Source organism: Meleagris gallopavo, chromosome 20 (genome assembly GCF_000146605.3).
Source record: "Meleagris gallopavo isolate NT-WF06-2002-E0010 breed Aviagen turkey brand Nicholas breeding stock chromosome 20, Turkey_5.1, whole genome shotgun sequence".
Lineage (NCBI taxonomy): Eukaryota > Metazoa > Chordata > Aves > Galliformes > Phasianidae > Meleagris > Meleagris gallopavo.
Window position 1 is genome coordinate 1151040 of NC_015030.2, and position 72089 is coordinate 1223128.

The 72089-nt window shown below is 45.4% G+C and overlaps 2 protein-coding genes across 4 annotated transcripts in view; one reads left to right on the plus strand and one right to left on the minus strand.

The window, feature by feature from the left end:
• DNAH9 (dynein axonemal heavy chain 9) overlaps positions 1 to 4297 on the plus strand; it is a 175424-nt gene extending 171127 nt beyond the window's left edge. For 2 of the 3 annotated variants that reach the window (XM_019621575.1, XM_019621578.1), the window contains one exon: positions 3232 to 3459. In XM_019621575.1, coding sequence (XP_019477120.1) covers positions 3232 to 3459 — 228 coding nt within the window. Of the gene's footprint in view, positions 1 to 3231 lie in introns of all 3 variants that reach the window. The other variant, XM_031556283.1, reaches the window with a different exon arrangement.
• Positions 4298 to 23966: 19669 nt separating this feature from the next.
• Positions 23967 to 50197, minus strand: SHISA6 (shisa family member 6). The gene is made up of 3 exons (XM_031556287.1): positions 50140 to 50197; positions 39066 to 39191; positions 23967 to 30182 (listed from the first exon to the last, which is right to left on the minus strand). Exons 2-3 carry the CDS (start codon positions 39178 to 39180, stop codon positions 29632 to 29634), a joined length of 666 nt encoding a protein of 221 aa, XP_031412147.1. The 5' UTR covers positions 39181 to 39191; positions 50140 to 50197; the 3' UTR covers positions 23967 to 29631.
• Between the last annotated feature and the right edge of the window lie 21892 nt (positions 50198 to 72089).

The following is a 72089-nucleotide window of genomic DNA, read 5'->3' on the forward strand; positions in this document are numbered from 1 at the left end:
GTGCGTGCCTCTGTCATACCACACTGCCTAGACCATGGGTGTCCAACCTTTGGGCTTGCCTGGGCTGCACTGAGAGAGGAGAGATTTGACCAACCTAATGGCCCTATTGTGATGGTGGTGCATCAATGGACAAAGGAAGAGACACTGATGTCATCTGTCTGGACTTCATTAAGGCCTTTGACTTGTTGTGGTACCCCAAAACATCCTTCTTCCCAAATTGGGGAGATATGGATTTGGTGGGTGCAGTGTTCAGTGGACAAAGAACTGGCTGCAGGATTGAATCCAGAGAGTGATGGTCAATGGTTCCATGTCTGGATGGAGATTGGTGACGAGTGGTGTCCCCCAGCCATCACTGCTGGGACCAATAGTCTTTCATATCTTCATCACTGACATTGACAATGGGATTGAGTGCACTCTCAGGTTGGGTGGACTTTCTAAGGCCAGCCCTACACAAAGCACCAGTTTTCAACCAGCAGAGAGGCTTTGAAGGGACATTCTCTGTGGCAAGGAACAATCACAGCATGCATTCATTTGGTGGCTGAAGAAGCTCAGCATCTTTGGGAACAGTTGCACACCACTCATTTTTTATCTGAGATGCTTCCCAGGAGCTGATATAGATGAAAGCAGCGTCAGTGTCAGCCCAGCCTTGATACAACCCAGTGCTGCAATCTCTGGCCATCACAATTGGCCTCAGCCTTCTGCAGGGGCAATGAATGCACCAAATCTTGTGCACCAGAGACTGAAATTTCTCCTGGAGGGCTGAGATAGGACATGACATGGAGCCTTTGCGTGCAGCTGTCAGTAATCCCTGAGTCTGTGTGAACTGAGAGCTGGAGCAGAATGCAGCTGGAGCTGGGGTCTGCAGTGAAAACTGTGCAAGGCAGCTGTGGAGGGGACACCTCCAAGCTGTGCCATGAACAACCAGTGCCTTATTAACAGTGTTTGGAAAAATGAGTCATTTGGCCAATGCTTTTCCCCCATTGTTAAGTATGGTTAAGTATTCTCCCTTGCACACACCATGGACATTTCTTCTCATTCCCCATCTCTACGGAAGCCACAAACCTGTCTCTGGACCACCTTGGAGTGATGTTCTGGCTACACTGCTGTCACATCTGGCAATATAAACCCTCTTCGCTGCAGACAGAGCCAACTCTGATAGGCAACCAAGCCATGCAGAAAGGTCTGGTGGCTTAAAGACCTTAAGTAAGCAGTGGTGCAGATGCACCTGTGCTAAGAACATCTCAAAGTAGAGTTGAGTGGGAAGGGATGTTGGCCCCTGGTTCACTGTGTGTGTTCTTGGGTTCATCTTGGGTTATCATCCCTGGCTTCAGAGAGCTCTTCAGTGTCCTCTGACCCTTTGCTGTGTGGCAACATATTATGTCCTGTCTTCAGATTGCCTGTGAGAAGCCAGGGCGAACAGAAGTGAGGATTTCTTTAGGATCTGAGACCCAGAGCTCCCCGAGCACAGAACAGTGGCTTTTTACTGGGTGCTCTGGCAATAGTTAGAGAAAATTGCTTTCAGAATGGAATTAATTTCTGATCATGAGAGCGATAAAAAATGCAAATGCAAATCAGCCCAGACATAATATGGTGATACCTCCAGCAGATATCAGATCTTGTTAACCTGAAATGGATAGAATATATCTTGGAAATTTGATTTGAGTTATCATCAGTGAAATAAAAGTTCTGATCAAAATCCAACCTCAGAAATGAAAGATGTAGATTTTAAGAGCACATAGTAACGCTTGATAAATAGCTCTTTCACAAGCTATCATAAGAATTATTTAATGTTTGTTCAGCATATTGGAAATTACAAAATCCTAAATCAGAGCTGGGTTTGTCACTAGCTTAGGAGAACAGATGGTTTTAGTACAGTTAAACTGAGGTGTATTGCAGGGGGAATTATTTTGCTTCCCTCATTTGCAGAACTAAGCAAACTGTTGGAGAGGTTGAATCTCACCCCACAACTCTGATCTGAGAGCATTTGAAATAACAATGATATGTGAAGCTAAGCTGCAGAGAGAGGCAGTTTTAGCACTGAGTTTTATTTTCCTTTTCTATATTTGTTTTCATTTGCTCTCTCTAGCCTCCATTAAGCAATTTTGCAGACTTTCCTGGAAGTTGACTGATGTGGAGTGCATTTTATTGCCAGAAAGAGAAACATAAGTTGCCAGAGATACCTGAGTTAGCGGAACCAGCTCATTTCATGCCCTCACAGCAAACCATCTTTCTCCTGGCTTGGGCAGCCTGCTGAGCAAGAGCATTTCTTTGGAGAGGATAATGTGGGCTTGTTTAAGATCATATTCCCTCAGGAACAGTCCATCTGAATCCCCTGTGGATGTGTGAGCACCTGCGAGAGAGGAAACGAGCCTGCGGTACCTCTGGGGCCTCATTAATCATTTCCTCTGTCCAGTGCACAATACAGAGACATCTCCCAGGTCACACTCAAAGCTTGGTGGTGCTGTGAGTCCAGACAAAGCCCTGCTCGGGTGTCTGCAGCTGGTTCAAGCACAAGCAATGCTTACAGAATCACAGAACCACAGAGTGGTTGGGTTGGAAGGGTCTTTAAAACCCATCCGATTCCAGCCCCCTGCGGTGGGCTGATTGCCCCCACCAGCTCAGGTTACCCAGGGCCCATCCATGGCCTCGGGGACCTCCAGGGCTGGGGCTCCCACAGCAGTGCCAGGGCCTTACCGCATTCTGGGTAAAGAGCTTCCTCCTCACATCCAACCTAAATCTCCCCCCTTTTAGTTTCAAACCACCATTGCTTGTGCAATCACTGTGTTCCCTGACACAGTCCCACCCCAGCTCTCCTCTGTAGCCCCTTTAGGCAGCCTCACTCCCCGTGAGATGGTTCTGGTCTGACAAACCTTGACTGAGAGCTGCACGAGAACAATAGTGCTGGATGCAGATGGGGTGTCTAGGTTGGATGCTGACATAGATAAGGACCTCACGAATTTCTGCTGAGGTGTTTGTGGGTTTGGATACCTGGGGGAGCAGGTATCATTTTGTACCAGTCCCCTTGGAATAAGCAAACTTGAGGGCAGTTTCTAATGAAACAGGGTAGGTGCTCGATCCAGGCCCTGCTTACCTCAGATAGGCTCAGCCACCCCCTAATCTCAGAGGGATCTCCATTAAGACCAGCTTGTATAACCATTACTATTGATCATGCAAATTGGGCTACAGCAAATGAAGATTTTGACAATCTAAGACCTCTTCTTTCCTTTGCAGACCGGGATAATCACAGATGCCAGGCTCAAGGAACTAACCCCGGCCATGCCTGTCATTTTCATCAAGGCCATTCCTGCTGACAAGCAGGAGATCCGCAGTATGTACCCATGTCCCGTATACAAAACACGCCAAAGAGGACCAACTTATGTATGGACTTTTAACCTTAAAACCCGAGAAAACCCATGCAAGTGGGTGCTTGCTGGTGTGGCACTGCTGCTCCAGATCTAGGCTCACCAGCAGAGAGCCTCAATTAACATCCCTAACGATGTCTTTCTCAGACAATTTTGGAAACAATGTTCTGAGCCCATTCCCCAGCTGCACCTTCCAGGGCCCTTGGCCTGCTTAGTGCCTGTATGGGAGCTGAGAGAGGGCAGTGTTTATATAGCCCAGATTCTTGACTGCTGCAAATCACTGTCCTGCAGTTCCTGCACTCAAAGATCCAAACCCACGCCCAGATTTGCTGTACTCAGAGAGTGTTAAGCTCAAAGCTGAATTCAAAGTTTATTTCTCTGTTGTGATTCAAAAGTAGTTTTAAAGTCTGTGGGCTTCTCCAGTATCCATAGGTAGTTCAGTGATGTGTGAAATTCTTTGGACTTTGTTCTTTTCTGTATGTGAACATTTCTTTGCTTTATGTATAATGCTGAACCCAGCAGGTGTGGTGGATGCGATGTTTCTTGCTAATATTCCTGTAAACTGTAACTGTTGAAAATGATATTAACATCTAATGTGATTAATGTCTTGAACAGTAGAAAAACAGCCTGGAGTTTGTTTGAAAATTCTTTGTAATGATAGAACTAATGAAAATCATTGCACCTAGTATTGCCTGGAAGCCAGCATCATGCATTTAATCACTCAAACTTCCCCTCCCAGGCTGCCAGGTTGCAGTCTTATGGTCAGACTGCAGGGGGCTGTGACCCTCCTGGCTGTGACCAGACCCATCCTCAGAGACAATGAGCTCCATGACATCTTGAGGCCCACCAGAGCTGGCCCTGAGCAGGCTCAGGTGTTGGCACCACCTGAGAGAGGGATGATCACTGATCAGCCCTGTTCCTATGTGGTGGACCTCCAGGATCCTGATTGCAGGCAGCTGGGGGGTTCATGAGGTTCATGCTGAGGAGTCCTCAGCATGGAGAGACCTGAAGGCCTCTTGAGTTGCCCGGATACTGATAGTCCATGGGGGACTTGGCCCTCCCACCTCGCCCTGCACACGTTGGCAAAGACGGGTCAGACCTGGCTCTCTTGTTTCTCATTCCCCTCTGCTGACGGTGAGGAAGGTGAGTGAGTGGTTCAGGCCTAAGTATATAGCTCCTGCACTTCTTAATGACGCAGGCTGGACTCCATCACCACATGAAGGCCCACTGAGTCACGGGAAGCAGCAGTGCTGATGTCCCCTGCTGAGCCCCACGCACTGCAGTTTGGGGAAGCATCTGTATGTGATGATTTGACGTGCTGCCAAGGAGCTGATCTGCGTGTTGGTCACCTTCAACCCCTCGCATTTGCATCTTGCCTTTCTTGAAGACCTTCCTTTGGTTACAGATGCAACCAAGGGATGGATGCACGAAGCCTGCAGCAGTTCTGAGGGCAGTGTTGAGTTTCTCACAGCCTCGTACTGAACTGATATCAAACTTATATTAGGTGAGGCTTTTAAGTGACCTCAGTTTACACCGATGGGGACATCCAGTGTCAATCCAGAGCAGTGTAGGAGTGTGAGGTCTGCAGGCTTTGCAGGGGTCCTACAGTGACTCGTGCTGAGCAACGTAGCAGATGTCTTCCTGCGGGAACACAGAGATGCAAAATCTTTCTCTTTGCAGTCCTGGAGAGCAGCGACCTTCAGGAACAAGGTAAGGAGAGGGCCTTTTCTGGCAAGAGCTGAGTTTAATTGCCAGGCAGCAAGTTGGGTTTTAGCAAAAGACATCTGTAATGCAGGGGAGAGCGCTGACTGAAGCTTCCTATTAAGAGGTACTCCTAGCCTGCGAGACAGTCAGGTCTGCAGACTGCTCCAGGTACCCAGTGTCTGGCTAGAAGAGGTCTGTTAGCTGGGGAAAGCTATGCTATTAAATTAATTCCTTCCAACTTAAGTTAAAACCTGCTGATTAGATGCATAGATAAAAACTGGTCACTTCCCCCAGCTTTGCAAGCTGAGTGCATTACATTCTCCATATACTTGACTGTGGGGGAGATTTAGTTGCATAAACATAGCACTGCTGAGTTTGTACACATACCAGCAAGAGCAGAATGTACAGTATGTGCATTGTGTGGCATTGCTGGGTTAGTCCTTTGATATTTCTTAACTGCTCCTTTCATTACAGGCTTCTCCCTATATGTGGGGTTTCCTGCCATTCTGTTGTGAACTCCTTGCTTCCTCTCTTTTAAAAAACCCTCTTCCTTTTTCCAGCATAGCAGAGCCACTGCTTGCTCTTTGCAGAGCAACAGCCTGGGCTGTTCTCTTACTGGCTGAAGAATGGGATGTTGATAACAAGATGGATCTGATTGTTTTATTATATATATCTCGCTGCATAATTCACCAGTTGGGCAGGCAGGGTAGTGGGGAGATATTTATAGATACTAGAAATGTCACCAGGGTGCTCATTCTTCATCCTTTGAAAATCATCTCAGAAAAGACTTGGCTGCAAAATGCTACAAGAGAAGAGTGAGTAATTTGGTGCTTGGGGGGGAGAAAAAAATCTGACAGACGTGAGGTTTTCCAGCAGTATCTGCCTAAAATAGGCAATTAACTACAGCTGGCCAGGCTATTCATTAGGAGTAATGCATTAGTCAAAGGTGAGCTTTTTCTATTTGTGAGCTCCCCCCACATTGAAGGACCTGTGGTTTGCAGCACACTGGAGTCTAGAGCAATAGGATTTTGATTTGCCTTGAGCATGGCTTCCTGCAGGGTTGTACCTCATTGGGAAGGTCCAGAGACAGTTTCTTTCCATACCCTAGATCTGGGGTGTGATGTGACGCTTGCGTGCACACAAACTAATGCTACACCCTGGTGGTGTAGGATTTAGCCCATTGCCATGGCTGGTGACCTCAGAGTGCAAATAGTCCCAATTCCTGTTAGATACTAAAACCCCTGTCTGATGTCAAAGCTGTTTTCATCACCTTTCAGTGTTTTGTGCTTATCCACAAGAGAACAAATGACAACAAATGGCAGTGTCCTTAGCAGTGCTGGCTGCTAAGTGTGGGCACAGATCTTCATCCTGCTGCTACTGGAGCTACTGGCCTGATGGGCCAGAGGGAAAATTAAGGCTGGTGCACATCTAGGGCTTCTCCTGGTAGAGAAATCACACTTCAGTTTTTAAAAAGGAAAAATAAGATTAAAAAATACAGTCCTTTCATTTGCACTGCCCCATATTTTGAATGTAAGGCCAGCTCCTGCCCCTTTACCCTGTCCTGGTTCAGCCAAGTCCCACATCCTGTGACACGGCAGTGGATACCCAGCGGTGCCCATGAAGCCCTCATCCCCTCTGTGCATTCCTGCAGCACATTGCAGTGCCGTGTGGGGCTGCTTTGGGCCTGGCTCTTCATCCATGGTCAATCAGTTAACTCTGGGCTGCTGACATTTTCCAAGGGAATGAAAGCAAAAGAAGGAAAATTGTGTTATTGAACACTTAATATCATCCAAAATTGAATGAGCTCTCCTGGGAAAGAGAAAAGACTTTACCATTGCCTGGGAGTGTTGTACCTGCTGCAAATTAAAATGTGCATAAGAGCATGTTTCAAAGTAAAGTCTTTGCGAATGCCTTGCAATGGTGCCTCAGATGTCGAGGTTAACCAAGTCCATTCTGCTGCAACTGTTTCTCAGAGAGCAAAGGAAAATGTGGAACAGACACAAGAAAGGAGAACTCGGCTGGTGGTCCCCAGATTGGCAAATTTATTGTTGCTATTAACAGGCACGGGCAATGCCCAGTGATGCAAATTCTGCATGTATTACTGCTCAATTATTTACAGAACAAAACCAGCTTTAACATATCACCCAGATGCGTTCATTTTATAAAGTGACATTAATACATTTAATTAGCAATGGCCTATTAGATTCATGTCCATTATTATGCATTGTTTCTTAAATGCTTGTAATTGCCCGAACAAATCTACAAATATATTTACCTTGTTAATGGCTGTGTACCTCATTTAGAAAGCTTTTAGACTGTAGAAGACATTCATGGAGTCATGAGCAGTCCTTCTAATTTGAGTACTAGTGTGCCTGTTAGTGCAGAAGGATTATTTAAGACTACAAATACATTATTAGAGGTTTTGCACTTACCTATATACAGACTTTATAAGGTTTTCTTTTAGGATACTTGTATGTGATTCATTCTGACTGGAATCAAAAGCCATATGGAGAAAGCCCACATCTGCCTTCAGTATCTTGGCCCCAAGAGTTTGGCAGGAGCTGGGAAATGGGGAACTGGGTGCTTTTGTATCTCCAGTGACTGCAACATCTCCTGTTTCTGGGAAGAACTATTTCAGGATCTGTAGTTCCACTGTGGAAAAATCTGCCTCGTAGAAATCATAATCTTTGTAGTATTGTGTAAGGTTTGATAAAGTAAAAGTAACTCCACGATGGCAGTTTGGTCCTGGCCAGCATGTATGCCCCACAGCCCTGTAAACCCTGGCCCTTAGAGTGATTCACATGGGAATCTGTCCTGAGACATTGCACTGGGCTGAAATGTGAACTTGAGCTTTGGTCTCCAAGGGGAGGAAGTGTATGTGGGGACATCTCTGTGAGAGCAGTCCAAGCAGCGGACTGTTCCCAGGAACATGCTTGAACGATGCTCCATCCCATGGAACGGCATCTGCAAAACTCTTGCTCCCATTTCTCATAAAAATTGGATTATCCAGATTTAGACTGGAAATAAATTCCAGGATCCATCTGACTCACTGTTCAGGGCTGATGAATCTGCAGGAATTTCCCTTCAGCCCAGAAACCACCTGGCCCAGAATGATGCAGGAGAGCACTGCCATGAGCCCTCGAGGTGGGACCTCCAAGAAGAAAGCTCCTTCTTGACTGCATCTGCTGCTGTGTTCACATGGGTGCAGGCCAAAGATTTCTTCAACATGGCCCTTCACACAAGCAAACTCAGACTCTTGGAGCTGATTAGGACTGCAAAGAGAACAGAAAGCCCCAGAAAGCCAGAATGGACCTTCCTTGTCCCATCAGAAGCCAAGAGATGAACATTGCGTAAAAGGGAAGGATTGGTATTGCCTTCTGCTCCGCTCAGACCTCCAGGTATGGCCTTGGGCAAAGGGCTGGGGAAGACTGGGGCATGCAGGGTCTCATGGAGCACTCTCTTTCCAGCCCAGGATATAGGTGAGAGCAATGATCCAAACCGATGAACTCACACCACCACGTGCCCTGGGCTCTGAGAGAGACAAATCCCTTATTCCTGATAATTCCACACTTATTCCTCACAATTCCTGAACTCAGTGGCCCTAAACCTGTGTGAGTTTTGCACCCACCTTTGTTGGCACCTGGAGCACACCCCCAAAATGGAACCTGTGCGGCATCCAGCTCTGCTGCTGGAGACAAAGCCGAGCCGTGTGGCATGTCATCAGCTTTGCTGAACAGAGGTTTCTGCTGCAGTCTCATGCTGGAGAGTCATCAAAACACCTGGTACGTGTGGGACTGGAGAAATGGGGAAATGATGATAAGAGATAGGCAGAGTTCAAAGCGCCTTAGCAAATTACACAATGAATGCATAATTGTTGAAGTGAAATAAGAGTTCAGTTAGCTGCTGCCTGGCAGATGAGTTGGCTGGATGTGTATGCTCTGTCTCTCACAATGGAGACAGGATAAATCTGAACAAAACAATCTTTGGAAACCCTGCCCTGGTTTCCCATCTGCCATTGCCGTGTGCTATTTGTGGAACTGGATTGTTATGACACTGCCTACACGTTGACTGTGCTGTCTATTTAATAAGCATTTCAATTAATTACTGTAATGTTATTATTGGGAAGAAGCAGGAGATAGGAGGAAAAGGATTAGATAATGAGAAATACATGGCTATTAGAGGTGTCTCACTGAACACAGCCTGGCTTACCTTGTTTCAGAAAGGAGTTTGAAACATGGTTGCAGGGCTGGGGGTGCCAGGGAAATCATCCCCTATGCCAATGGGGTCAGAGGTACTTCGGGGCAGCAGTGGCTGTGTGATGCTAGGACCAGTGCACATACCCTAAAGTAAAGACTGGAGCCACCAGCTGAGCTCTCATTAATTTTCTGCGATGCTTGGAGAGGCAGCTCTGCTTTCCTCAGCCAACTGTACAGCTCTATTACCACCTCTCTGCTGGGAAATCAGGGACAGATCACACAGAGCACATCTGCTCTCCAGCATTGCTGGTCTCTCCCTTCCCACATCAGGTCCTGAAAACAAAACAAGACAATCTTTAAGAAATGGTGTTTGGAAACAAAAGCCTACAAGCAGAAAGGCGATTGTAAAAGCTTGGTGGATGGATGGCATTTGCAACTGCAAATAAATCTGAATGCAAAACAAGTGAAAAAGTTTCTAAACCTGACTGTGGGATGTGGAAATTAGTAAGGGAAAGTGTGTAGCTAGCAAAATAACAGTCACAAATGGGATCCCTTCCCAGCAGGTCAGATCCCACATCTAGCAGAAGTGAACACTTCTAATGGAAACACAGGAAAGGCAGAAGTCAGGAAGATGAAGCCTGCAGTCCTTGGTGTCTGGACTGTGCAGACATGAGCCACCTTTGGCTCTACCCACACAACGACACTTGGGATGCTTTGCAGGCCAGATCTGGAATGCACCCTGGCCATCTCTCAAGGGAAGACCAAGTTAGACACACACCATCTCCTTCTACCTGTTCCCATTTCTCCCATCGTGTGATTTCCTTTGGAAGAAGCCTACAGGGAGCCATAATATGCGGTCACATCCCTTCTTTGGATGGATGGGAACCAAAGTCTTGTTGTTCTGATGCAATTTTGAGACTAGGAGGTGAATTCCTCCATGTTAAAACACAGATGCTAGTACTGGGCTCAACACATTCAGCTGCCCTTCCCATGGTCTTCTGTAGAGCTGAGGAAGTTGCTCACCCAGGCAATGCTCACATTTAATCTCTTCTGAAATACTGGGGAATTTTCAAGGGTCCTAAAGCATATGAATGTCATGGAAGGGCCACCCGGGGTGACCCAGCTAGATGAGGTGCTTAGAAAGAGAATATGAATGAAAGGCCATATACAGTGCATGAAATGCTGAATGAAATGCTAGCAATATAATTACTGTGAGTCATCACAGCTTTTTAGGACATAGGTCTTGTCAAACAAATAAATGATGCAATTACTGGTTGGGCTGACAAAGGTAACTGCACAAATATAATAGAGTTAGTCCACAGGAGGCATTTAATTTCATAATGCATAATATGCTAATAAAATTTCGTTCAGAAAATACAGAACAAGGGGGTGGGGATGGCTACTTGGCAGGTTTGGGAGGAAGGACTCCACGAGGAGTTGTTCTCTCAGCATGCCCTGGCAGTGGAAGGAGAGCTGATCAATGCTGGCAACACATCTAAACGGCAGGATGGGAAAAGAAGACATTTGGAGCACAGCAGTTAACTGAGAGCGTGTTTGGTTCGGACAAAAATCTCTGAGTGCTGACCCATTTATATTAAACTGTGCTTGGATAAGAGCTAAGCAATAATCCCAGGCAAAGAGATAAGGTGATCCTGTCCCTGTAGGGTTAAGAAGAGCAGAGACTGACATCTCTGTTGTGCAGTTTAACCCTAATCCTGATCCTAACCCTAACCCTAAAACTAAGTCTAAAACCAACCATCAGCCTCAGTCCTAACCCTAGCCCTAACCTTAAACATAATTCTAATCCTGAGCCTAAGCCTCAAAACTTTTTAGCTTTGATCCTAACCATAAACTTTGAGCATAACCCTAACAGTAAATAAGATTAATCCCTAACTCCTAACACCTAACCCCTAAAAGCTACCCCCAACACTATCCCTAATGCTAATCCTGATGCTAACCCTAATGGTAACCCTCAAACTATTCCTAACTCTACTAACACTATTCTGAACGTAACCGTATCCTAATGCTAAACCTAACCCCAAAGCCAACACAAACCCTATCCTAAACATTACCCTGACTGTAACTCTAAACTTAAGCCTAAGCCTAAACCTAACCCTACCCCTATCCTACTCCTACCTTTATCCCTACTCCTACCCTTACCCACCCGCCCCCTACTCCATCCCTATCCCTATCCCCATTCCCATCCCTATCCCTATCCCTATCCCTAAAACAAATCCTATCTCTAATTCTAGCCCTATCCTAACCATATCCTAACACTAAACTCCAACCACAATACAGATCATATCCTAACCTTAACAAGGATAACCTTAATCTTAACCCTTAACCCTAAACCCTTAACTCTATCTGTAATCCTATGCCTAACCCCTAAACCTAACTCCAACTCTAACCCTAAGCTCTTAAACCTAACCCCAAGAACTAAGCCCTTATCCTAACCCCTAACCCTAGTTTAATCTTAATCCTAACCCTGAGCCTAGAATAACCCTTGCAGGGCTGCTTCCAGAGATGAAACCACCATGCTCTGAACTGTGTGCATACAGAGAGTCCTCTGTCTCCTTGTGCATTAGCCTTGAGGGTAGTTGGCTTCTTGCAGATGTTTCAGCATTCTGTAGAAGTACTGGTCCTGGCTCTGCTTGGAATCATGCTGGAGCTTTTGACCTTGTGGCCAGCAGCTTGCTTTGCCTACCTGCACATCTGATCCTACCCCTCTCTTTCCACACTAGTCAGGCTCTCTTCCCTATCAGTTTGTTCTTTGGAATCATTTGGCCCCAGCTTGTTTGGTTTAGGAACATCTGGTCTGGTCATTGATAGCACCTGGTGTCAACCCAGGCTGGGCCAGTGGGACGGGAGGAGCTGGGTAAGCCACACATGTCTGAGAACAAGAGGCATCTCCACAAATTAATGAGACATTTGATTGCCAGCTGGGATATACTTGACTTCAGAGGACCTCTGCATCTGGGAGCAATGCCAGTTGGGTGAATAATAGAATAATTGGCATGGATTAGTGTAGATAAGCAAAAAAATGAAAAATAAAAAACTCTTTTAACACTGTCAGGGAATGAAAGTAGAGAAGAGCTTTGTTGGAGGCAATCTCTTCCCCTTCAGTCTCTGTGTGCACACAGTGGATTATCTGATTTAAGGTTAAATCTGTATCTAAAGAATAGGCCAGGACTGCTGTTATGTGGGAGGTATCGAGACAGCTGCCTCCCTACCCTGGTCATTACACATCACCCAACTGCACTTATTCATTCATGGGCTTACAACGAGCTGATCCTAATGTCAAGTAGCAGGAGTTTCTGCAAATAGTCTTTGCAGCCCCATCCTCACGTGTATGCTAACCCCTTCTGTCATTGTGTTCATGTATGTGATATATGTACATGAATCCTTTTTTTGATATATGATTTCATGGCAGCCATAAGGGTTGTGTTGAGAAAGCAAGATGCATCCTGTCCATCTTGAAAGAAGACAACAAGCAAATGCTCTCAGTCTTCCAGGAAGATTGTTTTGTCAGTGTAACATGGAGAACTGAAGAACCACAGAAGATTAACTCGTCTTTTAACTTTCCCTTGTGGAGACTGGACTGGAAAATGTGTGCATGTATGGATGGACCCCTGGTGGTGAGTTAACTAGAGGTGTAAGTGCAAACAGCTCTCTCTCTGCAAAGACCATTTGGGAACTGGAGATGCTTTCACAATGCCACAGAGGCTGGTTACCATAGCGGGTTGTAGCTGGGATCACTCTGGAGAGCAGTGTGATGGATGAAATCACACCAGGCTAAGTTTTTCTAAAAGTGGCAGCTTGAAAAAGCTGAGAGGTGGTTCACTAGGTCTGTACTTCATTGGTCCTCCCCAATAGATCTGCAATTTTTTCCCAGTCTGACAGCAACTGGCTTCAGCTTCCAGACATCTGTCAGACTGTTGTCTTTCCCAGTATATTGCAGAGCCTTTCAGAACTTGGTGCTTTTTCCCATTAAGTTACCTGTGTTTTGCGAGCACGTTGCCTTTCAAGTCTCTTCAATTAACTAAACAGATTAAGCTTTTAAATCCTTTGCTTCAAAGTGTCCTGTGCTGTGCTCAGCACAGTCATCCCGAGGCTAAAGTCTCTTCCCTGCCTCTGTCCCTCTCCTCTGTTCCTGCATTTAAGAACAATATCAGCTTTCTTGTTGCTGAGTCATACGGAGCTGCAGTGCTACTCTGACCCCTAAATCCAGGTCAGTGTTGGGGCTTTTGGGGTCAGTTATAGCCATGGCTGCGTCAGCTGCAAAGCCATGTCAGAACTCTCTGAAATGACACCAGGTAGCTTCACTTAATAAAAAATAAGTGAATAAATGTGTTTATATATGTATATGTATGAAATGTAGTTTGCATCTTGCCTGTGTTCATCAGCTTTAAAACCAGTGTATTTGAGTCTGATCCAGCCTGCTGTTACCCCTCTGTCTTGTGGAGCAGAGGAGCTGGCAGCTCGCCTGTAACCATGACTGAGGAGCAGCCCTTGCTGTGTCATGCAGGATGTCCAGCCCCCAATGCCCCATTCTGTGGTTCTGCCTCTGATGCCAAGTCACCCTCACCTCACAGCACACAAAAGGTCTCATCCCAACCCAAACTGGCTCGTGTGCTGCAGTGGAAGATCCTAGGAGGAAAGGATGAGAAGCAGGGTGCGTGATCCTCCCCAGGCATTTTCTTTAGCTCTATTGATCTATACATTCCTGAGCTGATTTTGCTAGAAGAGCAGAGCAGGATGTAGACTTGAAGGAGAGAAAGTGGCTTCCCCAAAGCTTTGTCCCACTTGTTCATCACCTCAGCCTGCAATACTCACAGGTGATCATAGAATCAAAGAATTACTAAGGTTGGAAAAACTTCCAACATCATTCAATCCAACTATCCACATATGACCACTATTGCCCACTAAATCATGTCCTTAAGTACTACACCTACCCTTTCCTTAACCTCTGGGGGCAGCGACTCCTCCACTTCCATCAGCAGCCTGTTCTAATGCATTAACACTCTTTCTGAGAAGAAATTCTTTGAAACATTCAGCCTGAATCTCTCCCAGCACAACTCAAGGCCATTCCTTCTTCTCCTATCACTGTTACCTTGGAACAGGGCTGACCCCCACCTCACCACAGTCTCCTGTCAGAGAGTTTGAGAGAGCCATGAGGTCTCCCCTGAGCTTCCTCTTCTCCAGACTGACCCATCCCAGTTCCCTCATCCGCTGCCCATCAGACTTGTGCTCCAGCTCCATTGCCCTTCTCTGGACATGCTCCAGGGCCTCCAAGTCTTTCTTGCAGTGAGGGGCTCAGAACTGAACACAGCACTCCAGGTGCAGCCTCACCAGTGCTGAGTACAGGGGACGATCACCTCCTGCTCTACTGGCTGCTGTATTGCTGACACAAGCCAGGATGCCATTGGGCTTCTGGACCACCTGGGCACACTGTGGGCTCCCATAGCACACTCCCTTCTGCTCTCCTGCAGACTTTGAGCACATCGAGTTGAGCATGCACTGCCTTGTTTTCCAAAACAGATCAGCAGATCTTTCAGCAGGTTCTCCTGGCAGGAAGGATCTCCCTGTGAGGATCTGTAGGCCACCATGAAGCCTCCCCTCAGCCTGCTCTGCTCTGGGCCCAACAAATCACAGAACCTCAGCCACTCCTCACACATTTTTCCTCAGACCCTTCCCCACCTTTATAGCCCACCTTTGGACAGTCTCTAGCTGTTTATGTCCTTGTATTGTGGTGCCCCAACTGTGCACAGTACTCAAGGCAAGGCTGCAGTAGCACAGGGCAGTGTGGATGTCCGTGCCTGAATCAGGAAAGATTGTGTGCTGTGGACGTATAGGGGTTTTTTGTTAATTAACAACAAACAAGATGGCTGCTGGCTCCTTAGACAATGAGAAATTGCCTCCCGCTAAATGGAAAGCCTTTGAATTCCAATGCACTAGAGCCCAGACATTGACTAATAGGCTTTCCAACAGGTGCTAATTTGAATTTACCTTCGGGAAAATACGTGATGTGGAAGGCAGATGAATCACATAATCCAACATTTGACTAAATCCATTTCTTGAGCTCTTTGATCTGTCCAATTATCTGCTACCAAGCTACCTTCGGAAAATATATTCAGAACTTAACAGGAATGGGTGAAAATCATGAACTGTCACCCTCAGTGCTCATGGTTAGGACAATAAAGAGGGCAGCAGGCCTAACGCGGCCTGACATGTCTTGGAGATGAATGATTGCCATTGCTGACCATATTCCATCAATGCCATGTCCTAACCAGCATGCTGCAGGCTGCAGCAGCCCCCAGATCTCTCTGTTCTTCAAATACTCCTGAGATTACTCACAGCTTGGGATGACTTGTTGGGAAGGCAAAAATGAGCCCTTAACTGTTGCTGGAGCCAGTGTAAAGCTGTGCCTTCTGCAGGCAGGGCCATCTCTGAGTGCACACGCTTTGCTGGAGACAAATGGCTGTAGCAATTTATTAGGGTTAGGGTTAACTTTTTGGGTAGGCTTATGGTGTTAGGATTAGGATTAGAGGTTAGAGTTAGATCAGAGGCCCTGCAGCAACAGCCATGTGTGACCAGTATGCTGCAGGGCTCCTGTCCAGCCTGTGAGCTCTCTGTCTACAGCCACATCTCCAGCACGTGTCCTCTGCCAGCAGACACCTAGTCTCCTTCCTCCATTTCAGTATGCACTGTCATGTGATTGACAGTCAAAGATCTCCTGCTGTTTCTCCTGGGTGAAAAGGTGTTCTCTGCTGCTGTGGGAGAGAAGAGAAGGTGCAGTAGAAGGATGCTCCCTAGGATGTGTTGAAACCCTGGCAGCAAAGTCATCCGAGTGCCAAGAGAATAATCCGGAGATCTCCAGGGAATTATGCTGGGTTGAGACTGACTTCCCAGCATGCAGGAGGGACAGGACTTCTACTAGCGTGTGGGGCAGCAATCAGCAAACCAGGACTCCAGCTTTGTCCAGCTCTGCCTTGCAAAGTCTGCAGCAGCAAGCTGCCCAAGGAGCAGATAGGAACTTTATTCTGCCAAGCAGCTGAATTCAGCCACATCCTGAGATATGTTGGTTCCTCTTCCCCATCCAAATCAGAGCTGTAATGTTTTCCCATCCACTCACCTGCACATAAAGGCAGCATTGAGATGGCTGTGCTTTGTGGATGGGGAAACAGCCCAGCCCAGAGAGGCAGAGCAAGCAGACATGACCTACCTGCAGTAACCTGGTTCCAGCAAATACCAGCCAGGGGAGGCTGAGCCAGTGAAGGACATTACACCAAAGTCTGAGCTGGCTGCCAGATTCCCCTGTTGGTAAAGATTTTCTGGCACGGCTGGCTAATTGTTGAATCTAGCTATCCATGTCTCCAGGCTCAGCTTCCTGAAATATGCTCCACCCATATTTCACCTCCCCATACAGTCCTGGTTTTCTCACCTGGTCCTCAGAGATTAGAATAAGAGCATCTCTTCAGATCCTACAGACAGGGGATGTTTCTGTGTAAACACAGGCACTAAGAAAGCCTGGGTAAATGCATCTATTTTTCTCACAGCAGGCAGCTCAATTTGTCTTTAATGAGCACTAGCATGCTCTCCTGCTATCAGTCATAGCAATTATTCTGGACTCACCAGTTACATACAGAAAGCTTGGATAACCAGCTAATAGCCACACAGCAAAGCACATGGTGGCAACAAATGACACTGTGCCAAGGCCCTCATGCATACAGAGAGAGGTCGGTCAATTACTTCATCTGGACACTTAGGGCAAGGCATGGGGACCCTGGTTTCCTGCTGCAGGTAGGGCACTTTGCAGCTGGCTGCCCACTTGCAATAGTGGGTCAGAACAGGCTGCTGCCATGTAGTGAAAGGGCAAGTGGGGTCCCTGCCCTGCTGGTAGCTTTGAGGTGCATTCTGCTGATGGACAGCAGGCTTTGTGGAGCTGCTGCCATCCCTTTCACGCAGAGGCATGGTTTTGTGGCAAGAGAAATCAATGGCCCTGCATGCACAGGAACAGGAGAATTTGTCCTTGTCTGTTTTGAGACTTCCTCCCTTGAGACCTTCTCCTCATCGGTGTGCTTAGCACTACATAGTAGACTTTTTGTGGATCGCCTGGATCTGCAGAGGAGTGGGAAGGGCAGACAACTCTCACAGAGCACTTGGGGCAAGAAATTTGCTGCCAATGGTCTGCTGACAACAGGAGAGCTGTGGCTGCTTTAGATCAAATGGGCAGAGCTGAGAGCAAATCTCTGGCACAGGTCTGCATTGTGTAGTCTCATGGGGCCTGTCTGTTTGAAAACACAGCAAATCCTCACTGAGCTGATGCCGAGAGGTCTCTGGGGAATTGCTAATGAACATTTTCGATCTTTCACTGGTCTCTCTGCAAGTCTTGTACGGTACCTCAATCCTCCCACAGGCACTGGGGGATTGCAGCACCATCAGCCTCCCAGGGAGTACAGGGATGAGCTGAGCAGGGGTTTGAGCCATTCAGGATATTAGAAAAATGCTTAGAAGTGAACACTGGGTTTATTTCAGAAGTGTTCCTATTCTGATCGTCAGCAGGTCTAAAGGGCAGCCTTACCAAAACCAAAATAATATTCTACTCAAAATATTTTAAAAAATGTGAATAGTATGTATGAAGCCAGCAGTGAACATGCCTTCAGCCCTGACCAAAGACACATGAGCACAACAAAACATGTTAGCACCAGCCCACCTGCTTCAGCTTGTCCTTATTAGAATATTACAGCCAAGGAGCCAAAGAATCCTAAATGAATCTTAATAATGGGCTTCAAAGGAGATGGAGAAGAGCAGCCACGTATCAAAGATGGAGGTTATAACAGGAAGGCTTCTTGCAGAAGATATCATAATTGACAGCACAGTAATTGGAACAGAGCAATGGCTTATTGATGGGATAGCTTCTGGGTAAGTGATGTGGATTTTTTGTTATAATCAGATTGTGTTTTGCAGCAGAGATAGCCCAGGTTTTAAAACTACTTCAGAGCCTTTGGGGTAGAGCTTTTTGGCTTCGTGCTCTGTGTGTGTGTCAGCACGGCAGACAGGGCAGGTGGAGATACGATGCTGGCTGCTCAGCGTTTCCTAACAAGCTCTACTCAGGGTGGCATTTTTCAGGAAAGATTCAACATCAAACTGAACAAATCCTGGACAAAGTTTGTCTGAAAGAAGTTTAAAAATGTGAACATTGAGCGTGGGAGCTAACGGGAACAGGGAAGGAGCTCTGTCCAAATGACAGCACCAGAGCCACAGAATCTCGTTCTTACTCAGAAAACACACCTCCATTCAGATGACTTTATATGCCTGCATAAAGTAAGTATGGCTTCCTGTTTCTCAGGATGCTCTAGCTGCCTCCCAGCACATGTTCCAGCCCAGCTTTGTGTGTACTGTGCGCTCTGGATGGGTAGAAACAAGCAGGGGTTTCCTATCAGTCCTGTGCCTTTATAGAACCACTGCTGAGTCTATAGAACACAGTGGGAGGAAAACTTTGCACCTGCAGCTTCTGAACTTGCTTGGCTTGCAGGGAACAGTGAGAAGCATGTTCAGACTGGGACAGGAGAGGGACTGCGAGGAGCTGGTGGGTATCTATGCTGGGAAATGACATGTGAAAGATAGAGGAGGAGTAAAAGATGAAGCTGGGATGGTATTTTACTGAGTATTTATTGAAAAGAACAAAACTAAGGTGATTCAAGATTGCATGAGATGTCCTCACACCAAATGCAAAGTCAAACTCTAAATCAATTAGTGAACACCAGCTCAGAAACAGCTGTGCAGTCTATTATATACTGTGCCCTGCACAGAACAGAACTTCTCTATAGGTAGGTGCTAAAGGGACACTGTTGCCTGCCAAGCCTCAAATTTGGAAGAAGTTTTACACAGGGAGTGGAAAGAGCTACTGGCTGATGGAGGTGTTCATGGGCAGTGTTTCTGGAGGCTGCCTGGAAGTTTGAGGTCTGTGTCTCCATGTACTGCCATGCATAAACGACAGCACTGATTTTGGGCCTCATTTTCTGAATGAGATGGCCCTCAGTTTGCAGGAACTCATAAATTCAACTAAGATTCTTCCTTTAAGACCCAAAGATGCTGTATATTTTTTGGTTCTTTATAAACTTTATAAACTGGCTCTGAAAGTGCATCAACTGAACAGTACTACTACATTTCCTGGAGTCTTTCTTTTTTCAGTGGAGGATGTGAAATGTGGGCAGTGAAGAAGGCAACAAGAAATGACATTTGCTCCACTAGAGAGTACTATTCAGGACAGCACTGAAATCAAGAGGCACAGGATCTGGGCATTAGAATCAGAAAATCACCAAGGTTGGAAAAGACCTCCAAGATCATCTACTCCAACCATCTACCCACCACCTACCACCAGTATTTCCCCCTAAACCTCAGTACAACATCTAAATGTTTCCTGAACACCTTCAGGGATGGCTACTCCACCACCTCCATGGTGGTGCCATTCCATTGCCTGACCACTCTTTTGAAGAAATTCTTCCTAATATCCAACCTGAACCTCCTGGCACAACTTAAGGTTTTTCTCTTTCATCAGTGAGGTTCTTTCCTTCTCAGACATTCTATAACTAGCAGTGGAAGTGCCACTCCAGTCAGCACACAGGTGAAGTCACTGAGAAGGGCTAGGTAACTGAAGTTCCAGTGGTTTGAAGAAAGTTTGATGGAGGAGGTGTGGCAGAAGTAGCAGAAAGATTTCCTTGATAGGAAATCCTTTGGGATCTACAGAGGGCCTGAATAAAGAATCTGCTGCCCGAAGGACTTTGCCAGAGGGAGCGTGAACAGTGCAGTTGGTGTTCACTTTTTGAATAAATCAGAATTTGATGCCTCGATCCAAAATAACCCTTGTATGAGCAGCCTCAGAAGGCAACATCTATTTTATCTTGCACTAAGAGATGAAACTTTCAGCTGTTCAGTTACTTTCAGCAGGGACAGATGAATGTTGGTCTGAAAGGACTGAGATAGCTCCTGAGCTTTCCTGCAGCCAAACAGTTTTGATCACTGCAGGCACCTCCGTCCAACATAAAACTCTACAAAATCTCTGAGCAGATCCAGCTCCAAAGGAGTTCTGAGACAGCAGTTTGGCAATAAATCCTCTGAAAGACAATGAAGTCATCACTGAGATTATTCCTATCTTGATGCAGTCTTGTGCCAAGCAAGGGGAGACACTGAGAAGGTGAGAGAAAAAGATTTCTTCCTCTCCTACAGCAAACGTGAGTATTTACTGCAGGTCTCAGGTGTGCTGCTGCTTTGGCAGATGCTGAGCTTGGTCAGCAGCCTGAAATCTAAGTTAAACTCAGAGAGCTTCCCAAAGCTTGAGGCAGAAGGGAAGAGCTGGCATTTTGACAAGGAGGGAGATGGGGAACCAGGTCGTATTCCCAGTCTGCTCCTGACTCACTGCGTGACTGGGGTGAGTCACTTCCGAAGGTCTCTCCTTCTGATGTCCTCTCTGCTCTGCAGGGAATGACAGTGCTCCTGGAGGCTCTTGCAAAGCTCCATTCATTATTAAATGCCTTTAAGTGTGCTAGTGCCTTGCAGGAAGGGCCCTGTGGAAACAGAGCCCTCCTTCATGGGCAGAAAACACATCCGTGTTTGAAGTGAGCTTTTGCTCACAGAGGAGCTCAACAAATTGTGGGTTTTGCCTATGAAAATAGCTGAGAGAAAGGTGATATTTTCTTCAAAGGATTACTGAAGCAATAAGGCTTAGCAGTAGCAACCACATTGCATTTATTACAAGAGACATCAGTGATCTAGTCTGAATGTAATACACAACTGTACCCAGTTCCCAACCGAAGAAATGGGGCTTGCTGAAGCAGACATGCTTTTCAGAAGGGAAACCACTCAGCTGTTGAAACTGTCTTTACTCCAAAGCTTCACTTTTTGTTGATAATTTATTTCAGCAACAGCACCTCTAGCTTCAGGTTTCACCAGCTGGTTCTTCTGATGCTGGATTAAAGAGCTGTTTAATACCCTTCATTTCCTCTTCCTGCAGGTGCTTGCACCTCTTAGCCCCTTGCTATGAATTAAAATGCTGAGCTTTGTAAAAACCTCACAGAAGAGCATTTCCCCTACTCAGTTGTGGGTTGGACTGCTTCTCCATCTCTGTCTACCCTACAAGTCCTGCTGCAGTTCCTGGAGGTCTGGTTTCCTTTATTGCATTATGGCATTTTTTGTTCAAAAGGACCCAGAGTACCCTTGACTCCAAACTTTCCTCTTTTGTTGCTCTTTCCTTGCAAAAACCCTCTCTGTCTCCTGTAACTTCTAGGAGCAACAATTTCATTTCTGGTTGCCAAGCTTTGTATTGAAAAGCATGTTGTCTTTACCACTGGCAATAGCACTTCAGAGGCAAAACCCACTGAAACTCCCACTTTGAGATTTGCTGCTGCACCTCTTTAACATCAGCTTTCTCAATAACGCGCAGTGATAAGAGCTTAATTGGTTGTCAAGCAGCACATGATCCAATACTGTAGAAAACGCTAAACTTACTGTGTCTTTGACAGCTCAAATTTTAGTAATATTAAAGAATGAATTCAAGTTTGTTTGACAAGATTTGTTTTCCCCAAATGAATGTTGTCAGGTGTTAATTATCCTAAAGTCCTTTAATTCTTCATCATTTTTCAACATCTTTCCAAAGCAACTGAGACCAGGGCTAACGCTTAGGTTTGGCAGTCACATTTGTGGGGCTGGAGCTAGGGACAGCGGGACAGCTGCTGGGAAGATGACACCGGCGGGCTGGCCACCTCTCTCACTTGGACTCGTCCTCCTTCAGATTTCAGCAGCATTTCTGGATTTTCCCGTTCAAGAAGTGGAAGAGCCCTGACCCTTTTTCCTTGTGGATCTTACCTTTCCCATAGGGAAGGGTCGCTGCTTCGCTATGGAGAGTTTTACCCCCCCGCATCTCTGTGCCAGCAGCCACGTGAGGAGGAAGCAGCAGAACCTTGCTGTGGGAGTGACTCATGACCAAGCTGTTTCCATGAAAGAAAAGAGACGGTTGGAAAACCCTGCCCTATTGATCCCGGGGTGACTCCACACCCATGCCATCGTACCCATCCTCAAGTCCTACCAGACAAAGACCTTTTGTTTGGTGGTTCCCCTGCCAATCGCTGGCCTTTCTCTTCCTGTGTTCTGCTGCCTCAGAGTGTGGACCTCTACTGTGTGATGGGGACCATTTTGTCCTGCCTTTGCCCTGTGGGACAGATCTGCCATAACAGCTCTCTGTGCTGAAGAGCACTCCCTGGAGGGAAGGTGGGTCTTCACTGCCCAACTTCACCCAGGTAACATGGGAACGGAATGGGCCTGAGCTCTTCACCACAGTACTGAACTCAGTTATTACTGGAACTGGAAGCAGCAGTATTTATTGCTTTTTGAGGTAAGAATTGGCTCTGGCTTCATCTCAGTCATCATTGGCTCTCAGCACAATAAATCCTGCTGTTCTCCTCAATGCCTTTTATGGGAAGTGGAGAAATTAGCTAATTCCCCATTGCTCCCTCCCCACTTATTAGTGCTACAAAGGATTGGGTAATTATGAATAGAACCGCCAGGCAAAATGAAACTTTGCCATTAATAATGCTTTTTAATTAACTCTGTTGGGTTCATGTGTTTCTTAGGAACTGCTGATCATTCCTTGTTGACTTTGAGCTCTGCTCTTAGGGCAATAGAAGACCCCAAGCACCAACCCAGCCGGATGGGTAGGAAAAGGCACATCTTCCCCCTGGACCTGCCCTGGAAAATGATTATCTTCTCTTAGTGGCAGTGGGGTGTTGCATCTCAGAACTTCGTTAATCTGTTTAAGCTGAGCCTCAAAGGAAACAGAAAGCGATGAGGAAAGACAGAAGAGGATCTAGGTGGTGAGGGAAGGTGATGTGGTCATCTATGCACCAAGGAGGTGGAGGGGAAGGATCTCCAGAACGAAGCACTCTTCTAGAGCTTCATGCCTCAGCCTATATGAGCTGTGAGTTTGCAGAGGATGGACAAGGGCAGAGAGGGACAGGGGACAGAGATGTGAGATCAGCATGAGGAGAGTTTCTCCCAGAGCCCAGAGTCCCATGGGGACTGGCTGCCAGCAGCTGCGTGCTGGGAGGGGAGCACCTGCCTTCCATCATCCTGTCCCCACAGTGTACTCTGAAAGCCTTCTGATGCCTCAACAGTGTTCATTTCCGGAAATCCTTCCCAATTACCAATGATCCTATTTTTGTAATGCAAGCAAATTTGCATAACGCTGAAAGCGAATTAATATGAACATCAAAATACAAATTTTTACATTTCCTCCCCTTAAAAGAAGAAAGAAAAAAAAAAGAGAGAGAGAAATACTCTTCCATTTTCATCCTTGATGGTAGTGGTGAGGGATGCTCAGTGAGGAACATCTCTGACTTCATTGGCTCGCATCTCAGATGAGTGATGAGGAAATTCCTGCATGTGCAGTCCTGCCAATGGCAAAAGCCAAGCCCCAGCTGAAGCCTCCAGCACTATGGGGCATTTCATGAGTTATGGTTTTGCAGAACAAGGCTTTCTAGATGGAGAGTGAATCATGGCTTGCCAATGTAAAATTAAAGGAGGCCGATTTGAAAATAAAAGCTTATAGGCTCGCATGACAAAATTTTACAGCATATAATAACATCTCGCTTCTTCCCCCTGCTATTTTCTGGCATGATGATGAAATGCAATAAATACATACATAAAAATAATGACTCTTCCAGACCTTGCAGCTTTCATTTTAATAGATGCTATTTAAGTACACACAGAAATATAGATATCTACCTTTCAAATGCTGGTTACAAAGGTTGGGAAGGCTGCCCGGAAAATGGCCTTTTATTTTTCTCCAATAGATATCAAAAGGAAACAATTTGTATGTTGAAATTGCCTTTATTTTTGAATCCATAAATATTTGTTACTGACAAAAGTGGAAAAATCCTTAAGACTAAATTTTACTAAACTGATAATATTTTTGTTTACAGTACATACAGAATGTGCTTTTACGGGTAAGTATAACAACAAGAATAATACAGAGAAAAACAGTCAAATACTGCTCATCTTGAAGCCTCTTTAATGGTTAACCAAGAGTCTGTGCAAAGTTATAGATACAAACGTACTTCCTCTTCAGTACTACCGTATAATAAACATGGAATCCATAAACTGGGCTAAAGCACAAAAATATCCACTTAACCCCTCTTAGGAAATATTGTCCCCCAAACTAAAAATATTACAGTAAGAAGTGTCTTTCTCAGAGCCAAGAAATTCTTGCTACAAAAATGCCTAACAAGTTTACAGACAGAAAGTTGGGAGTGGATACGAAGCACGTGGGCAGAGGGTGGGGATGGGGCAACACACATCTCCTCCGGCCGAGACCTCCTGGACATCACAGGTCATGGTGGAGACGTGAGACGTTGCCTTGCTCGCTGCTGAGATCTCATTTCCAGATTCATTCCGACGTCTCATGCCATTGGTCTGACTCTCCCCTCGCTCCCAAAAGGTGAAGTGTAGGTTGGTTTTCCCAAGTGGGATCTGGGCTCGTTGAGGGCATCTCTTTGGCAGCCTTGAGCCAGTTAGGAGAGGCTGTGAGCAGCACCTTCCACCATCTGCTCACAGGCACACAACACACGAGCGACCGTTCTCCAAGAAGCAGCCCCAGCACAGGCTTATTGCTAGCAACACTTCGTAGGAAAAATATTTCAGCCTCCTTCTCACATATTCCCCCTACAAACTTCTTACTCAACCGAAATACACTTGAATGTGAAATCTGTATGTGTTAAATATATTTCAGCTGAGTTCGAAACAAAACTAAGCTATCTCTCCATCACATGAACTGCAGATGGCAAATTGTTAACAAACTAGAATGCTTACTGCAAATACAATTAAAGTCACCCTGTTTCACGGTGATTTTGTTTGATGTGGAGGAAGAAGATGAAGAAATCTTCCCAGCTATTAGGACCTACACCTCTCTTACAAAAATGACGCCAGGCTCTTGCAGACTTCTGGTGAGAAAGCTTCTGATAGACAAAAGCACAGAAATATGCATGCTCGAAGCCCAGATTTATGGGATTAGCATTGCAGCCAGCTAGGTTAGCAGAACGTAAATCTAGGCCAGGAAAGGAGGGCTTATTTCCGCATAACTTTTTCTCCCACCCTCCCCATCCCCAAGAAAGAGAAAGAGAATATCATTTATAAAAGGAACATTAAAACACTGAAAAATGTTTTGTTTTTCCTTAAAACGCAATTCACTGTCATTAGAAGTCTTCTTTGACAAAATTTCTGTTCCACATGGTGATCTGCACGCTTCATTAAAAACAGTTTTCCACATTTCAAAGAGTGGGTCAATACATTTTGGAAGCTTAGATTGATACAGGGTCCATCAGTACTTTACGACTGCATTTTACAGTATATACATATATATGTGTGTTTATGTGTATAACATAAACATACATGTATCTGTATCAATGAGACATTTGTATGCAATTATATAAAACCCAGTGCAGCTCACTATTAAGTGTTGCTGCTTGGGGAATGCAAGTAATTATCAGTTTGTAGGAAAGAATATAAACCTTTCTACCTCACTCTCCCCCAGTCCCTGCACATGCACACTTGGAACTGGATGCTCCACAGATGTGTTTCCACCTGTGAGTTGGAGAAAAAGATCAATTCTTCAGAGTATATTAGATTAATCAAGGCAGATCGTATTTTACTGTACAGAGGAATGTGACTGCTTCCTGCTTTTGTCCTGAGTGCAGAATGAAGTGGGGACTCAGACAAGAGGAGAAAGCAGAAAAATCACAGTGCAGGTAACAGTGTTCCTCAGAGCTGCTGCCTGCTAGTGGGACCATGACCAGAAGGAAGGCAGTGTGAAGTCTGGGGGGCTGCATCCCCCTACCCCAGCACTCTCATTCTGGACAGACTGGATTGCAACACATCAGACACGATGTGGCAGGACAACGGTGACAAACAACAGTAATAAAAATGTTTCTCTCTTCTACAGTGCCTGTTGTGAGAGAGTCTTAAAGCACTTCAAAGACATTATGATATGAACCCTCACAATGCCTCTGTGGAATAGGAAAGTGTTGCTCTTATCATCACGTGTTGACCACAGAAAACAGAAATGCTAGGGACCAGACCGTGTACCATGACTCCCAGTCTTGGACCAAATGCCATTTTGGTGACAAACTCTCAGAAAAAGGAATAAAATCACGTAGGAACACCTGTACGTGCTGAAATGCCACTACTCTAGCTACCAACCCATTCCAACACACAGCACAAGCCAAGGGAACTCACAATGCCCAGAAGAAGTTGCAGCCATTTGGCCTTGGTGCCTTCTGAAAGAAATTTGCTGAAAATTTTCTGTGGTAGTGGCAGAGTTCCAGGAGAAATTTGGCCTAGAAAGGCTGTTCTAATGGGACACATCTGCTTGAAACTGCTGTGTGGGTGGAAGAGGTGAGGAGATGGGGACAAGATTTCTTCGGAGAATTATTGACAAGTTAGCAGAAGGCCTGTGATGTTGGTCAGTCAGAATAAGAGATGGCTCTGAGGTCAAAAGGCCTGGGGCACAGCATCTGCGTGGGCGACTTGGATGGAAAACTTCCATGTTTGCATCTGATCCAGCAGCTTCTTAGTTGACAAACTGAACACTTAGACAAAGATGAGAGCTTGGGACAAACAGCAAAGGAAATGGAAAGAGTGTTGACCTACCCACAGCCTCACGTGGTCACCTCTGCTCCTCCAGCTCTGCCACCTCAGCTCCTGCAGACTTTAGGGTGGACTCTCCTCGCCCACAGTGTTCATCTCTCTGCTTGCAGAGGGGAAGATCCTGGCTTTGTCTGGGACAAAAGTGAATGGAAGAGCCCCGGAAAATTAGCAGGGACTGCCTCCCTGTCAGTCACGTACATTTCTCTTCAAATCAGTCACAAACTTCTGGCTGCAAGGAATTAAGTCACCAAGGGCAATGATTGCACACAGACGTGTGCTCTGTGAAGAAATATCCTGTGACTGAACTGTGGAGCTTGGAGGTAGTCAGGGGAGAGGAGTGTCCATCAAAGCCAAGGGTCAGAAGATGAGGTGTGAGCCTTTTCTCACTTGTCCCTCCCACACCACTGAACTTCCACCCTGATCCATGCACAATTCTGTTTTTTGCCCAGAACGGCTTTGCGCAAGGCTGCATGGTAATGGCCACTTAGATCTCATAGGCTCTTATTTGTTCCTTTTCAGCTCAGTTTCCGTCAAACAAAGCCCCAGTTCTTTTCTCAGATGGAGTCTATTCTAAACACAGGCTCCATCAGCTGAGGAAGAAAGCCCATGAATTAGGAGCAGCAAACCCAGCTGGTCTGGGAAAGTGGAGGGCCTTGATTCTCTTTTGAAAACTATCACAGTGAAAGCCAGCATGGCCACCCCACGGAAGCCTATTTCTGAAATCACCTGGAATAGACAGCATGCTCCTCCTGCCTATCCTGCACCAGAAGAACCCGGTGCTGCATCATGAGCCACTGCATGAGACTCAAGCTCACCACCTACAATCAATGTATGCAGTATTGAGCTGGGAACATCATTAAGGCCAAGAGGCGGGAGGTATTTGTGGGGAAGAGGAGAACAGAGATAATTTAGACAGAGTTTGCTGAAGAGAAAGTAGAAAATGACTCAGGGTGAGGATGTGAGAGAGATGTGCCATGTGGAAACGTGTTTACAATCTAAAGTCAGTCATCTTTTTACCCCAAGGAGGGATCATGCCTGTCTTTTGGATTGGTGCATGGGTGCATGCATGTGCTGGGACTTTGCGTTCACACCACGGACAGGAATTGCTGGATAGTGCCCAGCACCACTGCAGCTACAGCACTGGGGCTGCGTGGCCTTCAGAACCAGAGACCCTTTCCTGGCCAAAGAAAGTTCTAGTGTGAGTTGGTTCTGCAGGATTTGAAAGGAGAACAAATAAAAGGAAAACAAATAATAATAATAAAAAAAAGAACAACAAAAAAATCCAGAGCAGATCCTAATCTGTGTAGAAAGCCAGAGATAAAACCCTCACAAATTCTGGACCCACGAGTCTATTCTTAAAAGATTTTACAAATATACATTATCTAATTACCATTATATCAGATATACAACATGCCCATTTATTATAATTATGCTGGATATATAATTTATATGCATGAAATGGAACTGTCTGCATGGTTAGAACTGGGACTCGGTGGAATTGGAATTTGGAAGGTTTCTTTTTGGGCCATTATATGGTAAGACAACCATGGAAAATTACCGGCTTGCTTTTCTGTAGACAGACACTCTCAGCTTTGAGCTTCTGCTAAGTCTGGAAAGAGATTTGCTACATACAGAATTCTAGGTCGCAACTAAAAGAAAGAAACATGTTGGGAAATGGGAATTGGACTGGTGGAAAATGCTATCAGGAAAAGAAACTCCTGGGGAGAAATTCAGATGAAACCCACGGTAGACTTTCCTGGCAGGGGTGTTGGTGGAGTCGGCACTTCCCCCAGCACAGGTCAGCAGAGTGAAGCTGAACAAATTCTGGCACTAGAGCCTCAGCAGTGGCAAGAAGCTGGAGGAGAGATAAGCTGTTCCTCCTTCCTATTTACATGTTGGAGACAGTAAGATACTAGAATGAGTGGAGAAGGGGTCTAACAAGCATTTCAGTATATTTGTGCTTATTGAACACATCAACCCCACTACTTCCTACACTGAGAGAGCAGGCGATTTGTAGGCACTAGTATATTTTTATCTTATGAGTATATTTAATATAAACTAAATCTTTATTTCTCAGCCAGGCTATTCTTGTCTCTAGATCTGCCAGTCCCTTAGGAAAGTCTGCCCTTGAATTTGTTCCAAGGGTGAGGAAGAACAGATGGATGGGTGCTGGCTGGTACTGAGTGGTCTGGAGGTGATCCCCAGCTGCCGGAAGCTGACCTACTTGCTACTGAAAGGTCAACGATGAGGACTGGCATGGGGGATGAGAACAGGGCCCCTTCCTGCCAGGATGGAGCGCTGCATTTCCTCCTCCCTGTCACGGGCATGAGACTGGTTTTGCTTGTAGCAACTGAAAAGTCTTAAATTGATAAAAATAATCAGATAATGTAGGTGAGCCCTTGGAAGGAGCCATCTACTTACTATGGCTTTCTTTGACAGAAACTGGTGCACGTCAGGAAGTTTCCTCCATTATCCCTCACTATTTTCAGTTTAGTTGGGTTCTTCTTATGTAATCGATGTAGAGGCGGCTTTAAAAACAATGTGGATGGGACTGTCAGAGAAATCCTTTCAGACACTGAGTTATTAGAGGTTATCTTGGCCTATAAGGCCACTGCAGTACGGGGTGCCGTGGCCACCCCAGTCCTTAATGAATATCTACAATGCTCGAGGTCATATCAAACAGTCACCTCTGTTTTGCTCGCTGTGCGGTAGTGGTGGTGGTGTCCTGGAATATAATGCAGTTGTTCTACCGTGTTGTGCCGTCGGGAGGCGAACGCTTGGCGCTTGGCGGATGTTGGGTTCATCCCTAAGGTATTGTACAAGTTATTTGAGGCACTAGGATGGGAGTGCATTTTTGTCATCCTGTAGCGATCCAAGACAGGTGTTGAAACAAAGACGTCTGTGTGTGACAATGCCCGTGACATGGACTGCTCGGGGTATCCCGACCGCTCCGGGGAGAGCAGAGGGTCCTGGGAGTGGAGACGCTCTGCAGACAGAAGCTGTTCATCTGAGAGGATCCGTTCATAGGACATGCTAAACTCTTCAGGCATGATCCTCTCAGGAGACAGCACCCTGTCCTGGGACATGGCCCTGATGGGACGGCGGGGCCTGTCCCTGTGGTTGGTCTGTTGAGACATTTTGATGACGTTGATGGGGAGCGTGCCCCGGGCTGCCAGGTCAGGCAGGTGTCTCCTCCTCATGTAGTACTCATCAGCCTCTTTGTCAGCTGTGGGAAAAGAAAGGGAACGGTTAGAAATGTCAGAGTGCTCTCCCACAGGCTGAGAATGGGAGGCGTGCTTCACACAGCCATGTAGAAGCCTCCCAGTAAGACCAAGGGCTGTCTACTAGCAGCTGGCCCTGGGCAGGGACATCCACGTCTGGATGCTGCCTGTTGGAGGGACACCAGCCCCACGTGGGTTGTGTGGCCATGGGTTTATCAGCAATAATTGTGTGCAGACAGGTGTAATTCCTTTCATGGTACATCACACCTTCTTGCACAGCAGACACAACAGACTCTGTTTGCTGCTGAGTCCAGACCATGGTATCACACAATTCGCAGAAACAGCGAGTTATGGAGAAATGATCCAACATCACCTTCACAATGCACTTACAAAGAAAACATAGAGAAAGCAGGGTGAGGCAGGCAATTTCCCCATTTGTGGGAACTCATACCTCTGGCCTCAAACATGGATGTGCTGTGAAACCCCTAAGCTACCTCAAAACATCGTTAATTACTATTCTTGAATATTTGTAAATGTGCTTACAAAGTGTCTCTGGTGAGAATGGGATGTTTGCTCTGAGATGTTAAATCATATGCCTGAGGTTTTGTTTTCCAGTGTTTCTATACACTGCTTGATACTGTGGAGTTTATCTCATGGAAAGTTGCTTGCTCAGTTTGCTTCTTCTCTGCCTTAAATGATCTCTTTGTTGCAGAGTTCTTTTTGGATTTCAAACAAATGCTTCAGCCTCAGGGAGGATTTTATCTGCTACAGATACGTCCCAGCATACTACTTAAATCCCAGAGCAGATGGAATGACCTGATTCAAACAACCTGTGGTTTGAAGATGAAGGAAAAACCCAGCTTTCTAGTAAAAAACTTTGATGTTCATATGCCTTATGCTGGGGGAGTAGGACTACCTAGCTGGAAGGAGGATCATCAGTCATTGGGTTTCAAGACAGCACAGCTTGTGGACCATCATGATGTGGCTGTGACTTCAGGTGTAAAGCATGGAGCACCAGTCCCTTATCAGAAATACGCTACCATTGAATGGAAGTTCCCAACAGTGTCTCCAGGGAGTGGAGATGTGTCTGTGTCTAGAGCTCAACACTAAGAATCTGTATGTGTCTTTCTCCTCCATTATTTCCTTTTCTGAGATGTTTTCTTGATGTGCCCCATCTTTTCTGGCTCATCAGTGGCTCCAGAAGACCCCAGAGTAAGACTCATCACAGACACGTGGCAAACAGCCTTCATCTCCATGGAGAAGTCAGCAGAACTTCCTCTCGTGTGCAAGAAGTGTCTTCCTCATTCGAAAACAAAGTGAAATTCTCCACCTTACAGAGAGAACAAGGTCTCTTGCAACTAATCTGATGGCAGCAACCTGGTGCAGGGACCACAGAGTTGGGAACACACGCATAACCCAATATGCACTTATCATCTCAAGCCAAATGCTGATGGACATCATCTCCTAAATGCCACTCCTACAGCCTGCCATACAAATTCTTTGCAAAATCTTTTGCCTGTAAGACACGTATGATAAAGATCGTAAGAAAAGGAAGGCCTTTCATTTTCTCAGCTGCAGTATTTCACTCCCCTGATGCAGATGATTTTAGATGGGAAAGTATACAATGGTGGAAGAGCAAAAATGCACATGTAGAGTGTCTGAGGATGTTCAAGTGATAAAAATCACAAAGATCTGATTCAGAACTGTTAGGTAAACATGAAGCGGGTGAAGTAGATGATCCTCTTGTGGGACAGCATCCTGTTCTGGGACATGGCCCTGATGATATGGTGGGGCCTATACCCTTGCTCTACAATGCTTGGATTCTATGTAGACATTCAATATATATAGCAGTTAAGCAGAAACTTGGTGAGATGTACTTAAGCAGAAACTGTTTATTCTGACACAGACATAAATCTGTAGTTTTTACACAACACATCAGGGGAGGAATTGGCTGGCTGTCCCATGAGGCGTAGTGTTAGCTGAGGAAATGTCAGCACTTTATGATAATTGGGTGCTGACAGCACCCAAATCTCAGAAGTTCGTTCACAAGAGAGCATTTAAAATTAGTGCCTTGGGCTCTTCAGAAAGAACTCATGGTGCTGCAAGCAGCCTGTGCTAGGTGACCTCACTCACTGATTTCCTCCTCTCCCACGTGTCCAGTGCTCTTTGATACCCCCTGGATGTTTTTCCTCATGTTCCTGCAAACAGTCCACACAACCCAGTGGGTCCATGAAGAAGGTGGCTGGTCCTTCTGCATCCAAAAATCCAAGCTGAGAATGCATGTGTTGAAATGCACGCCCTGTTGGCACCATCTCTGTTGAGCTCTTTCTGACAGCCCACACTCTGCCAGGACATGAGGATTACCCAGAGCTCTCCTCTGTTGGCATGCTCACAGTGGACGGGATTTGCTCAGCAGAGTATATATTGTAGGAATGCATCCTTTTTTTTTGTGATAATAAAAAACTTCTAGGAAGAATCTTGTTGCAAATGTCAGAGAGCAACTCTCCTGTCATCCAACTCTTGTGCCTTTAAAACCACCTTTAAGAGGCCTTGGAACAACTAGGGAATTTTGATATGGCCACAGTAATGTTAGATATTGGTATTCTGTCCTGTGCCCATAGATGGACTTGCACACACTTAGTGTGCATGGACTTGATAATGATGTGTGAGGCTGGTTGCAGAATAGGAGCTGAGCAATTAGCACTCTGGCACTTGGCCTCTGCTCTGGATGAGAGAATTGCTGCTGGATTTGCCCAAGTGACTCTAAATAGATGTAATTAAAGCAGAGAACATCCCAAATGGAGATGTGCTTGGATGCTCACACCTGGCCATGGTAATTGCCAGAGCAGCTAAACCAGCTTAAGTGAGGTTTGCAGTGCTTTGAGCCTCCTACTGAGGCAGCAGAATCAGCTGATTAAAAGTGGTTCAAAGTTGCTCCTTGCTAATTTAGGTGAACAATGCAGCATGGCCTACACTCCAAAAAGTTTTGCTAATCAGAAACATTAAAAATATCCCTTCATTAAAAATATCCCTTCTGCACTGTTTTAAGAGATGGAAGTCTGCATGGCCTTCTGCTGGCAGTTGCTAACCCATTCAGGTCCTGATTGCACTTTAAAGGCGTTCCTAATCTCACATAGGCTGTCTCCTCCTTTGCTGCTGAGAGACACATGTAGATGTTGGCACAGCTATTCCAGGAATATTTTCAGGCGTGGACAAACTTCACATCTTCTCAAAGGAATCAAAATTGTAAAATGACGACAACGTGCTGGTTTAGTTAGGCAGCAGGCTGCTGACTCCTTGAGAGGCCACGTATCACACCAGTGCCTTTGTGTGTGAAGGGAAAGCTCTACAGCAACATTTCCATACCAGAGAAGAACAGTGAAACACACATGGCTTCAGGCTTCAGAGCTTCAAGGCTTCAAGTGCATCACCAAGTGCTGGTGGTGCTGGAACTGCTGATGTCTGATCACCTTTGTTTGCTCAAACCAAAATCATAGAATGGTTTGAGTTGGAAGGAACCCTTCAGGGCCATCTGGTTCAACTCCCTGCAATGAACAGGGACAGCTACAGCTTGATCAGATCTCAGAGCCCTGTCCATCCTAACCTTGAATGTCTCCAGGGATGGGTCACCCACCACTTCCCTGGGCATATCCACGTGCCCAGGACCTGAAACCTTCCAATCTGTTTCATCCCATCCTCACTGCATCAGCAAGTTCACAGGGATAACAAGACACTGATACTGCTGCTCCTTATTGTTTTATTGATGCTCATGGGATAACTGGCATTTTTAAATTTAGACAAAATAAAACTGCAATTGAATATGTTTCTCTCTTATAGATGTGCTTAAATTCAAAAAGGTGTCCTGAGTGGATTTCTAAGGGCCAGAAATGATGAGCAGACAGGAGGATATCACTGGTCTATTGATTAATGGAGATCTCTCTTTTTAAAAAAAAAAAAGCCACCCTCATATTTATGGTGCTTTGCTCATGTTTTTCAAATGCTTAGCAGTGGAATTAAGGGAAATCACACTTTTCTGGATAATTTATTTTTCTTTTCTTCCCATTCTTTCCCCTCATGTTAGTTCCTGGAACATTGCCAGGGCTTGGCTCCCCAAGCATCCAGACTGCTTTAGGACAAGCTGACCTGCACGGCAGATTTTTGTTTCTGTCATTTGCAGGGAGAGCCCCAAATGAGTATTTCCTCACATCTCACCTCAGCCTGCCTAAAATGAGTGAGACAAAGCCACTGCAGGAAGGCAGAGCACAGCTCCTCCAATGCTGTGATTAGAGAAATGAGGTACATTGGTGGGTTTTTGGAAAAAGAGAGTGAAAAAGACAAGGATGATTTTTCTCCCTGTGGTTAGTATGATTAAAACATATGCACGTTCATCTGTATGTAAGGTCATCAGAGCAATTTATTTGCTTTTCTTTCTCAGCAGTTCCAGTGCATTCCCTCGTTGGCCTTGTCTTTCCTCTTTAACATTTTCAAGCTGCCAAGTCATTTGTGATGATCCTTCAGCCAATACCAAGTGGTTTAATATGCCTGAAAATATTAGCTTCCTTTCTGACTGACCTTTCTCACTCAGCTGGGACAGCAGTTCCCTGGGGTGCTGGGCAGGGCAGAATTAACACAGATGCTCTTGCTCAGCTGCATGTTCCCACCCTCCACACACTGCTGCTCTTCCCATGCACAAGCCCAGCATCAAAGGTGGCTTCTTATCCAGCAATGGGTTTGATAGTTTGTCAGAGCAATTCGGGGGGCAGTGAGAGACTGGCACCTTGATATACAGAGATGGCTGCCCTTTGTTGCTGATTAAGAAGATGCCTGGATGAAAAGAAGGCCAGATGCCTGATGGCTGAAGTAGGGTAGGATCTGACCATATCCCCACTGAGCTCTGGCTGCTCATCATTAGCAAGATGATAGTAAACGACATTTCGTCTTGGTTATTTGGGTCTTCCACTACTGGTGAAAGCAAGTGATGTTTAATCTGAAGCAACCCAAACCATTAGGTGAAGTTTCATTCAGTATCTAATGCCTTTTGACTCAAATAGAAAGGCAGTCTTTGTTACTGAGCTTTTCACAGCATCCTTTCTTTCTTTTTCTTTTTTTTTTTAACGATGGCAGAGAGTTCATTAGAAACAACTAGTTTTAAATACGAAAAACTGAAGTACAGTAATTCATTTGTAAAGCCCCAGATTTTATGTTGTCTGTAGCTCCTTTATATGGAATAAGAAAATGATATTGCTGGCATTGTTAAAGGGGAGGTCTGAATTCCTTTTTCCTTTTGGCTTCAGAGAAGACTGGCTATAAGAATGGGATTCATTAATCCTTCTTCTCCAAGAGAGTGGTCAGGTGTTGGAATGGGCTGCCCAGGGAGGTGGTGGAGTCTCCTTCTCTGGAGATATTCAAGATCTTCCTGGACATCAACTTGTGTGACCTGGTATAGGGAACCTGCCTTGGCAGAGGAGCTGGACTCGGTGATCTGTGGAGATCTCTTCCAACCCCTACGATTCTGTGATTCTGTGATTCTGTGATTCTGTGATTCACCATCCCTGGAGGTGTTCAAGGAACACCTTTAGATGTTGTACTGAGGGACATCGTTTATTGCAGAAATATTGGTGAGGAATGGATGGTTGGACTGAGTGATCTTGGAGGTCTTTTCCAACCTTGGTGATTCCGTGATACTAAAGGTGCAATGCATTCACAAGCCCAGTGGTAGCGTGGGGTGCTTAGCACTTTTAGAGCTGAAACCATTTAGTTACCTAAACATACAGTGTGGGGTAGTTGGCTTGGCATTTATCAGCCACTGTTCATGGGGATGCAAAGTATACCTAGATCTGCCAGTGATGGGCAAATAGCTGGTGTTTTCCTTGCAGGATGCAAGAATTTCCTTCTAAGGCCAATGCTGCTGAAGTGTGGATGAACCCCACATATCTTCCACAGCCAATGACCAGAGATTAATTCTCATAATCCTAGACTGATACTGACTGCCACGTGTCTCCTGAATGGGGACAGGAACAATGACTGCCCAGAGGGGCAGGAATTGCTCACAAGAGGAACTGCTGAAGCGAAATTAGAGGTCCTGGTTGACAGAGAACTTAACAAGAGCCAGGAAGGTCAACAGTATCCTGGGTTCCAACAGAAGAGGGGCGGCCAGCAGGGCAAGGGAGAGGATTGCCCCTTTCTATTCTGCCCTTATGAGGCCCCATCTGGAGTACTGCATCCCAGTCTCGGGCCCTCAACACAGAAAAGATGTTGGGCTTTTGGAGAAGGTCCAAAGGAGGACCACAGAGATGCTCAGAGGGCTGGAGTACTTCTTCTATGAAGATTGGCCGAAGAAACTGGGCTTGTTCAATCTGAAGAAGAGAAGGCTGTGGGGAGACATCATTGTGGCCTTCCATTATTTAACGAGAGTTTAGAAACATGAGGGAAATCAACATTTTACTTGGGTAGCTAGTGATAGGACAAGGGGGAATGGTTTTAAACTAAAGGAAGGGAGATTTAGATTAGACATCAGGGGAAGTTTTTAACAGAGAGAGTGGTGGGATGCTGGACCAGGCTGCCCAGAGAGGTTGTGGATGCCCCATCCCTGGAGGTGTTCAAGGCCAGGCTGGATGGGGCTCTGGGCAATCTAATCTAGTACATGAGATAGTGGTTGGCAATCCTGCCTGTGGGGAGGAAAGGGAGATTGGAACTTAATGATCCCTGAGGTCTCTTCCAACCCAAGTCATTCTGTGATTCTATGAAGAGGAAGGCTGACTCTGCTCAGCACATTCTTGAAGGCATTTGAGCTTGATACCTTAACACAAATCTATTTTTGCCTCTTTAAACAAATATCTGGGAAACAATGCAGGAAGTCAATACATACTCCCTCCTGCAAGCTGCTGAGGGGCACGTTGGACATATAAGGAGATGTCTTTTCTTCAACTGCAAAACAAGTTTTTTGAGACCCCACGGATCAGACACCTGGTAATCACCAGTGCATGGATGGAGTTGCTTGGTCAGAGTGAATTTATATTCAGTGTGAGCTGGATAAGCATTGCAGGAGTAGATACAGAAAAGAGTTCAGATCTGATGTATGTTTCCAGATGTTGGCTGTGGAAGGTGTGGGAGGTTCAGTTAGCATTCGTTTGTTGTTTTTTAATGTTCCAGTGAGATACATCAATATCCTTAGCAGGAAGCTCAAGGCATTTTCAGTGAGCATCTATGCACAGTATATAAAACAATAGGTGAATGTCAGGCTGGAAGAGGTCTGGACCATCTCCTTCATCATAATAAGAGCCACAGTAAGAGTCATTGGTGCAATTCCTGGTGGATGCTTCCCTAACGTGTTCCCAATAATGTCAAGACAGACATCTCCCAGCCTCTGAGCTGGAAGTACTTATCCCAGGTAATCCTGAGCATTGGAAATCAATTAGAAATGAAAGAGCAATTCGGGGGCTATCCAATTGATACATTTTTACACTATATCACCTGAAAAATGAAAATAAATCATCACCTTGAAATGAGGACGTTTTAAAGCAGTTATGTTTCAATGTCATGATTTCAAGGGTTTCCCAATATTGAACAATATTATCAAAGCTACTCAAGAACATGGACAGCTAATCACAGGGATGCAGGGAAAGGAAAATGCTTCTGGTTAGGAGAGTGACTCCAAATGTTATCAGGAAGCAAAAGTCACATATGTGGCAGTATCCAGTCCCTAAATACCTTATCTCTGCAACATGGTTAAGCACATGCTTACTTTTCAGCATGTCAAATATACTTGCCTAAATGTTAAACACATATTTAAATTCCACAGTGAAGTGCCAAGGAGTGGGCTGAGATTTTTATGTGCCACATTTCTGTTGCATTTTCTCTTCTGGAAAATCCTCTGCATGAGGATGTGCTATGGACAGTCCAAGGGCTTCTCTGCCACTTCGTTTTGTACGTCTCTCTTAGCAGGCTAAATTGGGAATGCAGATTTTATACAGAGCAAGGATGTAGCATCTGCTCTTTGTCCCGATCTGCTTTCAGTGAAGCTATTGCAAATATAGATACTGAAATTATTTTTCCAACTGAGGCATCATGAATACCTTTCTGCACCCAGAAAATGTCCATGTTAACACAATACAGACTTGACATCTCAGTCTAGAGAGAGCACTTTTCATCACAAATATTGCTTTTTTCTAAATCTCACTGAAGCTGAAGATATTTCCACGTGAATATTCGCCATCAGGAGCAGCAATGAGTTGGAGCATTGCAGAAAAGTTGACAGAACAATGCAATATGTAAAACAGCAAGAAAGAATAGATACTAACTGGCATGAACAGGTCAGAGAGCAACACGTAAAGACATCAGCAATGCACCAAAGGCCAGCGTAAGGTGCTGTTCAGGACCATGAAACATGGTGAACTGCAGCACTGCTGAGGACAGGCAGATGTGCTCCTACTGAAATGGAGGTTCCCAGCCAATTCAGCAGCTTTTTATCAGCCTGGGTTTGTCATCTGGTTCCAGCTGCTCCTGCAGATGGTGAGATATCTGCCCTGGGTGCATCGGGCTGAGCTCGGCTGATCTGAGCAGCCAGAAAGCAAAAAAGGATTCTCAGATGACTCTATCAGGAGCAGAGAGAGGCGGAGCTGGGGGAGGCAGCACAGCATGGAGGTCAGTAAGCAAATAACCACATGTGCTCTCGCAGTAATGAAGTGACTCTTTCTCTCTACTCTTCCTTGATGGGAAGCGACAGCCAGGAGAATCATTACCGGAGATGCCAACTTGGGCAGTACAACAACAGAGGGAAGAAGATTATTGCCTTAACGTTGTGCCCGCTGTGGCTTACAAGCAAATGAGATACAAAGGAAATGAAATGAGCTGACACCTACTTAGTCTCTTCAGAGAAGAATATTTACTTGGGTTTGTCTTGACGGCAGACTCGTAGGATGGTGGGAGGTGAGAGAGGTTCTGGAAGGACCGGGAGAAGGACAGATCGTAAGGTTCGGTGGCAGAAGTAAGGATGTTGTTCATCCGTGGCGTGTCTGCAAAAAAGAAAAAAGAAGAAAAAAGACATGTTCAGAGCATGCATGAAAACAAGCTGAGAGGGGTGAGCTGTTCCCACAGCTCTGGACAGGGAGAACTGCTGTAACTGAGCCAGCCTCAGCGACAGATCCTGGACAGGATTAGAAGAGGCTCCAACAGCTCGATATGAAATGGATTATGTGGCTTTGCTTCCTTGTCCACAGTGATCATGGAGAGAGGCAAACTGGTGCCTCGAAAGCCTCCAGACAGACCAACCTTCCTTCCATGGTTCTGGTGGAATGAGGGTCAGCTCACTTACCATGGAGGTCTCCATCATGGTGTGGTGGACTGACCCTATTGCATCCTGCACAAGTTCATGCACCATCACCTACCTTTACCTTGCAAGCTGCACTTTTCCATTTGCCATAGCCATTGAAAAGTGCCTGTGAGTTCATTTTAATAATCAAGTTGCTCTTTCATCATGCCAGAATTTGGGTCACTGCTCCAAACATGGAAGCTCCCATACAAAACCCAGTCCATGTCCCACCAGTGTTCTGGTGGGCTCTGGGGGTGACCATACATCCCCTGCTTGTGGTGAAGCATGAAGTGCAGCTGTGCAGTTCACATCTGGCTGCAACCAGAAGATGAAGCAAGGCTTGGAGAGGTTCCTGAGGCACAGAAGCAGGGCTGGAGGATACTGCCCTCTGCTTGTCTTCACTTTGCTGGTCACTAAAGGAACCCCTGGTCAGCTTAAAACTCCCTCCGCTGGGATGCTAATGCTGAGGGCACTGTCAATAAAGATTAACACTGAGTTGGGATGTTAGAAGTCAAGTCCAAGCAATCTGCAGAATTTGCCTTGTAACTGAAATCTCAGCCCTTTGCCACAAGCTGGATGGAAAATGGTCTTTCATCAGTTCAGCTGAGGGACAGAGACCTGCTGAATTACAGCATTTTTGACTCCTGGTGTTCAAGCATTAAAATAGAGATAAGAGTATTGAAAATAGCAAGGACTGCAGTTGTTGGGAGCAAAGCTAGAACAGGCTACAGGGTCATGGAAAAGGACTCTGTGGGGGCTTGAATCAATGTTGGAATGCGTTAGCTGGGTGAGAAGGCCAAGGAGCTGGCCACTTGTGATATGATCTGACAGGAAAATCAGAGGGCAAAATGTTCTGATGTGGCTGAGGAGCAGCAGAATGCCTAGGTTTGCCCTTCCCTGCCACGCAGCCCTCCAAAGGGTACTCATGAAGAGCAATGCAATATAAGCTCAGCACTTATTCACGTGCCTTTAGACTCTCATAGACCCCCCCTGGTCTATGGGCTGCTGTGAGCTAAGTCACAGCTTCTGCCCAAAACTGGAGCAAATGTGCCAGCCTTGTGCAACGTCCAAATGTTTTCCAGCTTCTCTCATCTCCTGGAAAAAAATTAAATGAGAACTACCCGAGTGAAGATATTTCAGCAGATATTTTCTAGACTTGATTCCGAAATTCAGTGGTTTCAGTCACACAGCCTCCTCCCCTACTGTGTAGTTTTGCATGGAGTCCCGTTTGCACTGGAGAACAGGATATCTTCTCAGAGCACTCACATTTTGCAAACTTCCTTGGTGTTCCCTGTTGCCTAAGAATGGGTGCTGCAGTTCCCATGTGTGTGGGGAAGCAGAGCTGCCTCCACGATCTTCCTCCCACTGAGTTTCCTGATAGATATTTTAGAACTTCTATCCTCTATTCTTTGCATGCTTCTCAGCCAAGGAGAGGCTGACAGTCCTATCTTCCTGAAGAAGGCTGCTCAGGGCTTCCTAAAGCCAGCTTCCTCAGAGTGCTCCTCTGCAGCTCCCACAGGGCTCAGTCCAGAGGCACTTGAGCCATTGGGCTATGCCAGAGCATCTGCGATGTGCACAGGGTTGGAAGAACTATCAGGCACGTGAATAACAATCACCATATTTGACCACCATGTCAAACAAAGCCCAAAGTCATTCCTTCCTGCTCCTCTTGTCACTGACTCTGTGCACTCTTCCACATGAGGAAGCCTCCTGCAGAGCATCATATCAGGGCCTTCTTCCTCAATATCTATCTGTGGGGTTTGACAGCAAGTAGAGGAGCAGCTTTTTCCCCCCAGCCCAGCATGGGGCACCATATCCTGTACAGGGAGCACCAAAAGATGAGGGTTAAGGAGATTTCTCTGCCAAGGCACTTATCAAGCACATGCATGCTCTCTTCTGGGCTCGAAAGCTGGCAGCCAGTGACAGCCACCTGAACAAAAAGGAAAAGTTCAATTCTCTGCCAGAGCATCATCTTGATCCTCGCTCTGAGAAAATATGAGGCACTTTCCGACAGAATTTAGCAAAGGTGAAAATTTCCTCTTTACAATGCAATAACCATCTTGGTTAATAAAAGCTTCTTCCCTATTGGTTACATATGTCTCTACACTCCTGGAATAGTTATTGCTTGGCAAAAAGAACATAACCCCAAGTGAGTATATAGCTAATGTATCATTTCTCTGAGAGCGTTATTTTCCTGCTGATGACTTCAACCCATGTCTAATAGACTGACTGCAGGATTAGGAAGTGCATCACATCATCAGAGAGGTGGAAACAATTGATTAGATATTATCCAGTAAACAGAGACTCTATCAGCATTGAAACAATATGCTCACTCCTACTTGTGCGTGTAGGGCAAGGACCCTGGGGTAACATCTCTCTGCAGATTTTTCAGCTAGAACCTGTATCTAATCTTCATTCTGCATGGAGGTTTGGATGAGCTGAAATAAGCCCAGTTATATGCATGGAGCCGTGTTCAGTGCTGAAGCAGGAGCATGAACTGACTACTTGCATGGAGAGTGTGAAATAAACTGCCACACATTTATCCAATGGGCTTCTGCAGAATCACTGCATCTTCATATTGCTTTTTTCATCCAGCCAGTCAGGAACAGACCATCATTATTTTGGCAAATGAGAAGTCACCTTAAAATTCACTACCTATCGTTCAGCAAAATAACGGATACCTGAAGTGACCAAGATGACTTTAGGTGTCTTCTGTGTTATGTAGTCTGAGGGCAACACTGGAGAACTGAGAGGTGCTGGGAAGGAGAAACCTCTTCTGCAATTTAAATTCTGAGATTAATCCAGCAGTAACTCTTTGCTTCTACACCAAATTTGAATCACACCTTTCCCTGCTCTCCCTTTTTCCTTTGTGGTGTTCACTGGCTTCTATGGAAGGTGTTAGTCCTAATTAGCTAACAAGATATAAATAAAAAGATCCCTCCATTTCCTGCATGGCAGCTGAGGTTGCTCCACTCAGCACTGCCACTCATTCCAGTTCAGTTCAGCATTTTGGATGTCCTATGCTTACTGCAATTGCCTTTGAAAGTCAGTATTAGATCATGTTTGCCTCACCTCTGTCCTGCAGCCACCTGCCAGTTTGTGCCCCTCTGACACACCATCCTTTCTGGGCACAATTTGCAAAGCTATCTGCAGAGGAGCATGGAGGAAATTGAGCTCTCCCAGTGCATAGCACACACTACAGAGATGGGAACATCACCCAGCAGTCTCTTTTCTTCTGGTTTCTAAATTCTCCTTGCTATAGCATGGAATCAATAATACCTTTTTACAACCAATGGAACATCTTAAGATTCTGAAAGCATCTCTCTGATTAATTCAGCAGGAGAGGGCTCAGCCCTGCAGCACTTCCCCTTTGCTGAGCATGGATTCACCTGTGTGGATTTCAGGGCTGGAGCACCTCCCTCTGCAATTATGGGTTCATTCCTCTGTGTTATGCACACACCCAGTGGCTTTATGATCTACAAAGGAGGGAAAAGCACTCTCTGTTGATTGAGGGCCTTGTTCTGCTTCCAGCACTCAGGGCTGAGAAGCAGACTCAGGGTTTTTAAAGCTGGAAGCTTGTGTTATGGAAAACAGACCTGAAGTCCCTGCAAATCAGCTTGTTCTTTAACAGCAGTTTCTGTCTCTAAGTCTGTTTACACGAGGCACAGACCCTTCTGACAACAGAGAGAGGAGCAAATGATAACCAGGAGGAAGAAAACCCAAAACAAAACAACAAAAAAAGTGGGTTTATGGCAAAGTTTTAAACAAAGCTCAAGTGGCAAAAAGGATGTGCTCCATATTTGCATATGAGCCTGCACATATGTTGTGCGAATTTTGCAACATATTTCAACAGATGCCTTTTAAAACATTCACCCGGGGAAAGCAAACAATGTCACCTAGAAGAAGCTGATACAACCAAAGCCTTCTGCTGCTCAGCTTCAGCTCATCACAGCCTCAGCCCTCTGTCACAGCACGCAATGCTCCCCCAGCACCGCCTTCTGCTCAGACACTTGAAGGCTGAGACACAAAGTCTTCTCCAATTCTGATGCAAGCTCATACAGAGGGACATATTCCCCAGGAAAATCTGCCTGTACCAGTTGGTGTTTGGTACCTCCTGTGCCATCCTGAGCCATCCTGGGAATGCCATGCTGCTACAGCAGGCACAGAACTGGTGTGCGCTTTGGAAGGGGGGCTGGGGGGAGTGGAACTATCTATGTTTTCAAACATCTTTCTTCTTTTTCTTGTTAAAAACACCATTATTAATCATGTTTTACATCTCTCACAAAGAATCTCACAGAGGTTCATACATTTCCAGCTCAGCTGCTGTAGTGTAAACCAGCAGCTCCCCAGAGGGTAGCTGCCCTCGTTTGTAGGAGTTGGAGATGTGGGGTTTTAAATTCAGTTAGTGGAGAATGAAATACCTCTGCATATCAGGATGGCTTTTGGAGGAGGCTTTTTAGGCCTCATTGCAGAGTAATGAGGTGTTAAAGAAACAAAGTGAACCACACCAGCACATTGCAAGATGATGCCCCTACAATAAATGCGCACAGCACAAACGGCATAGCTGAATCGTATCAGTAATGGCATGAAGATGCTTTTGAGCACACATAGCCCTGTGCTTAACGGTGTTGACACAGAGAGGAGCTTCTCAGGTTCTTCCCATAGGGAGGAGTGGAGACACGGTGCTTATCTGGGTGCTGGGCCATGGTGGGCCATGTAATTGGTGTCCTTATAACTTTCACCTGCAAGCTGAGGCCTCCTTGCTCAGCCCCTCTATACCAAGGCCATGAGAACAGTGGTTCTTTTGAGCACTGAGTATTTAGACTAGACTAAATGAAAAGACCAGTTGCTCCTGTGCTAAATACAAAGACAGTTGCCATTGAAGCCCCTGCAGCTCAGCACACACTAAGGGAGGCTGGCTGCATCCCTTACGTGCACTCATGGCCCCAGCAAACCGATGCGTTCCCTATGCGGAGCTGTAGGACATCGCTGTAGGATGCTATTAGCAAAATTTGGGGTAAAGATAGGTAAATGACAATTCAAATTCACTAAAGGGCTTCAGTCTGCCCTTGTATTTGTGTAGTGCAATTTGATTAGCAGAATTTGTGCATAAGGTGATTGAATCACTGATTGCCACTGACATCTCCATTACACATGGTGACTGGAATGCATCAGAAAGTTGGCACTGTGCTGCCTGGTCCTCCCAGATCACCTGGCTCATCTCTACTCCCACTTTTATTAAAGATCTGCTCTCTGCACAAAGAACGTTAACATAATGTGTCTACTTGTTCTGTAGGTTATATTCCAGAGATCTGATTATCTTCCAATTTCCTCACATATATTACCATTGGGGATAAATCTAATTTAAACAGTCCTTAATTGTTATGATTTTGTAAACAGTGTCTTAAACACAATAGATACAGAACTCTCAACAAATTGTTGGAGGAGATGTGACAGTACAGGGAATCATTTTCATATCCTCTGGGATTGTCCCACATTGAAGCTTTGGGTCTGATGTTAGAAAATGAATTATTTTAGCAATATATCCCCCAAAGTGTTGTTACTGTGTGGGAAGGAATGCCCTGAATATCTGAAATGAAGAAAAGGAAGGAAGGGAGGAAGGAGGGAAGGGAGGAAGGGAGGGACGGAAGGAGTGAGGGAGGAAGGGATATAAAAAAAGATGCTCATATACACTTAATTTGTTTGAAATTCACATGGGTATGGCTACAACTGCGTTTACCTCCCTGAGAGCAAACTCAGACACTATCTGGAAAAACACTTGACCAACTTCAAAATTTGAAGTGAAACCATTTGTTCCTTATGTTTTACCAAGTATTTTTTGAGACGATCATCAAAGGCAATGAACTAACATAAAAATTATGATATGAGCTTCCTACTAACTATATTATTTAGCAATTTCCTTGTTATTTATATGGAAATAAAAAATGTTTATGCAAGGCTCTTAGTGGTTTAGCATAATTAAATATGCAGTAAATATAATGAAACTAAACTTAAGTAGCAGTAAAAAATAAAGTAATAAGCTTTACAGAAACTGAGCCTGAGCAGTCAGCATGTATTTGTTATTGCCTCAGTTCTCTACTTTAGCTTCTATTTTTTTTCATATTTTAAGATTTTTCATAAAAAAAATTTTTTTGTCTGCTTATTTTGCATAAAAACTGAGTAGCTAAACAAGACATTTGAATGTATCAAAAGGTGTTTTTGCATTTCACATGAAAAACTTAATTGCACACTGTAGAAAGAAGCACTTGAGCACTCACATTCACCTTTTACATACAAAATCTCTACATTTCTACAAACAATTCTGGAATTCTTCATCTGGAGCTAAAATCTGCAAAATCCAGATCTAGGAAAAAATGCAAATCCAGGAAACACGATCAAACTTCTGATTTCAGTGGAACTGAGGTCTGAAGGTTACTGAAAGCGGTATGTAGGACTGTGAGTCCTGTCCTGTAATGGGACATTCAGTGCCCTAGGAGTGAATTAGGTACACAAACAGGCCCTCATCACAAGGAAATCAACAGCCTTCTTACAGAGGCAGGACACTGGAAGACATGCTGCTGAATTCTGGGTCCTCAACAGCCCTGTGGTTGTTTCTCTTGATCTTCACTTGAAATTGCCATGTCCTGTTATCCACAACAGGATAAATATGTGCCACCTCTCTGTACACCCTCCATTCCAGCCAGGCAGCAGGAAAAGGAAGACGTTCTTCTCACCCTGTGTTGGCTGTTCTACCAGCACTTGGCTAATTAAATGATAGCAGCCTGACAGAAAGGATTATACACGATCTCATCATTCATTAGTGGTTATCCTTTCCTGCATCGGAAGCATTCAGTGTAATCACATGGCCACACAACCCGCTGCGATGGGCACTGAGGAAATGTGTGCTACAACCCAAGGCAAGTTCAACCAGAGACTCTTGGTTTTTCAGCTCTGGGAAGTTGATGAATGAACCAGAGCATCTCACATAACTCAAGTCCAGTCTGTTTTGTTGTCGTTTTTTTTTTTCTTGATCCTTGTTGCCATGGGTTGACTTTATCGTCTTTCAATTTGTTTCTTTAAGGTAAAAAAATCTGCCATAGTAACAAAACAGAGTGCTTGGATGTGGAACTGATTGACATTACCTGTATTCACAGAGGGCTCATCACAGTGGCATCTGCAGGCAGCAGGACATAGGCCACCAGGTAAAATCAGCTCATGGAAATGGGTGTTGGCCATCTTCTTACCGTACCAGCTGAACAAAACTGTGTTGCTAATGGAGGTACTGTGGGTTGTTATGATTCCCAAACCTTTGGGGATACTGATGATCAGGTGCTGTTTGCTCTGCATTTACTAAGGACTAGCTGTACAATGCAGGGAAAGGCGAGCACTGGGGGCCTGGCTGCCATCCCTCCTCAGTGAGGAGGACCCGTGCAGAGCCCTGGGCCCCACATCTACCACAGCTGGGTTGCGGAGAACTTCCTCTGCTTATTCCCGCAGTTACATGACTTTGGATGGTCACTAAAATAGGAATAGGAGGAGAAAGTAAGGAATGGTAACATTGCTAGGAAGATGGGAGATGGGAAGGAGATCATCAGCCTCTCAGCTTTAGTCCTTACAGGCATCTCCACTTTGCAACAACTCGCCCTCCCCTTCACATAAACCAGGTGAAGTGCATCCTTGCTGGGTGAGGCAGCCCCGGGGAGGCTGTGAGGAGCTCCTCCACACACAGGAGGGATTTTCTGACTGCTCAGGTTGAAATGTCTTTCTGTGTTAACAATACTGTTTGTTAAGTGGCATGTTGCCTACATCCTCTGCCCTGCTTGCAGTCTGCTGGTAGCATGAGAACTCTTCTCTGTCTTTTTGCTTCAGCAGAGAGTGAACTTGGGCCATGTGTGATGCAGGGCACGTCCTGACCCTTGTACTGGTTGCCTTCCCTTCTTCTGCTTGCTGCAGGTGTCCCTTTGTGGTGGGTGCGAGGCAGGCTGAGGGGCAGAGCTCACAAACAGTGTTCAGAGACAGCTCATGTCCAGCTACAGATCTGCATAATCACACAGAAAAATGTATGCCATGTCCTACCCGGGAAGAGAATTAAATTAGATCTGTGGCTTTGCTGAACTACCTCAGAATTTCAGCAATAAATTATGAATCTGAATGCTCTTTTGATCCCTTATTTGAAAAGTCCAAATACCTCTTTAAACTCACCAAGCAATGGCTCATCATCAGCAGCACTCCTGTCTCTCAAACGGAAGTGGCCATGACCACACAGATAACTCAGGGACAAAAGATAACTCCAAATCATACTGTTATGTGCAGCCAGATCATCCGAGTTGCTTTGTACAACCAAAATCCTCAGATAACAGTAGTGGAGACCAAAAGCAAAAGTTTCTAACGCAAGATCACGAATATGTCTGTTTTGATTTTCTCTCTCAAGCTGATAAAAAACAAAGGCATCTGTCAGGCCCAGAGCAAAGTTTAACCATTTGAGCACATGCTGTTAGTTTGAATTACTGAATGCAGTAGGGTTCTACAAATGGAATTACCTTAACACTCCTGCACACGTATGCAGGCAAGCTGGGCTCACCTGGGTCAGGTGGGGCAGCTCTGGGAACCTGGCATGTTGGGGATGTGGGGAACAAGTAGTAGGAGGCAGAGAGGCAGACAGAAGGAAATACAATTCCAATCCTATTAGGATTCTTATGAAAGTGATACATTATTGAAAGAAAAAACAACGTGTTTTGGAGAGTGTTTGAGGCTGTCAATTCACATTCAGTAAACACTCCTGTATGGCCACTGAGTTCTTTGGGAGATGAAAAAAAAAAAGCATCCTTACAGCAGAAAGTAAGGTGCAGGCTGAGCAGCAGCCTGACTCAGCCCATAGGAAGGGGGAACACCAAAGCTTGGAGGAGACTTCTTCAAGGGCAAATTGCTCTCCCACCATTTTTTATAACAAAATGTGGAAGTTCTTATAGGAGTACACACAACTTTCACAATAAATCAGTTCCAGAATATTTGTCAAAGTGAAGTTACAGAGTTAAAAACAAACACCAAAACAAAAAGAGTAACAAACACATCAGTTTAGAGCTACAAGAAGAGAGAACCAATATATGTTAGGATGAGACGTCATCACTTATTGGTTCCTCAGCAAGGGGGGGTTCCAGCCATGAGTGCTGGAGAAGTATCTCACATTCAAAGGGTAAAGGGAGGAACAAAGAGGAGATTGAGACAAGGCACCAGGTGAAGAGGGAAGAAAGCACAGCAAATAGCAAATAAAAAAAAAAAATTCAGAGGTTGGGCTGACTGCACAGAGGCAGAGGGTCAATGACTGGTTCATGCCTGGTTGGAGCCAGGAAGATGCAGGGGGTTCTGCTGGAGGTCTGTGATTGCTGCAGTGCAGGGAGGGACATGCTGCCCACAGGTGACTCTCATCTTGGGCTGAGGAAGTCAAAGCAAGGAAGGAGCTCAGGCAGAGGAGGAAGAAGGGCAGGGCTTCTGGCCATAGGGGAAGCGAAGGCACAACTCCAGGTTAAAATATTTCCAGTGGAAAGTAGGAGGAGAGTGAAGGAATATCTGAGGTGCAGCTGAACTCTTGAAAGTGGCTGAAGGTTGACGAAGGGCATTCATAAGTTTACTAGGTCAAGAGAACAGGAACTGGAGAGAAAGGTGTCACTAAATAGGTTAAACCATTCATAGAGGTAATACATGAAAATCGTGGTTTTATGGAGCTCAGCAAGAGCAGTGCTAGAAGGAGACTTAACACATTTGAAGCTGTTTGTGTTGAGAACCAAAGCAAGGGGAGCTTTGGAGGATGGACAGGATGTATGGTGGAGATAGACTGCCCCAGACAACTCCTGAGGTGTCACTTCTGAGGCCATGAGGATAGCTCAGTGACAGCCCCCCTTGCTGTGGGTGTAGTGACATGACAAATGCTCCGGGTTTCATAAGTTCCTAGGGGTGGGGAAACGTCCACATTCCCACAGTAAAATAAAGGGCTGGGAAGCAAACATCAGAAACTGTTCAGTAAAGGGTATTTCTGGTTATGAAAAGTGGGCAGGGGAAGTCCTAGGTCTCTTCACAGTCCTTATCTACCTTGCATACAAGAAACTCAAACTCTGAGTGCATTGTGCCACTGCACATCAGGGGCTTCAGTACATTATCCCAGCCAGACCCATGCAAGTATGGGTTGGATAGCTTGGAGGATCCCAAACTCTGGTCACATACTGGCCATTAATCCCAAAATCACATCAGCTTAAGAGCCCTTACTCCATGTTCAGTGTCCTTCTAACCTATCTGAAAAATATGCACAATCAGCACTACGAGTTGAGTGGCTTGGTCAACAAGATGGACCTTTCATTGGTTATCATTTTGTATGGTTATATCTGACAGCACTTCGCTGATGTGGAAGTGAGAAGGGAGCAACCAGGCAGGGGGAAACACAAAGATGATGATTAAAGTTATACAAGATTGGGCCATATTTAATTGTGTGCACTAATGAAAAATATGGTCCTATGTTTAATGCTAATGGAATCCATCATTCATGCATCATTGCCATGGGAACCATTCAATTAACATTAAACATACTTTGATACCAGTAAATGTTACTGGCTGGCAGAGGAAAGTTACAACATGTGTAATTTTGCTCTGTTTTCTCTTACCATGTGTAGGTGTCTGGGTGGCACTGTTTAGTATCAGGTGATTATAATTTTGTTCTTGGTCATCTGAAATTCACAGAGAAAAAAAAAAAACCCTTTAAGAAACAGCTTAGCAAACCCACTGATCTGCAGATGATAATTACAGCTCACAGCATTCACAGGAAATCTCAGCGTGATTAAAGAAAGGAGAAGAAAATGCTTAAGAAAGCAGAAGAGTCTGTTATACAGTTCACTTAAAATTCCAGAAGCAAGAAGAACATGATAATAAGAAACTATTCCCCTTCTGCTGAGCCTGCAAATTAAAGTAGTCTGCAAAGCATGTCCAGACAGGGACTAGCAGGCATCAGTGATACCTTCCTGGGAGAAATGGAACCTCAGGGCCCCAGCTCCATGCCTTCTCCATCCAACATGGAGCTTTCAGGACATCAGCACCCACTACGTGGAAAACAGACTCTCCCATTGTGACCACAGCCATCCACAACAACATCACATGAGTACAGGGAAGGATCAAATTAATAGCTTCATAAATGCAGGAAGAAGGGCTCAATAGCCACACCTGGGTGGAGCTCTCCCTCTCTGAGAGGATCCCACAAGAGCTGATGCATTCACAGATAAATGCACCAAGCTGAAAAGGAGGAGGGATGGTCAATGGCAGTAGTCATGGCGTGGTCAGTGGTCAATGGCAGCAGTAATTAGCTGCCATCCTTTGGGATGGAAAACACCATTCTCTTTGTCTCGCTGTAACAAAAACCGCTAAGCAAGTGACTGCTGATTAACTTTGGTCATCCTTAGCTTCCAGAAAACCTTTGATAAGGAATGAAACGTCTTTGTCCAGATCTGTTGGCCTGGTTGGGGCATGTATTAAAGTGTGGTGAGATGGTTTCTAGAAACTTACACCTCGTGCTTGATGTTAAGTCCGCTATTCTGAAAGACCTCTCGTTGATATTTCATTTCTTCCCCAGGAGGTCTGTTCCATAAGATCTTGCTTTTAAGGACAATTCCTTCTTCCTGTCTGCCAGGGACACGGAGAAAATCCCCGTTCTTTCTGCAATAGTACTTTGTGACAAAGTTGTTACTGTGTGTTCCCGTATTTCTCAAGCTAAATGATGTAATTTCCTTCATGTTTCCCTTAACGTTGTAATGTTTGCTTTATCTTTGATTGCTTTCATTCCAGTGTCCTTCATGCTCCGCTGTTGACCTCGGTCCCTCTCAAGTACACAACCTAGGCCATATTTCTGGGTTCAGAGCAAGCTTGTGATCCTTTATGATTCCTTACTGCTTTTCAAACGGACTGCTTCTTGGTCATTTGTTCAGTGTACAAAAGGCTTTTTAGTATTCCTTGAAATGTCCAATATGTAGCATTTTTCTCCATTTAATCAATTTATTTTCAGTCTATTTCTGCAATTTGTAAAGAATATTTTAAATTCTAATACCATTCTCTAATAGACTCACGGTCATCCAAGCTTCACGCCATCTGCAAATTTAATAAGGAAATCTCTTTCCTACCATGAACAAAAAGACTAAATGTAGAACCACATCCGTTCATCTCTCTGCTGATCTTTACTCACCTTTTGTGGTTACTCAGCCAGTATGACATCTACCTTATAGAAGTTCATTCGGACCATGTTTTTCACATTAGTCTCACGTTACTTTTCCAGAAAGTACTGAAAACCTAGCAAAAGTCATGATCCCTGATACAACCTATTTCTCCCTGACCACAGAACATGGTAAATAATGACAATAATTAAAAGAATATCCTGACATGATTTGTTTCTGAGAAATCCACATTGGCCAGTACTTTATTCCTGTTGGAAACTCATTTCTCTACACAATATGCTCAGTGTCCGTGCACCCTTAAGACTAAAATCAGAGGTTATTTATTCAGGTTTCAACCAACTGGGAAGCTTAACTTACATCTCCATCTAGAATATAGACACTCATTAAATACACCACCAAAGAAGGTCAGAAAAGTTATTAGCTTGGGTACCAATATACAAAGAACAAATCTTGAAATGAAGTCAGGTTCACATAGGCACCAAAGTGCCCTCCACTAAGTGGCATACAGCTCTACCAGGGCAGAATTTCCCTTTTGATCTTCCACTGCTCACTGCTTCTAGCAAGCAAAAACCCCTGCAGTCGTACTTCTGTGCTTTTATTTCAGGTTCTGTTCCTCTCAGCCGTCTCATTGCCCTCTAATGTGAAAAATCTTTAATTTTTCTGGAATCCTCCTAACAATCTGGAGGGATTGTCAGAAGTGTAGGATCACCTAGGACACTTCTTGCCCAGTATTCAGCGAGCACAGCACAGAATTCCATTTGCTAATTTCTGCATTAGGTTTTAACGTGTTCTGGAGTTCAGACATTTTTAGCAATATAATTTTAAAAGACTTTATGTGATGGTAATTCTGACAAATACTTATAACTGCAGTATTTTTAGTCTCTCTTACCAGAAACACAATATACTTTAGTTCTCAACTGAATCATTTTTCTGTTTTCAACAACTATTAGGTCTTTCAAACTTCTTGGCCAGCGTAAGAAAACAATTTATTATTAGAAAACTCCTCCAAAGGAAGATATTTCTAGCTCAAGAGGCTTGTCAATCAGCAACCTGACTATTGTCTTAAAAAATCTAAACAGTTTGTGCTTCTGAAAAATCTATGGAGATTCTGGGCCATTATCTGTGGACTTCAATCATAATCATAGCATGGCCTGGGTTGAAAAGGACCCCAGTGCTCATCCAGTTCCAACCCCCTGCTGTGTGCAGGTCGCCAACCAGCAGCCCAGGCTGCCCAGAGCCACATCCAGCCTGGCCTTGAATGCCTGCAGGGAGGGGGCATCCACAGCCTCCTTGGGCAGATAATCAGTTCATGACACTCTCAGGCAGAAATGTATTTTGGGTCTTAACCATTTGAGTGGTGTGTAGTCATTACAGCCAGCAGCTGGGATGCTGAGACAGTCAGATGCACAACTTTGGGGCAGTCTCCTCTATGCAGAATTTGTAAGGTCACAAAGGTAGCTGTTTTACACGGTGTAAATCAGGGCTGTCTGTGCCCTGAGAACAACTGCTTTTCTCTCACAGCTTGTTTTCTGTCACTGAGTTCACAGAATCACAGGACTGCAAAGCTGGAGGCACCTCTGGAAGTCATCCAGCCCAACTCCCTTCTCAAAGCTGGATCAAGTTGCCCAACATTTGGACTCTGACTATCTCCAAGGACGGAGACTTCTTCCAATGTTCAACCACCCCACCCTCACAGTAAGAAAGCTTTTTCTTAAGTTTAATCAACACTTTCTGTTTTTCAGTTCATTATTATTGCCTCTTGTACTATAACCAGGCAACACTGAAAAATGCCTGTCTTTATTTCCCCCATCAGCAATTGATACATTGATTAGATCTCTCTGAGCCCTATCTTCTCCAGGCTGAGCAGCTGAGCTCTCTCAGTCTCTTCCCATATAACAGATGTTTCAGTCTCTCCAACATCTTTGTGGTCCTTCTCTAGGGCCTCCCTAGGATACCCCTCTCTCATACCCCTCTCTCTTGTACTGGAGAGCCCAGCATTCCAGATGTGTCTCACTACACATCTAGCTGGAGGGGCAGGGTCTCCCACCTCAGCCTACTGTCAGTGCTTCTTCTGTGCTGGTGGACTTCTGTGCCACAAGAGCACATTGCTGGATCACGTTCAGCTTTGTATCCGTTCTGTATGTTATCCATTATGTTATCCATCATTCATATACTATTTTAATTATATATATATTTAATTTATATGTATATAATTTTTATATATATAATATTTTAATTATATATATATAACTTATAAATAAAGTTATTAAATCTGTTTATGAGAGGTGCAAACTAGGTAGTGAGTAACGAGCCTGGTCTATTTTCTGGTGCCCTCTCCTTGATGTTTGCAAGTGGTAACATCATTGAGCATGACTGAATATCTACACAGCCATTTCTCTCCCAAAAGCCTTAGAAAGGGAGATATTTCCACAGGAGGTCTCCATACGTCCATCTGCTTTGCATAGTAGCCAGTGGTATCTATGCTGGTTCCTGTGGGTTTCAGTCAGGTGTTGTAGGGTTGCAGTCATGCAGGGTAGCTAAGCACAGCAAGGACTTCCAGCTTGGCTATAGCAGAGACAATTTTCAAATCAAATTGCTGGAAACCCAAAGATACAGATTCTTTGTTCTCTTTGCAGCTCACACACTACAGGAGCCGACAGATGAAAGGTTACACGGTGCTGATGGAGATGCTTGTGGGTGTGAAATGTAAGCACGTAAAGCAGTAGCTGACAAAACCTTAGCACATTAACTGTTCCAGAAGGGAAACAAATTTTTTTATTATTCTTTAGGCACGGAGTGCTCAAGCAGTGACTTGGTCTGGCAACTCCCAGAACAAGTTGTGTCTTCACTGAGGGCAGTGATTAGAACAACGTGAATAGGAACGACAGCCTTGCGATACAGCTTTCCATTTCACCCCAAATCTCATCCTATTTCTTATTTTTTGCCTTCTCTTCATTTCTTTTTCTTCAAAAATCCCAGGTGCTTTCAGGTTACAGCTTAAGATATGATGTCCAAAATAGAACCCTGAATTATTGGCATTTTCACATGGCTGAGCTAATCAGGCATCTGAATGCAGTACTGGTCTGCATTTACAACTGCTGTAGCCTATTGTAAACAGCTTCTAAGCAATAAAATGCTTTAAAATGATGCGTGAACCTTCCTACACCTCTCCAGGTTTAACAAGATAATGCTGTTAATTGTGAAGTGTGTCAGCCAGGCTGAAGCATAGCTATTGTAGAGACAAGGATCTGAGTTCAAAGCTATTTACTAGGAAACTGCATTAGAGAAATAAAGAATTCATAGAGCTCTGAATTGCCAGACCACAATGCAAAATTTCTGAGCACAGCTGGAGTAGTTATCAGATACAATAACCAGCAGAAAGAAAGCTGCATTCTATGGGGAGAAAGAAACCTGTGCTCCCACACAGGGATGTTAAGGGCTTTATGTCTCTTTGCAAAGGAAATGGATTTGAGTAGTTAGGACAGAGTGAAATGCTGCATCCCATCAGGTTATGCCTGTAGTCTACATGTGAATCCTCCAACTGCTGCTCTGGGAAGTGCAACCCACGTGGGGCTGAGGGTTAACTTACGGCAGGAGAAGGGGTTGGAGGGGTGGGATGCTGGGTCTGTATGGGGTGGTGGCTGTGTGAGGGGTGGCACAGGCCAAAGGGGGGCTGGAAAGGCTGAGTCCCTCTGAGATGGGAAGGAGATGGAGCATTTAGGGGGAAGAAGAAATCTGCTGGTACTGGCAAGTGCTAGGGGACAAGGACCTGTCTAGATAGCTGTGCTGCCTTGCTCAAGTGATCCTTGTGCTGCAGTTGTAGAATCATAGGATGGCTTGGGTTGGAAGGGAGCTGTAAGCTGTAAGCTCCCCCAGTCCACCCCCTGCCTTGGGCTAGTTGTTCCCCAGCAGGTCAGGCTGCCCAGGGCTCCATCCAGCCTGGCCTTGAATGCCTCCAGGGATGGGGCATCCACCAGACAGGCTGTCAGTCTGTCTGAGCTCCCCAAAAGCTCTAATGCTTCTGTGTAGGATTTACCTCTAAGAAACTGCATTAACAGACCTCCCCAAAATCCTTTTCTTCAGTGTCCCCAGCCAGTGTTTCCAGATGGAGAGGAGGGATCACTCATTTAATAATCCCTCAGATTTCACTGAAAGTGCACGTGCATTTTTGAAAAGACTTACTCTGGTGTCAGCTGTGGCATCCAGTGGTTGATTCTAAGAAACAGAAACAACTTCTCTGCTGTAGATAATAAAAGACAAGGCTAGTTTTCCCACTGAATGTGCATAGTGCTTTATGGTCCTGATACTGCAGCTGAGCAACTTTGGCATCAGGACATGAACTCTCTCTGATGCCTCTGGGCAATGGGCATCATAAGTGCTTGCAGCAAATCAGGTGGGCAGTGACATCAGAGCACCTGGGCCAGTTCTAGGTGGGATGGATGGATGGAAACCATTTGTCTCTTCTTCTCTGAGCTGGCTCTCTCCATCTGCTGAGGTATCACTGAAGGGATCTCCCTGGGTCAGGGGGCACAAAACAAACTCTGTGCTTCAAGCTGCAAAACTCTGAGTTAGTGATGAAGAAAACTTTAAATATCCACTAAAGAGTTCCCTTTGCTCTTCTTATCCAGGAGATTCTTTGAAGTAAGGATCTTCTTTGTGTCAGGACTTAACCTTTCCTTTAGTACTTTGTTTTAGCTTACTCTAGGGTATATTTTTTCAGTCTCAGGGATTTTGTATGTGTTTATTGTTAATAAAAACTAGATTTATTGTGATCTATAATGGAAAAAATAGCAAGTGGAAAGAAAACGCTGTATTTTCCAGCCTGTCTTCCCTAATAAAAACTGCAAAGGAAGGATATTTTTAATATATGCCAGCTATAGTGCAGATATACGATGGCTCTGAAAGTCATGCAATATTTTGTGTTAGTTTTGCAGTATTTATTAAAGCACTGGGAACTGCTCTACCACCTTTATTTGACAGGACAAAAGAAATGGTCTCAATGGGAGCTATTCCCTCAGGAAATACACTTTGCCTTCTGCCCCTCTGGTCTTTTCAGCAACTTCAGCATTTGCCTACCTTCAACCCTTTTTTTCCAGCTGAGATTTTTCAGCAAAAGAAAGACTAGCAAGCAGTTTATTTTTCAGATGACAAGATAACTGCTCCGCGTCTGCATTAATGAAATGAAAATCCCCTTCAAGCCTAATCTTCCAGAGTACTTAAATACTACAAAAGACTTCAGGCTCCAGGAATTGAACGAGATGCAGACCTCCAAGGCAAGGAAAGAAGCTGACCAAGAAGTGATGATAAGAATGCGAACAAATTTCACAATTTGTTGTCTGGAGGAGTACCTTTGAGCCAATGTCCTTTAACTGCTGCCATGCTGGTCAGGCAAATCTGAGCTGGGCACCTGTGAGAGGAGAGGAGGCGTTGACCCTTTAGTCCAGATCAGACAGGGATGGAGGCAGAGGGCATCTCCCAGCACTGGGGACCATCACATTGAACTGGGGAGGCTGAGCCCTTGATCCCCTGTAAGGTTCCAGCCAGCCAGAACTCTGAGGTGCCTTAGCAAGGTGCTGAGCATATGAATGCTAAGCCTAATAATCATTAAATCCCAGCTGCCTTTCACATATCTTAGCCAATAACTAATTACTTGATACCTTTATGCTATGGTTATCCAGCTGGCAGTGCTCTGCACCTGGCTGACAATCCCCAAACAAACTGACACCCAAAAAAGGGACTGTAACAAGGAACACACGAGTCAAAAACCAAAAACAAGCTGTGAATAAAGTCAGAATGTCAGTCACTAAAGGGGCTGGAAATGCCAGATTAAAGGCTGCCCCCAAATCCTTAATTTGATATTCATTATGTCAGGTCTTTGTTCCACCGTTCCAGCCTATTTTTCAACTGTAATCCTGTGACTCATTCATTGAACAGGATGCTCAGGGAATAAGGCAGCTATTCACGAGTTATTTTAATCCTCATTAAGCAGTGAATGGCCCTGTTCTTTAATATCCCACACCATCCATATACTGCACTGATTACGGAATGGTTATTTTCCATGCAGGCTTTCCTTTAGCGCTCATCTGAATCTCATAAACAGTTTCCAGGCTCCCACTGAAGGTAGGGTGGGCTCTGTTTAAGCTGAACCAGAAAGCAATTGTACCTGCGTCTGCAAGGTTTTATTACTTGGAGGAACTGCCATGGAACAGGCAGGTCAGATTTTGCAGATTACGCTGGGGATTTTGTAATAGGATTTAGCAAGCATATATCAGATGCTAATTAATCATACCACTTTTGTGGGGAAGGTAAGGCAGGTGCAATTGTTTCTGATTTACAGGTGAGGAGAGCAGGGAAGGCAGGTGGAAGCACTTCCATGCGACCACGCAGCAGCACAGGGAGGATGGGAATGCTGGGAATGCTCCCCTTTCCCCCAGCACAGCACCAGGCTGGAAGCACATCCTGCACGTTGTGACTGGAGCAGCTCGCAGGTGCTCAGCACTACTGCATATCACGTTGCAGGTGTTGGAGCCTTAAGCAGAAAGAAACCAAAGTAGTGTTGCAAGGCTATGATTAACTGACTCAGCTTCCTCCAGGCCACAGGGCAAAATAACACCAGCAGAACCCAGCATCCCCTTCTTGCCCCCAGCAGCATCGCTCAGGGCACCAGCAGCCATTGCCTACTCCATTTAGCTGCCTTAGCAAGGTGAGCACTACATGGCAGAGAGTAACGCCCAGAGCTACCCTGCCCTAGCAGTGCTCAACACAGATATTTCATTTGGGAAAATGAAGACTGTATGAGCTAAGGAACACAGGAAACCTCAACTCCAACATCAGCTACTTGCTGACCTCTTGGTTTTCCACCTTCAATGGAAGACTTTATAAACTTCTCTTTACTGCCCACATGCACACAGAAGTAATGCATACAAGCATTGGTCTTCCCAGATGGACCTTATTTTGGCATGATGATGGCATTGTAGCTTCAATTCTTTCTGTCTGATTTTCTGCAAACACTTAGAGAATCATAGAATGGTTCGGGTTGGAAGGGACCTTTAAGATCACGAAGTTCCAGCACCCTGCTATAGGCAGGGACACCTCCCTCTAGACCAGGCTGCTCACAGCCCCATCCAGCATGGTCTTGAATGTTTCCAGGAAGGGGGCATCCACAATCTCATTGGGCAACCTGTTCCAGTGTCTCACCAACCTCACAGTAAATAATTTCCTCCTAATATCTAATCTAAATCAACCCTCTTCCAGTTTAAAGCCATTTCCCTTTGTCCTGTCACTACATGTCCCTCAATATTTGGGTTGTATGAGGGATACCGTAGGGAGGACGTGTTGGAAATGGGTAATTCAAAGGCTGGATGTGGCTGTCCAGTCTGGAGGCTGAAGTGCTTGGACTACCAAGAGTGAGAAATGATCCTCATGCAGAAAAACAAAGCATACATGGTGATGGTGGCCATCTCAGTTCCTTCAAAGCGAAACGCTCCCCATCACTCAGCTTTGCAACAGGTCGGGTTGTGCATGGCAGCCATAACTGCTTCACTGCAATGGGTACTGGTCATTCATTATTTTAACACTCCTGGAAGTGGAGACTGAAATGAACAGGTACAAAATCAAGGCAGAGGCAAGTGTGCAGCTGCAGATGGAAAATACTTGGTTGCAATGGGCTTTGAAGTTGAAGCCCAACTGCTTCAGAAAATGTACATGACTCACTGGGCTGCCCAAGAACACAACAACAACAGAACACAACAAAAACAAAGCCTTGAGAAGGATATTTCCCAATCTTGGCTAAAATGATATTTAAAAAGAACAATGCTATGGTGAAGATAAAGGTTATTCCAAGATCCTAATTTAGAAAACAGTAGAGACAATGATACCCCAAAATGGGGAAGTCTGAACTTACTGCTGACCCAGAGTTTCTCTGTAGCATTTCACACTTTATTTGCTCCAATTTTCTTTAATTTTTGTATATTTGGGGCTGCCTTTTCTTGCATGTTCCAGCACAGATCAGGAGAACGAAGCAGTGAAATGAATAGAAGAAACTCAGAGAAAAAGAAAGAAATCAGGGAGCATCTTTCTGGGACAGAAAACTGCACAGCTGGAGGCAAATCCTCTTGGACTAACTTAGCTGGTGTTGGCAATCAGCGCCTGGGATCTCCTCTGTGTTTGAGAACTTCCCACCAACCCTCTGAACGCAAAGTAATTAGATAAATATGGACTGGGATTCTCAGAAATCAAGCAGCTGAGCAGGCTGCATGACTAACATTCGGCAGCGATGCACAAACAGCATCTGGGGGAGCAGTCCTGGATGCTAACCTTTGGAAGTACGCAGATCACAGTGAAAACATATGGTCAGAATAGAACAAAATGTGTCCTTTAAAGGGCATTTCTGAAGATGAAGTTGATTTTAGAAGGTATAAATAGTGTGAGTCTCTAAAGCAGGATTAGTTAAATGCAGTCTTATGTGGAATACAGCCAGATATTACACATTCAGAGTGGAGAGATAATTATGCTAATGCCTTCGGAAGAAACACGTGGTTGTTTTCAACCCCATGGTATTGGCAGGAAGGAGAAGGAATGGGAACACAAAGTCCTCCCCCTGTTTATCCCTCGTTCATGAGGTAGCAAGAGAAACAAAAAGTAAGGATGAAATCCCTGCAGGAAGGGGTGTCCATGTGTCAGTGTTCCTGCTGTGCGAGCTGAGCCTCAGGAAACAGCCCAAAAGAGCCTGGCTGTCCCATCCTCCTCTCTTTATACAGAAAATACAGAGGATTGAGCAGAAAGCTTAACTCAGGGCCACCTTACTTGTTACACTCCAGGCACAAAAAGAACCTTATATGAATTCCTGTGTAACCAAATGGGGTTTCCTAAGAACGTGTATAGAATCACAGAACGGCCTGGGTTGAAAAGGACCACAATGATCATCTGGTTTCAACTGCTATATGCAGGTCGCCACCCAGCAGCCCAGGTTGCCCAGAGCCACATCCAGCCTGGCCTCGAATGCCTCCAGGGATGGGGCATCCAATGTATAACATGGTCCACTGAGACTGTGTCCAGTGGTTTGGTGTCTTCTGTGATTGGGTAGAAAAACAGAAAACTCAAGAGATGGTCTGACACATCCTAGTGCTCTAACTCCCTTGGTTAGGCAGAAGAGCAAAGACCAGATGGGGTTATCTCACAGGAGAAGGAAGGTGAGGAGCAGGGGAGTGCAGGTCTGCAGCACCAGGAGGCTGCTGGAGCTCAGCTGCAGCTCTGTGGGGCAGAGAAAGGAGCCTGCGTGGGGGCTGTGAAATTCTCAGCACACCTAACTGATGTACCATAACACTCATGGAATGCAAGGAAAAGGAACTTCTAGCCCCAGAAGCAAAAATCCACTGCGTATGAGATTGTCTCTTGACTGTCCAGGCACAGCTGGGACAATAATTGATTCACTTCTGTTATACTTCTTACATATAAAAATCTTACATATAGAAATTTTATCCATAAGTGAATATGACATTCAGACTGCTGGCAAGGGAGGAAAACATAACTCTACGGATTGCAAGCAGGGAACTCCCACTATGCAACCACTAGCTTGTCCAGCCAGCCAGCTGGAAAAGCAGAAGAAAGCTCCTTGAGAAAGGTGCTCTTGCTCCAGTCGCAGGTGTGAAGTAAGCTCCTTTCCAGCACCTATGACATATATATTTTATATGTATGTATACGTAATATAATCCACTGATTTTAAATCATGCTCCCGATATGGAAATTCCCTTGCTGCTCATCTGCCAGCACCTGCACAGCCACACGGGGACTTCATGTGACACAGCACAGCTCTCTGCTATGGGCCAGGAACAGCAACCTGTGTGTCAGGATTTCTTGATGCCTCTTTCCTCCTTGTGCTGATTTCTGGCATTTTCTGTTCCCTGTTGCAGGACTTGTTTGCATGCTTGTTAACTGCGGAGCGTTGCTTGGAGCAGCACTGTACAGACAATTAAGATCCTGATGCAATCTAACACTGATCATGTTCTTAACTTTCAGCATACAAGTGAAGTCACGAACGCTAATGAAGCGCTTAAAATGAACCATAGACAGAAGTGCTTTACTGGGGCAAAAAGAGAGTGGCACTGTATTAAAGAAGAACTAAAAGCTCTACTTAAATCCATCCCTAAGCCGAGCAGTAATTAAGCAGGTGGTTAACTTTAAGCATCTGCTTAAGTCTAACTGAAGTCACATTAAACGGTGGCTTTCAAAATAGAACTCCTGTAGTAATATCTATATATGCCAACATCAAAATCTCTTTTTTTGCTGTTAATCACCTGCTCTATTCTTGCAGTCTTGCCATTCCACCTGATCTGATGTGGGAGAAAGCAATGCATGCTCTCTGAAATAGCTGAGGACAGCTGCATTAACTCCGACCGCCAGCAGTGCTGTGTTCCCCCCATGAACACAGACCTTTGGATACGTTCTGCACGCCTCTTATTTTAACTTCTTAAAAATAACTGTTCAATTAAATAGCCCTTTTCCATATGTTCTAATTAGAAATTTTCTGCTTGGCCGACTCAAAACCAGCTGAAGTGATGATGAACTACTAATTTTTTTATTTTATTTTTAATTATTATTTTTGGTGTATTTGTAAGTCACAGGGAGGTTTAAATGTAGGGAAAATTGGAAGATTAATGTTAAAGGAAAAAGAAATAATCATGTAAAATGAGAAGATCTGGATGTGCTTCAAGGAACTTGCCTTCCTCTTTGCAGGAAGGAGACGTAATAAAGCACACTGTGGCTGACATTGATCTCAAAGAATGTTGAGTCCACACAGTGCAGAAAACCTGCCTGGATTCCAGTGCACCAAGCGTGGCACCAGCTTGGCAACTCAAAAGCTCTTTAAATAATTAATTTGTCTCTATTGACAGTAAGTTACAATGCAATCATAGAATCATAGAATTGGCTCAGGTTGGAAAAGACCTTAGGGATCAGCAAGTCCAACTGCAACTTGACCGTACTATCCTACTTCTAACAACACTCCACATAGAATCATAGAATTGCTCAGGAATATTCACTGTATATTTAGTTTTGCTCAAATAGGTTTCTTGTCTGGAAATCCTATGCTAACCACTAAAGGAATAGTTTTAAATCCATTGTTAATGTTACCATGAAATCAATAGTTTGTCTTTCCACAACATTTTTGGGGCACCCCAGTATCTCTTTGCATAGAAAATGAGGATTACCTGACATAAAAGCTTTTTTTTTTTTTTTGTACTATCCTAATTTTAGCCAAAATATGGTGTTTTATCACGTCTTTAAAGATCCCCAGGTCCTTGAATCATTTCACTAGGTAGGAATGTCAATGTCATCAGTCCTTTTCATTAAAGGGAGCTCCCCACCTCCTCACTTGTTAGTGCAAAAGCAGCAGCAACAAACTGCACCTCCAAGGCCCTGAAGGCAAAAAGATAAAGAAAAGAACTCAACATTTATTTATTTTGAGCCTGTCTTTTTTTTTTTTCCTAATACAATCTCAGGTTTGTTTTCAGACCTCATTTGTGGTTTCAGGAGGGGAGTCAGCTCTTTGAAAGGGTAGATAACAGCAGGACAAGGGGAAATGGTTTGAAGTTGAAGGAGGGAAGATTGAGGTTGGATGTCAGGGGGAAGTTCTTCACAGAGAGAGTGGTGAGGTGCTGGAACAGCTGCCCAGAGAGGCTGTGGATGCCCCGTCCATCCCTGGAGGTGTTCAAGGCCTGTCTGGATGGGGCCCTGGGCAGCCTGTGCTGGTTTAAATGTGGAGGTTGGTGGCCCTGCCTGTGGCAGGGGGTTGGAGATTCATGATCCTTGAGGCCCCTTCCAACCCAAGCCATTCTATGATTCTATGATTCTATGTTTTCTTTAACACGTGTGGTTGTAATACTGAAGCTTCCTCACTACCTTATGCAGTATTTCCTATACTGAATCCTGGCAATGTGACCAGGCATAGTATTCATAGCTCTCTCCTGTAGGTAAAGCAATTTCTATCTATTTACTCACTCACTGCCTTCCATGGGAATACTTACACAAATTTGATGCTTAGCTGTGCTTGTTGGAACATAGTTTTATTGCTGTTTAATTTTATATCTGCACCATGCTCACCAAGGCCAAGGAAAGCAGTTCTGTAGTCTTATCAGCTGGATGTGATGCACTAACAAGATGGTCTTGCTCCTCCCTCAGCTCTCCCCATGTGCTTCTGCATCTCCTGTGCCTGTGTATAGATGTATCATGTTAGTGTATAGATGATCTTGCAGGAAATCCTCTATGGTTTTTATGACCAGATCGGTTTCCCAATCTCAGTTTCTTTTCAAAGGATGGAGGTAGTGCCGAGCAGCTGGAGATGGGAATGAGGGTGCAGCTGCCCCTCACAGAGACAAATGTTATTCATGTCAGACTGCAGGCACTGGGGCATCACGCCAAGTGACTGGCTTGCTTCAGCAGTTCTGGATCAAATGTGAAGCTGCTAAAGGAACCGAACTTGCATAAGCAAGTGGCCTTTGTGGTCAGAGTAAAGATCACAACCATATTTCAATAAGAAAAATGATGTTTGTCCAAGCTAGACTGTTTTTTCAAGCCTCCCAACCCCATTCTCTGCAAGAGCTGCAAAATCCTATAGTTCCAAAGCTGCTCAAGGACTATGCTGTAGCTGGAGGAAATCTGGGCTCAGCTGGACCAAGGCATTTCAGATAAATTAGCACAGCCTGACTGCATCCTTCTGAATGTGGCAAGCAGTCCTGTCTGCAGCCTTTGGGTAAAACAACCCTGAGACATGGGATGCCAAGTAATTAATTACATTGCTTGTTGTGAGGGCTGTCCTTGTAAAGGATGGGCAGCAAAGGTGCGAGAAAGGAGTCAAAGGAAATGGGAGGAGAGCTGGAACTACAATTGAAGTCAAGCAAAGTGTGCTGGGATGGCAGGACTGGGAAAGCCCTGCTCTGTGGTTGCAAAAGCATGATGACCACATTGCCTTCATCCTATGCAACCCTCTCCATAGCACTCACCTAAGAAATGAGCATATTGAAAGTTAAGGGCTGAATGTAAGTGAAAGCACACCAGGGCAGAGTGATGTGGGGCAGACCGGAGTGATGTTTCTGTCCCAATGTGTCTGTCTCCCCTGTGCTGGTTTGGGATCCTTTCTCAGTCTGTGGATGCTTCTCATCTGAGATCCAAAGCAGATTGCCAAGTCAAGCTGTAGACATGCAGACATCTCTCTTTTCCCCTGTTAAATCCAAAAAGCCTCCAGCTCTGTGGGGAAATCCCTTATCTGTTTTTCAGACTGAGAATCTGGGAGAAGGAAGAGGAGAAGCCCCCAGATAGCACAGTGCTTCTTGCAGGATGCCATTACAGTGTCCAGGACATTTCCCAGTGCAGAACATCTCTTTTCTCTGTTTTACTCTTTATCTGCTTTCCCCCCATGATGCTGTGCTGCTGTCCAGATGGACAGCTAAGTTGGAGACAACTTTCCTGCTGGTGGTTTCCTTTCCCAGACCCTTTTCTGGAGCATTTTGGAAGAAGAGATACACTTCTACAAAATCTAACAGGGAAAATTCTACCAAATGCAAACTCAGCCTCATTTCACATGAGCATTTTGCTGTTCCAGATACGGGCTCTCCTCTCCTCAAACAGTATTTTTACTTGGTGTTTTATTTACTCATTCTGCTTTCTTTCACCCAGGCCACCTCCACCTTCAGCTTCTAAATTCAGGAGAACCAGCTCCACTGGAGAAATGCCTCTCTTTGGAGAAGTACTGGAGATCCTTCAGCACATAAAGGAATGAGGGAGCAGAAGGCAAGGCTGAAGCTGCACATGTTGCAGTCAGCGTTGTAAACCCATAGGCTTGGAAAAGCCAGGCTGAGTGGAAGCTGAAATCAGCCATTCCTCAGCAACAGATGCCTATTTGCAGTTGGCTGCCATAAAACTCACATCTCAGCTGTGATCAGGTGACACATTCTCCCAAGGATTACACACCTGGAAATGTTTGGGCAGAAATGCAGGATCAGCATAAGGGCTGCCCTAGGGATAAGCCAACATCTGCTCCAGGCCTTCCCAAGCTGTGAGTCTCCCCGAGTCTCTGTAGGCTGAGCAGCCCCATATCTTCTCTGAGGGGCCCCAGCAGCTGGGTAGAGGCTGGGCATCCTGCAGAAAAGCACAGAGGACTCTATGGGCCACCTTCCCCCTGCAAACTCGTAGAAAGGCAGCTCTGCACCAGACCTCTGCATCTGGAGCAGAGCAGCCTGTGCCCTGCTGGGCAGGACTGCAGTTTGCTAGGGCTGATGTCATTGCTTTGCCTTTTCCATGGGGACAGTTCACATAAGTCTGATCTCATCTCTCACTGTCCTGCTCAGCCCAGAGACCCGTGTGCCCCCCAGCCACTGGCTGTCCTGCGCTGCAGGGCACTGTGGGTGATGGTGTTGGATCACACATCCCTCTATTTGATTAACTATTTTATACCTCGTATCATTAATGACTATTAATTAACAGAAAGAGCCTTGGATTCTTGTTGATAATATTAATCTCTTTCTAAGAAAAACCTCAATTAACTTTTGGCTTCAAAACTTGGCTTGAGTAAATAGATTTAAAGATAATACATAAATTTGTTTCTTCACATGCTAACGAGTGTCTCTTGTTTCCTGATGAGCAATAGGGGAGGAGCCGATACAAGATCAAGTGGATCTGATCTGGTTGTGAATGCATTTGGGCTGGAAATGAGAAGAACCTGAACCAGCCACAGCATGAGGCTCTGAAACTCAATGTGTGAGAGGAAAAAAAGGAGAAAAGTGATGGTGCCTTTAAAGTGAAAGATGGCAGAAAGGAAAGAGTCCAAGTGGTCCAGCACAGATGGGTGCCTCAGGGGTGGCATCCCCCTGGTGCACAAGGTGAATGCCAGCACCTCTCTGTGCTGCTTGCAGAGGCAGGCTGAGAGGAATCCTGTGTGCTGGCCTTGAGATTTTTCCTATTTCTTCTTCCTCAGATACTTTGCATTCTGCAAGTGAAGCAACGTATCGTGATTCATTAGCTCCTGACCAGAATGCAAAGGCTGGGTCTGGCAGTAATAAAAGCAGGTGATGAAAACAGCATGCTTTTGCTGAGATGCTCCCTCCCATGCCATAGCAGTGCAGTGCCAGGCTGCGATGCCGCACTGCCTCCCAGCACGGTGCAGCTCTGCATGGCCAGCCCCTCACACGCATCAGCGCGGCAATGGGCACTGTGTGAACATGGCATCTTACAAAGAATTTCTGCACACTTGAAAAAAAATTGCTTTAAATCTTTAATACCCACCACCAAACGCAGCTGTGCTGGGGTAGAACACCGCAGCCATTCAACAATTCATGGCAATGCTAAAAATGGATGAGTGGGATTGTAGTAAGCACGAGTACGATTTGCTCCAGGATGCAACTGCTGAGATGTCAATGCAGACAGCAGCTCTGCAGGCTCTTGGGGGCATGACAGGGACTACAAGCAGCACTTGCAAGTCATGCTCTCTATGAATGACGCTCAGGACAAGAGTTTCTAATGCAGAAACACAACTTGGGTGCATAAAAAGGTCTGGATAATCTCATCTCTCCTCCCCCTGCTCTCTTTTCTCTCTCACTTTGCAGAAATGCTCCTTTCTCTAGAAGCCATGCAGACAGAAAAATGTGGACTGCAGGCAATAAAGAGAAGAACATTAAGAGCGGGCATCAGGCTGTGCAGTACAGGATGGGCTGAGATGGGATCTGGTCCATGACAGTAGTTGTCAGGACTTGTCATTTTCCTACCACCATAAACACAGAAGGAGGAGACAATATGGCACAGAGTTGCAGAAATGGTTAGGGGCGAAATCATAACTCTCCAGAGACTGCTCCACCGTGCAGAGCTGGGCTGCAGGGGGGAGTGAGAGGTGATGTACCCTGGAGGGGGATGCAAAGGTGGGCTAATACAGGCAACCCCGGGCACTCACCAGGTGCTGGAGAGGCTGTGGGTTTGGGCTGGGATGCCCTAATCAAAAGTGGAGCGCAGAGCTAACAACACCATGGCAGTTTTGCTGATTGAAGGATTAATAGCTGCTTTTGAGATGGGATTTGGAACCAGAGGTCAGTATGCTTTCAGGAAAGAGGTCTGTGGATTTGGATTCAGCATGCTGTGGAGGTTGAAGAAGCACTTCTGGGCAAGGCAAGGGAAGGTGCTCATCCTCGGAGAGCGCTCTGTAGTGCTGAGCTCATCAGAGTCAGCCTGGGAAAGCACTGCAGCCACAACATCTGGCTTTGAGGCTGCTGTAAATGGCACAAGTCCAGCCTGCTGCAATGTGAGCAACATGCAGCCTGTGAACACAGCATCAAGCCAGGTCAGGGGCTGTTTTTAATGCAAATAATTCAAAATAATAATAATAATTAAATAGTAATAATAGTTTAAAACCAAACAAACTTGTGAACAAGGCTCTGAGGGTCTCTGCACTATGTGAGCCATCCATCCCAGCCCTCTGCCAGAAGTGCCAGTCAGATCAGCACAGGAGACATTTTGTGAGAATGACCTGGTGAGAATGCATCCCTTTCCCTGCAATTCCAGATCTCCCCTTCCCCACATCACTTGAGTGGATCCTTTCACCAGCTCCTAGTCCTCGTGCTCTCTCTGTGTATGGAGTTAGATGCTTGTCACGTGCTGCCTTCTCCATCCAGCTCAGCCACCTACATCTAAAAGCAGGCACAAGGATGAGACACTTCCTTGTGCACCCTGTGGTCTTACAGATACGATCACGATCCAGTGCCATCAGCTGTGTCTCCACTGGAGACTGAAACACTGCCTGCCCTTGGGGCCAGGGATGAGTGAACCCAGCTATTGTACCAGCATGTCCTTCAAAATGCTGTTATGGTGTGGCTGGATCTGAGGATTCTGCAGCTGCCTTGTCCCATCTGCCATTGCAGATGTGCCAGCAGGTAAAAAAATGGACCCTGGGGAGCAGAAAGGCTTTGGCAGTGCCTGCAGTGGGGGCAGATGAGACAATTTGGAACAGATGACATCTCACTGGGGAATCTGGAATAATCTTGGAGGCTCAGTGGAGATGCAGCCACCGGCCCAGGAGGGCTCTGCCGTGCTCTCAGGTTTCCAGAGTTAAAGCACTGTGTCACTGTGATTTCCTCACTGTATGACAACATGGTGGCTGTGGCTGCACCCCTGCATCGTCCGCACTGTGGAGAGAGCATTGAAGAGGGGAGGCAGCCCACAAAGACCACTAGTAGCACCCTGTGCCAACAAGGTGGGGTGTAGGAGTGGTCTCTTCTTGGCTGAAGGGAGCTGCTAAAGTCTTTTGGGCAACCCCTGTACTCCTCCCCACTCTTGACTGGTGGCTCTCCCTCCTGTTACAAGCTCAGGGCAGTTCCACCATTTTGCTGCCTTTGGCACATGGGTGCACACAGGGGCAATGTTCAACCATTCCTCCCTCAGGGATGGCCTCAGGGTGCTGAGGGGAAGCATCAGGGGAGCCCCGGACCTGAACAATCAGGGAGTCTTGAATACCTCCCCATTCGCTTTGTTTTCTTCCTGCAGCAACCATGCCAGGGAGCTGCGCTTGATCAAGAGCTCTGCTGTGCAGGGAAGGTCTCTAGGGTTGGCTTCCTGGAGAGCAGTAAGTCTCTGCAGCAGAGCCTGCTCTTGCTGAAACATGGCCCAAAGCCATGAGGACCCATTCCAGCAGATTCTGAGCAGTCACACCAGGTTCCTTGGGCCTAATCCAGAATCTGTGATGCAGGAGAAAGGTCTCACCATTTCCTGAAGGGAATCATAAGACTGCAGACCCACTAAACATTTGCTTTGAAGCCTCTGAAGGTCTAAACTTTATCCTATGAAAGGATCCTGAGATAGCATGCTATTTCTAATAGAACTTGCTCTCCCTGCCTTTTCAAACTGGAGTTTGATGAGGGTTTGGAGAACTGGTTGGTGAAGCTTCTCACTGAGTCAAGACACAGATAGCTGTGTCCCAGGAGTGTGAACCTGTCTCTGGACTCAGTGCATGGGATGAAGGCAGTAGGAACCATTTCAGTGCTTGCCATACAGTCACAAACCAGTCCTGTGTGTGGCTCGTCTACCTTTGCACATCATTTCATGGGGCTCAGAGCAACCTTTTTGTACCAAGCCAAACTCCTAGGAGGGCCAGGGAGACTTTGCGGGTGGTGCTGGGGTTTCCACACGTTGTTCACACTGGGTTAGAACTCACATAACCATTGTGGCACAGACACACATCCCTGCACTGACAGCCTTTTCTGTGTCAAAGGCAGCTGCTCGCATGGAGAAGCCTCTTTGGGCACGTTTCATCTGTTTTCCCTCATCATTGCTAACATGAGCTCATTGCCCTGACATGAAGCAGCAGAGCCCTGCTGCATGTCCCCTCACTACGGTGACAAAGCAGTGCTGGGAAAGCCCTGGTTAGCAGCCCTGCTTTGGAGAAGCAGGTGCCTGACAAGCTCCGTGCTTCAAAGTCCCGTGACATTTCCCATTTGTCATCCACAGATTTGCTCTGCTCCTGCCTGCCTCTCCAGAACTAAAAAGCCTTTTTGTGCTTTGAGCACTGCAACCCAGTGCGCTGCATCTCCTAATTTCCAGTACTGAGAAGGCTTCTGCTCACGAACAACCAACCCCCCACAGCCACATTTCCCCTCCTGGGGATGGAGGAGGGAAGGTTTACGCAGAGCACAGAGGCATCAATATTTCAAAGCTCTTAATGCAGTCTCTCCATGAAGCCTCTGTACCACTCCTCTATGCATCCCCCTTGCTAGATGAATCATTAGCAGGGAAAACAGGGCTGTGCAGCACGCAGGCTGACAGCAGAGCCCAGTGGCATCACTTGGTCTCCATCAGGAAGCCAGCATCATTGCAAACTGCTATTGCCTAACAAAATCTTTACTTGCTCTGAACTGTGGGCTTCCCAGAGCCATGTGACCAGCATCTCCCCTCTGTTTTCCTTACATATTTGGTGCCAGATTACTTTTACTACTGCAGTACGAGGGTACTATTACTAGGGTGTCCCATAGACACCCTTCGTGGTCTATGCACGTGCTTTTCCACAACGCTTACAAACCTTCCCACACAGTATATACAAGGCTCTTCTCCTTGATGCATCCACCCACCCTACACACACCTTCTTATCTGTCACCCGTGGCACACTGCTCTCACCAATATCCCCTGCATGTCTGTGGCCTTGGATGCCTCACAGAATCACAGAATAACAGTAGCAAAATCATAGAGTTTGGAAGGGACCTCAGGAGATCATCTAGTCAGACAAGAGAGAGGAACAAAATGTTCTTACAGCTGGGTGGTTTGTAGCTCAACTAAAAATGGCAGCAGGTAACTTTCCTGCAGGAGCATGGATGATGGACAACTTGTTCTGTGGATAATGAACACAGGGTAACTGAGCTCAATGAGGCATGGCCAAAATCTGCCTCCCACACTTCAAAAGCAACCAAGGCACTGGGTCCTGCCTTGCACATGCAAAGGACTCTGCCCAGCATGGATGAGGAGGTTCAAGCTGGACCTAACCAGTTGGTATGGGTAGGGTGTGTTAAACTTCTCCCTAGACTCAGTACTGCCCTGGTGGACAATGAAGGGAGGATCTCGCGAGGGCAACCCTAGCACTCCTACCAACCCAATTAGCTTTTCAATCAGTGCTAGCCATCAGGGCCTCTTTCCCTGAGGACAACAGACCTCAGAGACATAATTTCATGCTCTTGCTGTCAGCTGCCTTGCACAATTTATCTTCTCATTACCTCTTTAACAGCAGTGCTAATCACTGACTGATCGAGGAAAATAACTCTTGTGATGGAGAAACTGGCTCTGGAAATAAAGCAGTAAGTAATGTTACTATGCTACAATATAAGTTGTTTCTGTAGCCAACATGCAAAAGAGTTTGGGAAAGTGGATGACAATTGGTTCCAGTCTCCAGTGTTCAGAGATAATTCTGCCTGGCTTGTCTAATGTCATTGTAAGTGGCTTATCATGGAAACAAATGCTGGTTGACTGAGAGAATGGCTGATGGGAAACAACAGGCAACCTGCATATTGAAGACTACCATGCTACAGAAGATATATCTTAGATGATTCTGGTGTTTTTGGAACACTGTAGATGCCTTCAGCCCTCTAAGCAGGGCTGTTACTCCAGGTAAGAAATCAGAAGAAAGAACCCTAAGAGAAGAACGCAAAGCAAAATGATGGCTACCACTCATGACTTGGCAAAAGCAGCAAGCATTTAGCTCATGATGCATGCAGAAAGACAACTGTAGGTGCAACAACTTTCCCCATGTTCATCAGTTTCTCCCTCTAACTGAGCAAGAGTGCATATCATAGGGATCCATGACAATGTGACTTGGCAAGGAATCAGAAATGCTTTGATTCAGGAGGCATTCCTTTTTCAGGAGAAAAACACTCAACCTT

Excerpts from the sequence above, each read along its gene's own strand:
- SHISA6 (XM_031556287.1), bottom strand. The coding sequence starts at position 39,180 with ATGAACAACATCCTTACTTCTGCCACCGAACCTTACGATCTGTCCTTC. Across the intron at positions 30,183-39,065 it reads TGCCGTCAAGACAAACCCAA|CTGACAAAGAGGCTGATGAG; the intron begins GTAAATATTCTT and ends CTTTTCCCACAG.